Source organism: Dipodomys merriami, unplaced genomic scaffold (genome assembly GCF_024711535.1).
Source record: "Dipodomys merriami isolate MVZ:Mamm:240054 unplaced genomic scaffold, mDipMer1.0.p SCAF_835, whole genome shotgun sequence".
Taxonomy (NCBI): domain Eukaryota; kingdom Metazoa; phylum Chordata; class Mammalia; order Rodentia; family Heteromyidae; genus Dipodomys; species Dipodomys merriami.
The window spans coordinates 161,971-234,059 of NW_027206441.1; positions in this window are offsets into that span (position 1 = coordinate 161,971).

The window sequence follows — 72,089 nt, forward strand, 5'->3', positions numbered from 1 at the left end:
CCAAACTCATACAGGAAAAATGCATCCAATAGATATTTCTTGTTATAATTTCAATTATGGTTGTCAAGTATACAAATATTTTTCTGTATACAAATACTCAGAACAACCTTGTGCAATGCTGCGCAATTTGCCATTTAACCTGCTTTGTCCAAATGGACATCAGTAAAAAAGATATAAACACCAGTTTGAGAAGTCCCTCACTTTCCTAAACATTGATATGAAAAACTATGGCGATCTTGCTGGATATACACGATTTAATAAAGACACACCTTAAAATACTAGTAATCGGAGTGACACAATGCCAATTAGCCACCTACATCCAAGGAAGGAGAACACTAAAGTCTAATATGTTACTTAAACAATACTAGCACAAAATACTAAGGTGAGGACACCCCAGAATCTAGATACATAAAAATTAAAACAAATAAATAGCTTTGTCATTTTATATTTTCAGTTGTTTTATTACACAGGAAAAGCTATTGTCCATAATTCTGTATATTTTAAAATACAATATTGTGGAATGGAAACTCATAATATAAAATTAAATGAACTTTACATTGACATTTACCAAAACTGAAAATCTACTCTGTACACATCAGTTAGGTTGTTTGTGTTAGGAAAGACAATATGAATCATTTAAAAGCAATGTTTACACATTAATATTGGGTTTTTCTACATCACCACGATGTTTCTTCAAAAAATTTAGAAAGAGGGCTGGGAAAGTGGCTCAGTTTTAGAGTGCTGGCCTTGCATGCATGAGGCAATGTGTTTGATTCATTTGCGCCACATTAGCAGAAAAAGCCAGAAGTAGTACTGTGTCTCAAGTGGTAGAGCACTAGCCTAGAACTGAACAGCTGAGAGATAACCCCCTGACCCACAATTCCGGCCCAATACTGGCAAAAAAGAAAATAAAAACAGAAAAATAATTTAAAAGCATTTATTGTAAGCTGTGTCTATATTCATAATGTTTGAGGTCAGGAGTATTATAGATTTCAAGCTGGGATATTTTATTTTTGCTTTGTGATTTGGACTATTTTCATATATACTAGTGATTGAACATACCTCCTTAAAATTTCAAAATTTTCTATTTCAGATTATTTTATTAAAATATAATCTTTATTTAAAAGATGGCATTGTAACTGGGCTATGGTTGCTTAATCCAAGTTACCCAAATGTCTGAGACCTTAGGATCATAGATTGAAGACAGCTGTGGGAGGAATGTCTGGGAGACTCTGATCTCCAATAAATTACCAAAAATAGTTGCCAGTAGAGATGTGACTTAACTGGTAGAGCATTAGCATTTGGCAAAAGAAGCTCATGGTCAGTGCCCAGGCATTAAATTTAAGAAGGAGGACTAGCACAGAAAAAGTGGCATTGGATTGTATTAAAATATATTTTACCAATTGTTTCAGAATACGTGTTTAGGAAGTCTCATTTTAAATGGTGTAAAGCAGGCTCATTATTATACTGGAGAAATTGGCATTTGTCCATAACAAATAAACCAAGTGGAGTGTAACCCTGTTAGTAACAATTTAAAAGTTGCAAACACAAAAGGAAGTGCAGAAGATAAAAATTGGTTGAACATGTTTCTATAAGATATTTGAAAGGAGTGCTTATGCTTCACTGACTTCAATTCCCAAAAGGAATTTCCAAAGTGAAATACTTCTTTGAGCAGATTGTGACAAGAAGGATAACATTAGGTAAAACTTCAGAATATGTAAAACACATACAACCTTGAGCAAAATACATTACTTCAAATTTTCTTCAGTAACTTTTTATAAGACCAGAGATCCCTGACCAACACCTCCAGAACAGGCAGGAAAAACCAACATAATAGATCTAGCATTAATTCTCGGGTCTTCATCTGGCCCACAAAAGATGGACGGAGTCCAAGGAAAGGTAACTGTGGCCGCTAGCCCATTCCCCAGCCTCCCTTAGCAGCGGGGAGTCAACTCAAGCAGGAAAACTCATTTATTAACACAGTACAAGTAGTTTTTAAAGCAAAAATGAGCAGCTGGCATTGGAGGGGAGGAAGAGGAACCAATCACTGTCAAGGTCATACCCTATCATGCACCTAAGCTTCCATGGGCTGGTTACGCACAGAACATACAGCAAATTGGGCTCTGCTCACTCAATTCCTTCTCAGCACCATCTTTGCTACCCATGTGCTCTACAGATTCTGCCTTTTTTGTTTTAATGGCAGACCCACCTCCCAGTTAGTTATCTTTTGCCCTCCTTTGTCAAGGTTATTTTAACAGGATTACATTGATAAGGATAGCATTGGCCACTCAGGAGGTTCAAGGCAAGTCTGGAGGTCGAGGTTTGCCAGACAAGGATAGGGAGCGCCCTTGTTCATGATCCAAGAGCCCGTCCTAGTTATCTCACATCCTTACCTAGAACAATAATAAACATCAGTCTCACCACCATTAGAAATGCCTGAAGCAGTTCAATTAATTCCTGGGCACATATAAAAGTCAGTATCTTGTAAGGTTGTTCTCTTCAGAACATAGGAGCAGCCTGGGTATTGGGAGTTCCACACATGCAGCATGGTGAATCCTCGTGGGCTCCCACACTCAGGCCATTCTACTATATTCCAGAAAAACACGGAACATTTAAAACAAACTGAAGACATAGCAAACCAATCCTGGGCACATGGTGTCTTTAAAATGAGCCAGGTCCTTGTACATGCCTTTAACCGAGCACAGGGTCAAGATGTCCTTTGAGCTTTCCTGTCAGCTCCCAATGGCTCCCAACATTTCCCCTGTCTTTGTTTAAAGAAGCGAACCCTCCTGTATTAGGTTGGGTGGATCACATTGTCTGCCTTACCCGTCTTCGGGAACTTCTTCAGAGTGAAGCGGAAGGCCCTGTCTTACGTTGGTCAGACTGACACTCCCTCCTACCCATCTCTGGCCGTGATTCCTCTCGGGGGAAATTCATTCACTTGGAGCTTGATCTTATGTAAATGTTTGGCTAAGCTCATAAGAGTTTTGCAGTGCACGTATCATGCAAGGAAAGCATAGAAAAACCATCAGCAAATGCATTACCAGGCCAAGCAATGTCATTAGCAGTCCTTTAACATTAGTCAAGGATGGAATAGCAGTCTGCCTCTTCAGAATCCAGAGGTGGGGCCTGTTCTAATCTGGCTATTTGCCTGTGGGGTTGAAAAAGATCTAAAGACAAGATATTTGATGATTTCTGCATTGCCACCACTAATCACTGCCCAGGTCACCCGTTGAGGTTGATGCAGATTCCGTAGGGCCATATCCCAGACTGGGAGGGTCAGGAGAGCCAACAGCTGGAGTATCACCATCTGCAATTGTTAGAGAACACAAGAGATTCTCAAGGTCTGGTTGCCCTTGGGGATGGTTAGTAATTATCTTTCTGGCTTTCCTCTTTTAAATACAAGCCTTGGTGACCATAGCCCTTTTTCTTTCCTTGTTAGTTAGTTTATCCTTGGGTATCCTCCTGTACAGAGGAAATGGGTAAAAACTTAAGTTTCCTGGCAGGGATCCAAATGGGGACTGTCTCCCCTTTGGGAAAAACACATCCAAATCTCCTGCCCATGGCGTGGTCAGGACCTCTCCATTGTTGTGTCAGGGGGTCCTTCCACCTGACTTTCAGATGGGGCTTAGGGTTTAGTTGTTCCCAGTGCTTCTGAAATCTGGATTCAGTTGCCCCTTTTGAAAAATTGAAAATATTAATGGTAAACAAATCTATCTGTATCTGTATATGGGGGCTAACTCCCCTTATTTGTTTTAATAATTGATCCTTAAGACACTGGTGATTTCTTTCTATAATTGCTTGGCCTTGGGGAATATAGGAAATACCTGTAGTATGATTAATATGCCATTTGTCAAAAAATCTGACATTGCTTTACTAACAAAACAGTGTCCATTATCGGTTTTAACTTGTGCTGGTAGACCCAAGGTGGCAAAGCATTGAAGAAAATGTGCTTATGAATATTTAGTTATTTCTCCTGTATGTGCTGTGGCCCAGCATGCTCCTAAGTAGGTATCTATAGAGACAAATGTATATTTAAACTTACCAAAGGCTAGGAAATTAGTAACATCCCTTTGCCAGAGGACATTAGGTTTAAGGCCTCTGGGATTTAACCCTGGTGGTTGTAATGGGGATACTTTTAAGAAGGGCTGGCATGTTGTACAGGTATGTACTATCCGTTTTATGTCCTTTACAGGAATCTGAGGAAATCTATGCTGAAAACCTCTCCAATTAATGTGGGTTAAATCATGCAAACAGGTAGCCTCTTGTAACTTTAATGGTTGTGGGCCAGTAGCTAACTGGTCTACCAAATTATTGCCTAGGGATAAAAACCCAGGAAATTTTGAATGCTCTCTCAAATGTTGAATATGAATAGGGGCTCCCCGCTCTTCTAATTGGCTCATAAGGGTAACCATAAGAGGGGAAATAGGGTTTTCATCCAGCTTAATGTGTGCCTGGGGAATACGAGGGAGCAAGTTAATCATATATAGGCTATCAGAATACAAATTAAAGGGCTTTTGAATGTCCTGAAGGGCCATAATTATGGCTAGCATTTCTTTATATTGTGCTGACCCTTAAGAAGGCTGAAATCTTGGCTTGGGGTCTTTTGTTGTTCCTCAAAGTCTGCATACACAGAGCCTGCTTTTCCTTCATCAGTTAAAACATGGAGGGTGCCACGAATAGACGTAGGAGAAAATAGAGATGGTATTTTGAGGGGAAGTCGACATAACATGACAGTCCATTTGGATGGCCCATAATGGCAGTCAATTTGGCCTAGAAACCCCTCCAAGGAGAGAGCAAGACGAGCATTGGCTCGAGCGAGCCACTCAACATCTGCCATCTGAAAAGGAAAAACAATGAAGTGAGGGTCAAGGCCATAATGCCGTTGGGCTTGGGTCCTTCCCTTGACAATAGCATCTGCAAGTTGGTCTGCCTGAGAGTACACCTGAGGTGTGCCCCCAAAGGGAGTGTGAACCCACTCTAATGGCTCCCCTGTTTGAGTTAAAACTGCAGAAATCAATGTAACACCTGCAAACAACCAAAGGGAAAATGGGCTCAAAAATAAAATACCTCATTAAGGAACATTTATCCAGGGCTTTTTGGAACTGCAAAAATATTGCCCAATGGATATCTGTAATTGTAATAACTTCTTGGGGCGTCCTGTCTTTTAGTAGAGCAAATAAGGGCACAAGACTATCTTTAGGGACAGGAACCCATGGTAACAGCCAATTGATTTCCCCTAAAAGACTCTGAAGTTGTGTTAAGGTTAGAGAGGCTAGAATATCCAGCAAAGGCTTAAGGGGTCTGGCCTGAGTCAAGGTAAAGTGGGTTCCAAGCACCTTAACAGGAGGTACCTTTTGAATTTCAGTGAGGGCTATGGTAAACTCCCTCCCCTTTTAAATATGGCAAGAACCTGGGCCAGAAGGCCCTCCAGGCGGCTCAGGTCTTGGTGTCCAAGAATTATATCATCCATGTAGGCATAGGCAAGGGAGGTATCTGAACCCAGAACAGGCCCTAAAAGTGTGGCCAAGTATTGTTGGCAAAAGGCTGGGCTATTGGACATTCCCTGTGGCAGCACCGTTTATTTGAACCTCCGATCAGGCTGGAAAAATTTAAGGGAAGGGATGGAAAAAGAAAACTTCTTGCAGTCATCTGGATGCACGGGGACAGAAAAAAAAAGCAATCTTTAATATCAATCACAACCAAGGTCTATTCTGAAGGTATAGCAGGAGTCCAGGGCATGCCTCTTGGGAGCGTTCCTCCTAGCTCCATCCTTTCATTTACCTTAAGTAGATATTGGAGCATATGGCAAGCCCCGGAGACTTTTTGAATAACAAATACAGGTGTGTTCCAAGGACTCATAGAAGGGGCTATATGTCCAAAGTTTACTTGTTCCTCCACCAAAGGGTGGATGGCTACAAGTTTAGGTTTGGTCAATGGCCACTGTTCCACCCAGACAGGGCTTCCAGGCTTCCAACTGATGGGAGGTACTCGGGGAACAGTGGCCTTTATGATTGGGGGTGCACCCAAGCGGTTCCCCTATGTTCTTCTCTGTAATTATGAAATTTAAAAAATCCTTTTTCTTAACTCCCTCTAGGTCCTGTTTAAGCCTTTGTGCTTCTTCCCCATCCAGGATATCATCATAGGAAGCTTGATGGTCCATAATGACCACAGCATCCATTTGTCTTAGCATGTCTTGCCCTAGTAAATTGGCAGTGAGGCTGTTTGCTACTAAAGGGCATATCTTTCCCTGTTCTACATCTGGGTTAGTCCATTTCATAAGGGCAACCATCTCTTTGGACTGGGAGTTGCCCCCTACCCCCAAAATAGGGGGCCCAGGTACAAGCTTCCAATCCAAGGGCACTTCCTCCTCCCTGAGTATGGTTTGATTTCCCCCCGTGTCAATTAAGCAGTGAAACCTCTTTCCTCCTATGAGAATACTTATTTTAGGGCTTAGTCCTTCCACTAGGGGGACGGTCCAATGGGCTTGGGTCGTCCTGCTGTCTGTGCCTCGCAGCAGAGGGGGTTACTCCTTGAGTAAACAGGGCTGGAGGATGCCCCTCCCCTAGTTTAAAGGCTTCTCATCTAAATCAAACTTGGATCAACAATCCTTTTTCAAAAGGTATCCCTTCCTGCACCTGGGGCAGGGTGTAGGGGGCGGTTTGGTCCCCCCCCCCGGCCGGTTGGAGGGGGATTGTTGTAAACAGTCCCTCTTAAATTGCCCCTCCTGCCCATAAGAGACCCCTCCCAGATGGTCTTTGGGTCCCTTGGCCCTGGGCTGCCAGCGCCTGGGTAATAGCCTCAGTCATTTCAGATGTCTGAGCATGTAAAGCTAAAGCTAATGATTGGGACTGGTGCTGTTGCTGTCCACATTCTGTGAGGCCACCACCCATCTGCTCAGGGAACTCTTTCTCAATCCTGCACAGGACATGCGGTGGTCTGCATTCATCCCTTCCCAGACCAGCAGCTTTACAAACTGATCTCAGAGGTTCCCTGCTGGTAGCTTGCAGTGAATGCTCTGTTGGACTCATTCTATAAACTCAGCTAGAGGCTCACCAGGTTTTTGCCTCACTCCTGCTATGGGGGTCTCAGTGGGCCCATCATCCAGTTTGTACCATCTGGCAAGTCCTGCCTGCCTCACCTGGTCACAGTATGGGCCAGGTATTGTGGCCTGTTGGACACCAGTGGAGTACCCTTCTCCAGTCCCTGTTAACATGGCATAAGTAAAAGGTATTGCGGGTTGAGGCTGCCAGTTATTCTCCACTCTCACTCTACATTCCTCCTTAAAGAAAGCACACCATTAAATCAACTGAGAACTGGTGAGAACAGCTTTGGCTACATCCAGCGTCCTTATGGACACATGGGTGATAAGCAATGTCCTGTAATAGGGTCTGGGCCCAAGGAGAGTTCGGGTCATCCTCCACCACTGCCTTGTAGAGCTCTTTAAGATCCTTAGCTTCCCATGGATATCATTCCAAGGGCCTGTTTGCTCCTGGTGCCAGATTGACCAGATACACTTGGGGATGTAAATCCTGTGGCCTAGGCTCCAGGCCCCCAGGTGGCCCTTCCTTTCCAGGGTAGGCCTCTGAGTAGGTTACTTCCCCAGCCCTCAGCTCCTACATGGATCGTTGGTAGGAGTCCAAGTCTTGCAGGTCCCTCTCGCATGTCCTGTAGGGTGTCTTACCCTATTCCCCCCCACCCAATCGGGGGAATAGGGAGGGAGCCTACGACTATCAAGGGGACCTGAGTCAGAGGGGGTAACTTTCACCCTCGTTTTGACTTCCACTGTGCATGTCTCAGTGCATTCTCCCTCCAATTTGACCCATTCCTTTTCCTTCTCAATTCCCAAGTCCTACTTTACTCCTTCTAGGCCTAATGTTGCCTCCTCCTCCTTCTTCTGTGAGATAGCATTACCCATAGTAAGGGTTTCACTTACCCTGAGAGACTGTTTTGCCTTGACCGGTGTCTTTTCCTTTTGTGCCCTACTTGTGGCGCCAGATGTCGGATATTCCTCTGTCCCACAAAAGACGGACGGGGTCCAAGGAATGGTAAGTCCCCCACTAGCTGGTTCTCCAGCCTCCCTTAGCTCGGGAGACAATCAGACACAGCAAGGAGTCAACTCAAGTGAGGAAACCTCGTTTATTAACACAGAGCAAGCAGTTTTTAAAGCAAAAAAGACCAGGTGGCATGGGAGGGGAGGAAGAGGAACCAATCACTGTCAAGGTCATACCCTATCATGCACCTAAGCTTCCACAGGCTGGTTACGCACAGAACATAAAGCAAATTGGGCTCTGCCCACCAACTCCCTCTCAGTGCCATCTTTGCTGCCCATGTGCTCTACAATTAGTAATTGTAAATATGGCACGATCAGGATTAGTTTGAGAGATCACATGCCAGAAATGATAGTGAGAATAGGATTAAGGATTAGTAAATAGGCAGATACTATCATTTGTGACCGTTACTCCTGTACACCAAACCACAGCCTCATGTTACCGCTGATAGTCTCTGGCTTATTCTTAAACCCAGTTCTCCTCCACTCCTAAAAGTTGGTCTAAACCTTCCAGCAACACGAAATGATTGAGAATGTTAGAGGAATCTTGTGTTTGGGAAGTAGAACCAATTTTTGCTTAAGGTAAGAAAAGCTAAAAATATTTCCCCCTTCCTGTGACTTTCTGCATCATCTCATTAGGACTTGTCAGAGTTGACGAGGTCTGTCCTTTGAGGAGGTTAATTCCTTTTCATGGGGTGCCCCCCTTCCAACACTGGTAGGCTTCATTTCTACAAATACAGAAAAAGCACACACTACCATAATATGTACAACTGTCTGTAGTCACAAGGTCGTGTACAATCATGTATGTACTCAATCAAGGAGCACTAAGAAGGCTAACAAGGCAGGAGCAGAAAAGACACACCTGTAGGAGAAACAACACAGAATACCAAAATAAAATTGCAATATAAGAAGACTCCAGGCAGACACACAATTCACAACATCACTAGAATTGTTACCATGCTCATGTTACAGCTGGGCAAAGTGAATAAATTCACATGGGTTAACAACAGAATCCCTTGGTCATGGAGTTTAAACAAAGCTCTTGGCTTTCTTAGTCTGGAGAACCATTCTTTTCAGTTGCCTGCATGCACATAGTCTACTGGCAATGCAAACTCATGAACTGCAAATCATTAACCCCAGAAAGGAGTAACACATGGAGTGTAGACTCAGGTCCTACACCCATCTTAGGGTTCTCACCTCACATTATTTCCAGAGCCTGAGATTCCTTCAAGTTACAGTTGTCAAGGTCCCCTGAAGACTGGCTGGGCACCTGCCTCGCTACTCCAACTATGAAGTGCAAAACTGTACTTCATAGCATTTCCAGCAGCAACGAGGGAAAGAAACGAATTTACAGAGTGAAAACAATGGTGGGTGAAGAGGCGCACATTAAGTAGGTTCTGCCACCCCATACTTCCAAAAAAAAATCCCAACCCTTTCAAAGCATCTGTGCATCAATGGACACTACAATTCCCACAATGTGATAGGCTACCCTAGAGGAAGTTGGTCTTACATAGGTTGGACCAGTGTCAGACTCTAAGTCTGAGGAGTTCCTTGATGCATAGGGAAATTTATCTCCTAACTGTGTCAGCTAACGTGAGTTTCTACTTTAAAATCACCATTTGCCTCTTGAAACATTGTGAGACCAATCAGATAATGGAAATATATTGGGGAGAATTACATAATTTCACATTTTAATTCTTAGTTATGATAATGTAATTGTGGTTATGAGATTACATTGCTTTTGCTTCTGTTTTTGCTTACCAGGTATGATTTGCTGACTGTAAATTGCTCTGTTTTTTTTTTCCTTAAAATTTAGAATATCTTCCATCGCATCTTCAAAAGGTTTACTGACACTAAACTGATTCCTTGACCAATTTCACCTGTTCTAATATATATATATATATATATATATATATATATATATATATATATATATATATATATATATATATATTGAACTCAGTTATTGAACATAATAATTGTAGTTAATTCTTGTAATTTTCTAAATAAAAAATAAGGTGAGGTTTGGGAGCCAGTGGTTGCTGCCTGTAATCTTCACTGCTCAGGAGGCTGATTTCTGAGGATTGCAGTTGGAAGCCAGTCCCTGCAAAGAAGTATATGAGACTCCTGAGACTCTTACTCCCGTTAACCATAAAAAAACCAGGGGTGGAGCTGCAGTTCAAGGGGTAGAAATCTAGCTTTGAGTAAAAAGCTCAGGGACAGAACACAATCCCTGGGTTCTAGGTCCAGGATGACATAAATAAAAGATAATGTTATCTTCACAAAAGATAATTACACTCTTTCCTATTGACACAGAAATGGACATTTCTATTGTCAAATTGATTTTCCTTGCAACTCCATTTCCTTCAACTTACAAGTGGTAACAGTAGATAAGGATATCTTGTTGCTGATTTTAGGAGATTAGTATAGGAATTTTCACCATTAGGTAGGATATTGGTTATCAACTGTTCTTTTTGAAAAACAGATATTTTCATTAACATATTTTCAGTACACAGGGTAGCCTCGTGGTCACAGTTTAATGCAAGAATATAATTTATTTCATTGACCTCACTCAATCATACTTCCTCATCCACTCTCCTTCCTAATATAATTTTAACCTACTTCATTATATTGTTTTTGTAAATGCTTTTAAAGAATTTTGAATGAAGAGAATAAACATGGTCAACATTGTTACTTGTATGAGAATAAAACAATGAAACATGTCCAAACTATTTTACATCATGATGAAGGGAGGGAGATGTACCAAATAGAATACATTATAAGCATATATGAAAATGTCATATACGAAATCCTACATATATAATTGTTAACACTTTCTTTTGTTCCTGTTTGAAGTGTCTTTTACCTTTTTTCCCCCCCTCTGGAGTTGCTCTCTACCACTTAATTCCATTATTTTGATCCCTTTATTAGAGATTATTTTGGATTTTACTATCCAGCTTGATTTTAATCCCTGGTCTTCAGATCCTATCCTACTGACAAGCTAGTATTACAAGCATGAGCCACCAGCATATGAGTCTACATGAACTTTATAAATGTACATTTTAAACCATTTTCTCTCCCTCTGCCACTGGGGTTATCTTCCAATAGCTCTATTTCCTGTTTAGTAGTAGTAGCAGTAGTAGAAGTAGTAGTAGTAGTACTAGTAGTAGTACTACTAGTAGTAGTATAGTCCTTAAAATCTGTCTATTAAATCTGAAATCGGGCTTCTCTCCCAATAGATATACTTTTCCATTGTGGTCACACTTACTGACTATTTGCATATCTCATCATTGTTAATAAAATAGAACCTGTAAAGTAATAAAGAATAACAACTGTGGACAGAACTCATTTATTTCTCTGGTTCCACTAAGTTAGACTATTATAGAAAAGTTTACTTTTCTACAGAGCTGTTCCAAGGACCAAACATGAGTATGTCCACAGGCTTTTCAGGGTTTGCCTAGCAAGGTGCTGCTTCTTTGGCCTTCAGCACACTGAGAATTTCCACTAATATTAGCTTATTGTTGTCTTGTTTATGAGAGAAATATGGGAGCCTAAGATGAGAGATACTTGTTCCCAACCTTGGAAGGCAGAAATATGTACAATTATAACTAAACGGACGAGAGGCCTCTGTGCCTCTCTCCAACTGCTCTGTGGAATTTCTGTCCTTTGAAGAGGGAGGATATACGTGTTGTGTTTTTAAAAATTATGTTCTTTAAACATAAACATAAAAGCTCTCTAAAAACTCAGATATGACTAACCTTTAGTATTTTCTTCATTTGCTGTCTATCCTTAGGTTACTTCCAGACTATAGTTGGTAGTTGTTGTATTTTTTAAACATTGGGGTATGCTGCATGCATTTTATCACAATCACCACTACTAAACCACTGCTGCACTCTTTCTTTCTACCCTAACTCAGATGTGCAGGTTTGAGTCACTCCAGGGACAACAAGTCTGAGTAGAACATGTCTGATTTTGGAATTTCATATGCCAGAGAACGTATAATGGTCCCTTAACTTTTGCTATTGTGAGATAAGCTCCATGGCCTATTTCTTAAATGTATTTTCGGTCCTCTAATCCTACAATACTACATGACACTGAATGGAAGATTTCTTCATATTGGATGAGAAAATATTTGAAATGATATTGCTTAAGTGGAAACTTACAGGGTCTAGTGGAAATGGAGATAGGACTGATACAATGGTTTTCTAAGGTCCCAATGGAATATTCTGTTTTATATTCAATTTTTTTCCAATTAAAGTACACACACACATACAATAGTTTAAAAGTGAAAAAAAAACAAGAATGATAAATGATACGTGGGTTGTGAGAGAACAAGGAAGGTAAATTTGGAGGTAAATGTAGTTAGCAACTGTGATGGTTAATCTTGAGGATAAACTTAATTGAGATTGATTTGATTGTGTTTAGATGCACCCACCTAACTCTGGGTGTGTTTGGGGGGTTTCCAAGCAGACTAACTGAAGCAGATACACCTCCTGCACATGGGTGGCACAGTCCCATAAGCTGGCTTTCCATATGGAATTAAAGAGGAGAAAAGAGAATCCTCCCATGGAAGCACTCCTTCTCCCTCTCTTACTCCTTCCCCTTCTCCATGTCCACCATATTCTGCTCTGCCATGACTGCCTGAAATCTATGACACTGAGCAAAATAAATTCCTAAGATATTTCTGTCAAGTATTTTGTCATAGCAAAAAAAAATTCATGATTAACACACAACCGAATTTTCCACTTCTACTTCTTGATTGATTGATTGATTGATTGAGCCCTGCCTAGAACTGGAGCTCAGTTGTAAGCACTGTCCCTGAGCCTAATTTGCTCAGTCAAGGGTAGTGCTCTACCCCTTGAGGAACAATGCCATTTCTAGCTTTTTCTAAGTACTTTATCAGACTTAAGAGTCTCATACACTTTCCTGGCCAGACTGGGTTAATCCACCATCCACAAACCTTAGCCTCCTAAGTAGCTAGGATTACAGGCTTGAGCTGCTTGTGCCTGACCACATTCCACCCCTTCTTCCTTCTTCTTGGTTCTTCCTCCTCTCCCCTCACAACCTTCCTCCTCTACACCATGCTAAATAAGTATAGGCTTTACCACTGAACTGGACAACCAGACATAGGCTGCCATCTTTACTCAATGAAATAAAGAGTTGACGTCAATGGGTTGCTGACTGTATGCTAGGCACCAACCCACCTTTTTCTTTGTGAACTTGGTAATAAACCTATGAGATAGGTAATCATTATCTTAGTCTTACAAACCAGGACACTGGAAGAGAACTAATGATTTGCCAGGGCCAGCATCACAAAACTTAAATCCTGGTCAAACAAACATTTCAATCCAATTTCAGTAGTGAAGATCAGACACAGACCCAGGCACTCTCCTCACTAGACAGCCATGTACTTAGTCACACCTCTGGGCATTCTTGATTCCTTGTTACAGGAATGTGAGGGTAGGGGATAACAAAAGCCACACACTAATGGAGTATTATTTGAAGGTGAGTTTTGCAATTGGAAAGTCCAGGAGAAAAGTCCCAGCTCCAGCATTTACTAACGTTTGACATCACATACAAGTAATTTCAAATTGTTTCCTGTGTTTCTGTATCTGGAAAATGGAGATAATCAGAACCCCTTCATTCATGAAGGAGCAATTCACAGCAATGTGTAATTGGCTCAGCTGCAATCCTAAGTACTAAAGAGGCTGAGATCAGAGGATCAAGGTTCAAGGCAGTCTGAGCAGTAAAGTCTGTGAAACTTTATTTCCAATTAATCACCAGAAAACCAAAAGTAGTGTAGTAATTCAAACTGGTAGAATGCTAGCCTTAAGCAGAAGAACTGAGGTACAGTGCTTGGGCCCTAAGTTCTAGCCTGACAACCAAAACCAACAACAACAAAGAGCAAGTTCCAATCATTTGTTTAACATAGTACATTGAGGCTGAAATCTGAGGATTGAAGTTCAAAGCCAGCCTAGGCAGCTAAATCTGAGAGTTTTATCTCCAATTAACGTACAAAAGCCAGAAGTACAGATGTGGCTGAAATGATAGAGCACCAGTGACAGACAGCCACTCACTGCTTTTTCTTCAACCTGGCATAAGTCCAGCACAAATGGCCCAACAGCAGATGTTTGTTGGTGAGAAACTGAATGAGTGAACACTAAAAGAGGCCTCGCCTCCTCCCATCTTTTCATGTCCAGGCCCCCTCTGGCTGCACTGTTATCTGTTCTCTCATCCTGGGAAAATAACCAGAGCATAAAATGTGTCATATGAACCAGTTATAATTGTACACTTCAGTAGCTTTAAGTTTATTCACATTTTCATGCAGCCTCACTGATACCAACCTCTAGAACTTTCTCAGAATCCAACCTGAAATTAAGCACTTATTAAACAGCACCATCCATCAATCCATTTCCCCAGTCTCAGGAAACCTACCATTCTACTTCCTTTCTCACAATTTGACTGTTGCAGATCTCCTGTGAGTGGAGTCATGATATTCTAATGATAGTGATGGTCATGGTGTGTATGTCTATGTGCGTGTGTGTGTGTGTGTGTGTGTGTGTGTGTGTGTGTGTGTGTGTGTGTGTGTTCATGCTCATGCACACCCCAGTGTTATTGCTTGTACTCAGGTCCTGGGCAATATCCCTGGCATCTTTTGCCATTTCTACCATAAATTCTCATTAGTTTTCTAAGGTAGTTAATTGGAAATGAGTCTCATAAAACTTCAATCCTCAGCTCTAAACTTCTTGAATAGCTAGAATTACAGCCTTGAGCCAACAACACATGGCTAGAGACGGTCTATTTTAACACATTATTTCTGCTAGCATGTAGTGCTTCATTTTTTAGTCAAACATTAGTGTAAATATTGCTATGAAAATATTTTTGAAGGTGATTACCATTTTAATCACATGGGTAAATATAAACAGATAGATTTAAATAATTTTTAACGTTGAGTAAAGAAGATTTATTACGGGCTGGGAATGTGGCTTAGTGTTAGAGTGCTTGCCTAGCATGCATGAAGCCCTGGGTTTGATTCCTCACTACCACATGAACAAAAAGCTAGAAGTGATGCTGTGGCTCAAGTGGTAGAGCACTGTCCTGGAGCCAAAGAAGCTCATTGACAGTGACCAGGCCCTGAGTTCACCCTCCAGGACTGCCAAAAACCAAAACCAAAACAAAGCAAAGCAAAAATGATGATTACCCTTCCTAAATAGAATGGACTTTATCCAATGATTTGATGAATTTCAGAATTTGAGCATACTCAAATTCTGCCACTTAGCTGCAGTATAGAAATTCTGAGTCTCCATCTACAGGCTGAATGATGCAAAATTTTTCTCTTGCTTGAGCTATCAGGCCTGATATCCCCCAATCAGCATATACACATGTATGTATACTTTCATGCATGTGTATATATGTGTGGACACATTATATATACATATACATATACGTATACATATACATATACACACAAGTTTATAGTGGGGAGGGGTTGAAATTAAAGTGTAGACACTTTCCCCTAGCTTATTCTGCTTGAGACTAGTACTGTACCTCTTGAGCCACACCTTCGGGTCTTCGTTTTTTTTTGGTGTGTGGGAGATAGTCTTAGGTGATGGTTATGAGCCATTTTTATTGTTGTTGTTTGGTGCCAGTACTTGAGCTTGAACTCAAGATCTGGGCACTATCCCTTAGCTCTTTCACTCAAAAGTAGCACTCTACAACTTGTCCTACAGCTCCATTGCAGGCATTTTAGTGGTTAATCAGAGATCATGGCTGTAAACCGTGATCCTCAGACCTCAGCCTACTAAGTAACTAAGATTACAAGCAAGAGATACCAGCACCTGCCTCAGATAGTATTCTTATCGTCATACTATTTTGATTTTGAGCTGTGTGGCTCTAGTCTGTGGCTTAATCTCTCTGAATACCATTTTCTGATATGTGAAATGAAGATTAAGTAAGCACATTAATAATAATAAATACTCTATGGGGAGGGTATGGACATTTGATGGGGTAAAAATAAAATAAATGTAACCTTCATCTCTCAATACAACAGTTGTTAGTAATCAATATTTATTATTTGTCATTATTATTTGGCCCGACCTTGATTTGAGAATCCTTATAAGGTACAGGACACAGAGAGAAGTCCCAAGGCAGCCTCATCCCTGCCCCTATCTCACTGGCTCCCTTTGAGGTCACCAGAGGCCCCCAGCAATGAAAAATGTTCTAGCTCTACATGTTATGAGTTGCTCCCAGATTTGATTTTGACTTTAATCATTGGTGCTCTGGCTGTGATTTTAAGGAAAATGGCTAAATACTATTGGTGCCAATGGGGACATAGCAGCCCATTCTATCTATACTCGGTCTTTGAAGGTTCCCCCAGAAAATAGAACGAGAGAGAGGGGGGGGGTTGGTCCACAAAGTTGTTTAGTCTACTAATCACAGTTCTGGCAGGGTCTGTGCTGGACTAGGACTGGCAAATGGGGTAGAGAGACCCACCTATAGCCATTGAGGGAGTTTCCTTTCTTTTCCTGGTGATTTAGGTGATTTTTACATCTTTCCAGGCTACCAGAAGATAATAGGATAGGAGAAGGATCAGAGTGGGCATGTCACACAAAGGATCAGATTCCAGTGAATGGATACCCATGTCTTCTTCTTCTTGCTATGAGAGGTCCTTGATGTCCTTGGTTTCCTAGTCTTTACAAGTGAAGCAAAGGCTAGCTCTTCCTTCCCACGGCCCAGGGAGCATTCAATAGGCCTGAACTAAAGCGCAGAATGGGCTCTGTAGGGGGCCTCTCATCTTTAGCACCAGCCAAGGATGTGTTGTTAAAAAACTGTGCCTCCTGGTTCTCTGTAGGTTCCCAGATACCTAGCAGATTTTATTTCACTCAACTCTTGAACTAGTTCATTCCTTCCCTCCCTTTTTTCCTCCCTTTCCCCTTCTATCCTCTCCCTCTCTTTTTTGTCAGTCTTTGTTATTGAATACAGGGCCTGTCCCTGAGCTTTTTGCTCAAAGCTAGCTCTCTACTATTTTGAGATACAGTTCCACTACTGGTTTTCTTGCTAGGATTACATAACTGAGCCACTAATTCCATAATTCTTCCCTCCCTCCTTCTTTCTCCTCCTGCCCCCACTCCTTTTCTTTTTTCTTTCTCTTTCTTTCATTTTGTGTTTGTCCTAGGGACTGCACTGAGTACCTGGACACTCTTTTTGAGCTCTTCATTCAAGGCTAAAATTCTACCACTTGGGCCACAGTCCCACTTCTAGAGTCTTACAGTCTTTCCTGCCCATGCTGACTTTGAACCACAGTCCTCAGATCTCAGCCTCTTCACCAGCTAGGATTAAAGGTGTGAGTCACCAACACCTGGCTTAGTTGTCCTTCTCAAGAACTTTCATCTCAGGCAGAGCAGGAATTGCTGTACTGAAACACCAGCCAGACACTGTAATAAGGACAATATATGTCTCAACTGGCCTAGGATCAAACATTATTGAAACTAATTCATACTGAGGAAAACTAGGTAAGACAGGTTTACCCATAAGGGTGAAGAATCCATGCCTGATGCCAATGGTTCACATGTAGACTCCTAGATACTGAGAAGGCTGTGATCTAAGGACCATGATTCAAAGCCAGCCTGGGCATAAAAGTCTGTGAGACTCTTATCTTCAATGAAAAACTAACGACCAAGAAATGGAGCTGTGGCTCAAGTGGTATAGTGTGCCAAACTTGAGAATAAAAGCTAAGGGACAGAACCCAGACTCAAAGTTCAAACCCTAGGATTGGTGTGTGCATGCACGCACGCACGTGCACACACACACACACACACACACACACACACACACACACACACACACACACACACACACACACACACACACACACACACACCACAGAATGCATGTAGCCTGTCTTTTGGGCCACAGGTTTTTTTTTCCAATGAAAGGTACTGAGGCAGGGGATTGGATTTAGGGTCTGGTGTCACTGATTCTCCAGGAATTTTCTTCCTCTATAATATGGAAATAAGGATAACTGAGGGATATGGTTGTTCGGAGCATTAGACGAGCTAATAATAAGTGGTATATGTGTGTTTGTGTGTGTTTGTGTGTGTGTGTGTGTGTCTGTGTCTGTGTCTGTGTCTGTGTGTGTGTGTACCATTCCTAGGGCTGTCCCTGAGCTTTTTTGCTCAAGGCAGGCACACTACCACTTGGGACACTGGTCCAATTCCAGATTTTTTGATGTTTAATTGGAGTGCTGGCATTGAACCACAACCATCAGGTTGCTAGCCTCCTGAGTAGCTAGGATTACACATATGAACCACTGGCTTCAAACTATAATAAGGTTTTCATGAAGGGGAGTTGGTGGTATTCTTCAGTTACTATTTCATGGTGACCTCCTCTGAGGCCCCCAAAATGCAACCAGATGGGGCTCTGCCTTCAAGGAACCAGGATGAGTCAAAACCAGCCAAGTAACGCTGCATTAACAAACAGCCCAGCAGTATTTCTACTCACAACATGAGTTTAAGTTGAGTCAGTAGGAGCTTCTTTTCTTCCTGTGAAGGACACTCTGCTCTGACAAACTTCTAAGATCACTGGCAAAGGAAATCAACTTAAGCTTCACTCTGATGTAGTTTCTACATATGTTGTAATCATGTGATTGTACCTAACCTTTTTTTGTTGTTGTTGTTGATTGTGGGGCTTGATCTCTGGGCCTGAGCGCTGTCCCTCAGCTCTTCAGCTCAAGGCGAGCGCTCTACCACTTGAGCTACAGTGCCACTTCCGGTTTTCTGTTGGTTTATTGGAGATAGGAGTCTCACGGTTTCTCCTGCCCGGGCTAGCTTTGAACCGCGATCCTCAGACCTCAGCCTCCTGAGTAGCTAGGATTACAGGCGTGAGCCACCAGCGCCCGGCTAGATTGTACCTAACCTTGAAATGAACAGAAATGTTTAAGTCTATCATGTTGCATGTGTCCCATGGTGTAGGAAGGCAGGCGTGTATGTCAGCAACTACTCACAAGTGTTTTAGTCCCATAGAAGATAAGTTCCTTTATCATTTTTTAAAATTTTTAACCTGGTAGTGCAGAGTGGGACTTGAACTCAGGGGCTGGACCCTGTCCCTTCGCTATTTTTACTCAAGGCTAGGATTTTACCACTTGAGCCACAGCTCGATTTCTGGTATTTTGGGCGGTTAATTGGTTAGCATTCTCACATATTTACCTGCTCAGGCTGGCTTGAACCATAATCCCCAGCTTCTAGCCTCCTGAGTAGCTAGTATTACAAATATCAGCCAACAGTGCCCAGCTGACACTTATAAGTCTTTTGTTTATTGGCCTAGGAAGGTGGGTCCATGATAGAGTGCTTGCTTCTCATGCATGAGAAGCATATCCATATCGTGGAGTTCCTTTCAATGTGTATACTATTTTAGATAAATATGAAGAGGCACTTAAACACCTTATCTTTTATGTAGGTAAGAGTTGTGTTTTTCTGGGAAGAAAGTTTTTAACTTACCTTATGTAATGGTATGTGTGAGTCATCACCAAATGGTTTCTACATCTTTGTCATTCTCCTGAAATTTGCCTTGGGTTCTTAGCAATGTTCAATGATCAGGCCATGTCAACAGACACATTTGGCATTTGTCAAAAATGACAAATCCAAGGGAGGTACTGGTGGCTCACAGCTATAATTCAGTCATGAGGTTTGAGATGAGAGGATTGCACTTCCAAGCCAGCCAGGGTAAGCAAATCTGAGTCTCTTATCATTAATTAACAAGGAAAAAGAGAAAAACAAAACATGGAAGGAGCCCGGCACCAGTGGCTCATGCCTGTAATTCTAACTACTCAGGAGGCTGAGATCAAAGGACCACGGTACAAAGCCAGCCAGGGCAGGAAAATCCATGAGACTCTAATCTCCAATAAATCAGGAGAAAACCAGAAGTGGCACTGTGGATCAAGCAGTGAAGTGCTCGCTTTGAGCTGAAGAGCACAGGGACAGTGCCCAAGCTGAGAGTTCAAGCCCCATGCCCAACCAAAAAAACAGAAAACTGAAAAAACAAAACAAAAATATCCACAAAGAGAGATGTGGCTCACGAAAAAGAGCACCAATTGTGAGCAAAAACCAGCCAATCAATAATATGAGCTGGGTTTAAGGATTTAGCTCAGGGAGGAGCATTTCCCTGGCAAGTACAAGGTCCTGAGTTCCATCCTGCCTACTCAGGATGAAGAGATCTCAGAATCTTGTTTCTAAAGCATCCTTTGCAGGAAAGTCTGTACGACATTTTTTTTGTTTTTTTTTTTTTTTGGGGGGGGGGGGTCCGGTCGAGAGGCCTGAACTCTGGGTCTGGGCGCTGTCCCTCAGCTCTTCAGCTCAGGGCTAGCGCTCTACCACTTGAGCCACAGTGCCACTTCCGGCTTTTTTCCTTTTTTTTTGCTTATGTGGTGCTGAGGAATCAAACCCAGGGCCTCAGGCATGCAAGGCAAGCGCTCTACCACTGAGCCACCTTCCCAGCCCACTCTACAACTCTTAACTCTGATGAATCATCAAAATGCCAGAAGTAGAGCTGTGGATCACGTGGTAGAGCACTGGCCAAGAGTGAAAACTAAAAGACAGAACACAGGCCCTGAGTTTAAGACCAAAGATCTGAACACATACCTACACACACACAGACACACAGACACACACACAAACACACACACACACACACACACACACACACACACACACACACACACACACACAAAGAAATATTGATAATTTAGTCCAAATGCACATAAACATATTCAGGTACATGAGTAAGTTTCAAAGAGGCAGAAACAAATATGATCACAGTTTGGAATATAAAAAAATGTCACGTGCCATCGGTTCATAGCAGGGAAGGAAGGCATGTGTCATTTCACCCTCAGGGAAATCCTCTAGGGGATATTTTGGGCAATCTCTCCACCAGGATATGTCTGTACTACTGGAGAGTCAAAGGTGGCAAGTTCCTCAAGAACCAGAAATTCACATTTCACCCCATCCAAGGGACCTACATTTCCAAGAGGATCTTTGCACTCACTCCCCAAGGAATCAACAATACCTAAAAAACAGATAGGATGGATAACAGTGAATTGGGAGAATGAGCGGGGAATCCTGGGGTCCCTGTGCAAATGGTTAAATGGGAAAGGGACTGACCTGAGTAGAGACACAAGGATAAGTAGGTGGAGGTGAGGCAGGGAAGCAGAGATGATGAGGGCACTAGTCCTACAGGAGGCATCACATCCTGGGACACAGGCATGTGCAGACAGGGTACTCCCCAGAAAGAGAATGCTGGATGAGGTCAGGGGACAGGAGAGAGCAACAGAAAGAACTGATTGTAAAGTATGAAAAGTAGAAATAAGGGTCCCATACTGGGGCACCAAGGGGCCTGGGTTCTATTTCTGACTCTACTGAGTGGACAAATCCCTATGGTCACAACCTCAATTGACCCCACTTGGGAGAAAAGTAGGAAGAAGCACAGACTGCTCAGGTGCTGCCACTGAGGACACCTACCAGATGAGGAGGAAGGAGAAGGAGTCACAGGTTTGGAGTAAACCCACACCAGGGTGGGAGACTGGGGTGCAACATTATGTCTGCACCATACCTAGGCACTCAGCTGTCTGGCTCCCGGCCCCTCAAGGTTCCATCAGGCTGCAGCCTACAGTGCAGAGCCCACAGCCCCACATTGGGCAGGAAGACCAGAGCCACCAGTAATGGAGCCACCGCCTGCACAAAACACTTCTCCTTCTGCTTCTTCAGAGCCAGTCAGCCCACAGTTCAAGCAGCCTTGCTCCAAGCCCTGGCATGTCCAAATGGTGGTAGCAGCAACAACTCAGCAAAAGGGAGTTGCCCAGGCCCAACCCCAATCCATCCCCCCTTCACGTCTGCTGTTCATAGGCTAGCAAACCAGATGCTACCACTTAGTCACCACAGCAGGGGGTAGTCGCTGCCACCAATCCCAAAGTTGGGCACTATGGAGTCTTCAGACCCAATATTCCCCCTTCTACACTTGTTAGAGAATGACTCTATCTGTTGACATTGGCCTTCTTCTGGAGAGTTCTAGTCTATCCAGGTGAGATCTGTGGGTCTGATATCAGATATCCCCCTCCTCAACCAAAATGGTGCATCCTGCTACTCCATAGCTCCCTCACCTTCCCACCCAAGTGTGGTGAGAAAGAGCTAGAAATGAGTTGTTGAGCTATAAGTGGTACCTGCTTGGTGCTAGTGAGCATGTAAATTTTGGTAGTTGAAGTGTACCCCAGAGATCGATTCCTCCTCACAACCTCCTCTGAGGGTGTGAGCTATCCTGGGGGAGTCGAGCTTGTCAGGCTTTGCAGATACTGCTGGAGCCCTGGCATTGCTTTATGCTCAAGGCTAACACTTTATCATTTTGAGACACAGCTTTGCTTGTGGGGTTTTGTTGCTGGTGCTGCTGGTGCTGTTGTTGTTGTTGTTTGTAGATAATTGGAGATAAGAATCTCAGGGACTTTCCTGCCCAAGCTGGCTTCCAATCTTGATCCTCAGCTATCAGCCTTCTGAAGAGCTTGGATAAAAGCTGTGAGCCATTGGTGCCTGGTTAATTTCTTTTGTTAAATTTGATTTTTGCTTTCTTCTGATTTCATAGTCTATCAAAATATGTGTGGAATACCTTTTTCTGCATACTGTCACCGTGATCCTTGATTCTTTACTGGGGGCTGTCCGCAGAAGTGCCGTCAACCCTTATGAACTCTATGAGGGGACTCTATGGCAGCTGAGTGTCCAGGGCAAAGTTGGCAGAGGAGGCAGTGGCACCCACGGGGATTTGGCAGAGTAAGGGAGGACACAGATGAAAATGAGCACTGCTTATATGGGCAGCCTGAGTGGGCAGCCCCAGGAATTGATGGTGTGGGTGCCCCTAGGCAGCTGAGGATGGCCTGGAGGCAGCGGTGCTTCTGCTGCAGCTCTGTGGCTTCCATCACTGCCATTGCCTCTGCAGAGCAGGTGCATTGGCTCTGCCTTGAGCCTGGGGTTATAGGGCAGCTGCTGGCCGGCCATGACTTGCTTCCGGGCCTCTGGCTCATCCTGCGGCTGCCTGAAATTCATGTAGGCCTGGTGGAGGAGGTAGGGCATGAGCACAGTCACTGGCTGTCTCCCTGAGGCCCTTGACCTGGTGGAGAAACCAGTCCAGGGGTGCTCAGCTGCTGGAGCTCAGCTGGCAGTGTGGGACTCAGGCTGCTGATGAGCAGCATCTGGTGCTCACAGATGCTGAGCAGGGTCCATGGGCCAGTCCACAGGAGACGTCAGCAGGGGCGAGGCATGGGACAGTGGGCCAAGGCTCCTGGGTCCCTGAGGCTTTGCCGTCCCAGTCTCTGCTGCTGCTGGCGCCTGAGCCCAAGGAGCACCCACTGCTAGTTGGAGGTTCACAGCATGTTAGCTGCCCCTGCCGGCGCGGGGCTTCCCAATGACTCAAGCCTGAGATGGGTGCTGGGCACCAGAGGCCTCAGGTGCAGCCTGCCACCCTTTCAACTGCAGCACAATTGTGTACCACAACAAGCTGTACTCACTTGGCTCCACTCTGCAGCTTCGGTGCTGGAAAGGCTGTGCCCCACAGACCCTCATAGCAGCTGCATTGAAGCCCAGGAGGCAGTGTCCTTGGTGCCCCATCTTGGAAAAAGGACCCAGCGTGGTGGTGGCGGCTGGGCTGGAGTGGCCTTGCAAATGATTTAAGTACACTTTATTTGGGAGTTTACTGTCTTCTTAGTGTGTGTAAAGCATTAGTTTTGTTAGGTGACTAGTTGGACATGTCTACATTCTGACCAGGTTGGTCTAATTGAACATTTTTCATTAATTTACTTTATTGGTATTATAAAGAACATGTACAGAGGGATTACAATTAAATGAGTCAGGTAATAAATACATTTCTGTTTGTACAGTGTCTTCTGTTCCCTCACTCTTTCCCAGCACCTTCCTTCCATTAATTAAACATTTAGGGAATTCCCTGAAGGAAATATAGACTAATGTAAAATAAAATCTTATGTCAGTAGAGACTTAACCCAATCACATTTATTTTTTTGTAGAATAGACAAATCTATTTTCTGCAATGATGAAACAGCCATGAGGTATCCTTGGAGACTGGAGGGAAGTTGCTGAGCTACCTAACCTGGGCACTAAGGAGAAGATCAATTGGCCTGAAAGGATGCCTGAAAGAAGACAGAGCTGCAGCTACGTGAGATGATCAAGCAGGTCCAAGCATTATAGAGGTGACATTAACTTACTTCTCTGCACACCATACTTAGTTTTATTTGCTGTATAAAAGAAAGGAAAGTTTAGAAAATTCATTATTGTGAATTTTCCAATGAAAAGGCAAGCCTTATGAACATTTATGTTTTGCTCATTAATAATACAGAATGGAAAAAGGTTCAATGTTGAGTATATAAATACTTTAAGTACTGTGAAGATACTCTTTGATGAGTCATGAAATTTGGTCCATGGAGCACAAATCTAACTTTTATTTTGAATTTTAATTTTTTGTGAACATACTGTACAGAGGGGTTACAATTACATGGGCAAGATAATGAGTACATTTCTTATCAAGCATTACAGCCTCCTCCTTTGTTTACCCTTCACATCCCTTCCCAGCCTCCCTCCGCCCGCCCACCCATTCCCCCCCTGCCCCTCCACACCAAAGTTGTAAAGTTTGTTTTTGACATGACAACTTGTACTTCTCATAGTTGCATATGGTCAAACTGTATCCTTAAACGACTCGTTTTTTCCCATCTCCGCCACAAATTATACCGACATCAAATACAGTGAAAGCAGAGGTTATACTGGGGGGGAGAGACATACAAAGCTACAAAGAAATAATCTTATAAATGCATTAGAAACAAATGCATTAAAGAAAATACATTTAAATACATATCTAAGGGTTCGTTTTCCTAACATCACATTATCTAACCTTTTCTGCTTGAAATACATATACTAGATATTGCAAACAAGGGAAACCATGGGACCTATGTTTCTTTGGGCCTGGCTTACTTCACTTAATATAATTTTTTCCAAGCCTTTCCATTTCCTAACAAATGGGGAAATGTCATTCTTTCTGATGGAAGCATAGAATTCCATTGTGTATATATACCACATTATCTTGATCCATTCATATACTGATGGGCATCTGGGTTGGTCCAATATCTTAGCTATCATAAATAATGCCGCAATAAACATAGTTGTGCTGGTAGCTTTAGTGTGGTCTTGTTTGTAAAGATTTGGGTAAAGGCCCAAAAGTGGGAATGGTGGGTCATAGGGGAGGTCTATGTGAATTCTTTTGAGGAACCTCCATACTACTTTCCAAAGTGGTTGAACAAGTTTACACTCCCAAAAACAATGAAGTAAGGATCCCTTCTGTTCACATCTTCTACAGCATCTGTTGTTGTTAGAATGCATGATTATAGCCATTCTAAATGGCGTGAGGTGGTATCTCAATGTTGTTTTGATTTGCATTTCTTTTATGGCTAGGAACGTTGAGCATTTCTTCATGTGTCTATTGGCCATCCTTCTTTCTTCTTCAGAGAAGTTTCTCTTCAAGTCTTTAGCCCACTTATTATTGGGCAGTTGTTTCTTTGAGGATTTGTTGTTGGGGGATTTAATTTTTTGAGTTCCAAGTATATTTTAGATATGAGACCCTTGTCCATTGTATGGCTAGTAAAGATCTTCTCCCAATCTGTGGGCTTTCTATTGATCTTGCTAGCTATGTCATTTGCCATGCAGAAGCTCTGCAACTTCTTGCAATCCCATTTGTCCAACTTTTCTTTGTTGGTTGTGTTTCCAGGTCTCTATACAGAAATTTTCGGACTGAGCCAAGGAGACCTAGGGTTTCTCATATTCCATCATGTAATGATTTCAGAGTGTCTGCTTTGACTTCGAGGGCTTTGATCCATTTGGAGTTGATTCTGGTGCAGGGTGATATATAAGGATCTAGCTTTAGTTTTCTACATGTAGTTAACCAATTTTGCCAGCACCATTTACTGAAGAGGCTCTCTTTCCTCCATTCTATTGTTTTAGCTCCATTATCAAAGATTAAATGGCGATAGGTCTGTGGGTTCATTTCTGGGTTTTCAATTCTATTCCATTGGTCCTGGGGTCTGTTCTTGTCGCTACCGCCTCGACCAGCAAGGAAGACTCGCCACCGAACTCTTCTCTCTGCAGTTTATTCAGGACCTTTGAGTAATCTTCTGACCCCCAACCCTGGGGAGAATTCCCCACAGCCTTAAATACCCGCTGGGTAGCCAACCCTGATACGCCACGTGGGAACCACCAATAGGTTCAGTCGCGCGGAAGCAAGCCAGATTCTTTGCCTTAGCCATATAAGGAGTTGTTTACCACAGAGAGCACTCACCATCGGGAAGGCAGAGGGCGGAAGCCGGCGCCATCTTCCAGGTGCGGCCTCTCGTAGCTCTCTACAGTTCCCCATTTTTTGTTTAAAGAACACAGATGAGAACAGAGGTCTGATCCCTTTTGTGCAATGCAAGGACTGCATACAAGCCTTCTCCCAGAGGGTACCTTCTCTAGGGATGACTCAGCCTGTCCATTGATTCGTTTTTCACAAGGACGGGAAAAGGCGAATCGAACCCGTGTGCAATCAAACATGCTCTCCTCGAGGGCAAAACTCATGCCTCTCGACTGCAGTACTTTGGCTTTGCAATCTGGGTTCATTGTTTTAGGGTGGCAAGCCACGCTTGGGGGGACTGACCTGCTCCAATGACTGTAAAGGCTTGGATAATCATGGCTGCACTGCGACGCTGAGAACCTCTAATTTGGCAAATGCACCACAGACAAGGAGGCTAACACCAGAAGGCCTGTCAGGGCTCCTAAACCCGCCCATTCCTTAAGATGATTCATAGCAGCGGAGATCCATGAAGATAACCCCTCCGCCAATCCGGCATCCACTCGGGTCGAGTTCACCATGACGATGGCAACCCTGAGCTGTTCCATCAGGCTGTCGAACTCCCCAGTTCAATTACCTAAAAGATAACTAGACAACTGTTTAGACAAATTTGCAGCATTTTTTAAATAGGTTTTTTCCTGGGCCTGAACTCTGGGCCTGGGCGCTGTCCCTCAGCTCTTCAGCTCAAGGCTAGCGCTCTACCACTTGAGCCACAGTGCCACTTCTGGCTTTTTACTTTTTGCTTATGTGGTGCTGAGGAATCGAATCCAGGGCCTCAGCATGCAAGGCAAGTGCTCCACCACTGAGCCACCTTCCCAGCCCCTTTCTTCTGGGTTAATTGCACCACAGCAGCAGCTAATCCAGCATTAGTTAGTGGTCCACCCAGCTCTCTGCAAACTCTTATCCATGCTTCTAGTCCCCTATTCTTATATGGGGTTATGGTGGCTCTGCATTCCTTAGTGCACTGCTCGTAAACAAGCTGCTTAATTAATGGCATGGCTGCGTCTGGGTCAACAAAAATTCTGCCAGCAGCCTCGACCATACGGGCAACAAAGTCCGAAAACGGCTCCATAGAGCCCTGCAGGATTTTGGTGAGATTGCCACTCACCTCGCCTTTATTTGGTAAGGCCTTCCATGCCTTTATGCTAATTTTATTGATTTGTTCATAAACTTGAAGCGGGTAGCCTATCTGCTGATTGGCGAATCTTCCCTGTCCAAGCAGCATATCTCTGTCCCAAGCTGGGTTCCCCACAGCCTGATTGGCTGCAGCCTCTTCACTAGCAAATTCAATCAAAAAGGCCTTCCAATCTAAATACTGACCTGGGCTCAAGCAAGCTTGTGCGAGCCCACTCCAATCACCGGGTGTCATGCAATGTCTGTTTAGGGCCTCCACCTGGGCTACAGTAAAGGAGGCTGTGATTCCATATGTCCGCACAGACTCAGCTAAAGATTTTATAACCTTAAAATCTAAGGGTTCATGATACCGCTGTCCCTGTGGATCCTGAAATATTGGACAGGCTAGATGTAACTCGGTTCTGACCGCTTTCCACATGCCTGGGCTGAAAGAACAGCCGGGGCTGCCACTTCCGGGCTCCTCCGCATAGAGCGGAGGGGCCGAAGGTGTGGGGCGGTGCACGAAGGGCGTGCATTCATCTTTATCTGGGTCCTCTCTCTCCTTCCCTTTCCTCCTCTTTCTTATCTTTGTTTTTTCTATTTGTTCTATGAGTGATTGTAGTTCCTCTGAGTCTGTAGACTCAGAGGTCTTTAGTTCGGCAAAATCAGGGTATAAACCCCCCCTGCTCTCCTCTTTTTCGCTGTCTGCCCTTTCCGATCTTTCTTCCTGCAGCATTTCTAAGGCGGCCTGACCATTCTCTACCGCCTCACTGCAACGCTGGTCCTTGAGACAGCCTCTTATCAGTTTCCATATTGGTCTCACTCCGCTCTTAAGCGTTCCTTGTTCAGAGGCAAAATCTAGGTCCCTCCCTAGTTTCTCACAAGAGGCCACCGTGAGGCTTCCGGAGACAGAGAACCACGGGGCAACGATGTCACATTCATTCAAAAATCTCTCTAAAGTACTCTTTTTTATTTTTAACTTTTTTGAGTGCAGTAGCTCATTGAGAGCCAAAACAATTGGGTGCGAAGAAGAAGTGCCCATGTTTTAAACATTTAAAGCTGGTAAACAAACTTTTACTTTCACTTTTGGCTACTCTATTGACTAGCCCCGGGTTCTCGCTCTCTCTTTATCTACAGAGAAGAGCAAAAATCTCCCCCGCTCTTGTTGCGGATTCCCCTTTTACCTGGGAACTTACCCCCCCCGCTCTTGTCGCAGATTCCCCTTTTACCTGGGAACTTACTCCCCGCTCTTGTCGCGGATTCCCCTTTTACCTGGGGACTTACCCCCGCTTTTGTCGCGGATTCCCCTTTTACCTGGGGACTTACCCCCGCTTTTGTCGGGGATTCCCCTTTTACCTGGGAACTTACCAGTGCACCACCCTGACCGCAGAGAGTTCTGAGTCCTCGTTGGGGTTATGGCTGAGTTCCCCGTATGGGCCACCACGTGTCGCTACCGCCTCGACCAGCAAGGAAGTCGCGACACCGAACTCTTCTCTCTGCAGTTTATTCAGGACCTTTGAGTAATCTTCTGACCCCAACCCCGGGGAGAATTCCCCACAGCCTTAAGTACCCGCTGGGTAGCCAACCCTGATACGCCACGTGGGAACCACCAATAGGTTCAGGTGCGCGGAAGCAAGCCAGATTCTTTGCCTTAGCCATATAAGGAGTTGTTTACCACGAGAGCACTCGCCATCGGGAAGGCGGAGGGCGGAAGCTGGCGCCATCTTCCAGGTGTGGCCTCTCGCAGCTCTCTACAGTTGGAAGCAGATGGTCTTTTGATGGAGGAGGGTGCCTGCTATATAGAGTCCCACTTTCAAGCCCATTGGCAGGGAGGTTTTTTTTTGGGTTTCAGGTTTGTAGACTGCTATCATAGACCTGGAGTTGGGTTCCCAGGCTTTCCAAGATAGCCACAAGAGCCTTAGGAACAGAGCTTTTTTCTGTGTTCTGTTTTGATGTGATCCTTCCCTTTTGGAAGGGGGCTTGTGTCAGGGGGCTTTGGGATTCTACAGGGAATTGCCACCCCCAGGGAGTGGACCCCATTGTGTTACACACAAGGTCTGTAGCTGGCAGTGTGTTGGACCACAGAGCCTGTGCTGTGGTGGGTAAGATGGAGTTGGCCAGTTCTCAGTCAGAGGGTCTGGGTATTAGCAGGTCCAGGTGTGTGTGTGGGGGGAGGGTGGCTCTGCTGATTCTGAAGGGTCTCCTCTGTTGCAGCGTGGGGATTCTTGGCACTGGGAGGACTGGGTGGAGGTTGGTGCAGCAGGCTAGTGTGGACTGAGGCAGTCCATGCTGGTCTGCAGCAGATGTGGTAGGAGGTGGTGCGTGGTGTTGGGCAGCCTTGGAGGTTTAGGCTTGTGGCTACTAGGTGTGTCAGCAGAGATGCCTGCAACAGCTTCATGGTGCAGCAGCTATGAGAGCCTGGGGTCTGCGCAGGGTGGCAGCAGGGAGAGAGCTGGTCCCAGAAAAGTGTACAGTCGGCAGGGCAGTTGCCAGCAGGGCAATTGACAGCAGAGCATATAGCAATTGATTGCCTGCAGCTGTGGTTTGCTGGGGACCTTGTGCGGAGTTGGAGGGGGGGGCTCACGGGGATCCTGCCAGTGCTGCAGGTACAAGCTGATTTGGGTGCTTATCTGGTGGTGCCAATTTATGGCAATTGTAATGGTGGTCGTTTTGCTTAATTCACTCCTTCCCTGTAGCCACTCTGGGGGGAGGGAGGGTTTGTGAGGGCATTTTCCAACATTTCACCAGATTCCCTCCTAAATTTCTGCGGGTCTAGTATTGAGCACTTTCTTCAGCTTTTGGGTGTTCCTCCGTTTAAAGTATACAGAAAGTCCCAGGGCAGCATGGCGTGGAGTTACGTGGTGCAGCTGCTCTGGAGGAGCCCCATTTACTGCTTCTCTTTTGCCTTGTATTTATTTGCCTGCTGGATAGACCTTTTGTAGTAGAAAAAGCCTTTAGGTATTTAAAGTTTGATTGGAGTGGATCTCTTGATGTAAAGTGTGGCTCTTTTGGTAAGAGACACTTAGTGGGGCTACCTGTGAGTGTGCTGTCATCTTCCTACAATCTGTCTGAATTTTTAAAATATATGTATTCTAGGTGTTTATTGGAGCATTGCAGTTTTTTTGGAATTTAAGGTTTTCTGTAAAATTTTGTCTCCAAGTAATCAAACAGCATTAAATATTACATTTAAAAGGTATCACATAGCACATACATTTTGGAATATATTATTAAGATGAAATTCTTATTGTTTGCACAAAAACCCTTTTAAGTCCAAATGGGATATATGCTCATTTCAGCAGCCTTGGGTCTCCTTACTCTTTTTTTTTTTTCTTCAGTATCTTTCTTGTTTTGGAACAAGTGTCAAGGACTGTTCATCCCTTCCAAAGTAAGACTATTCCATTAATTTCATAGAAAAGGAATTCAGACTGCCTGCATCTCAAGACAGCTTTGAGTATAATGATAATCTGATAACTCACATCAGTGAATTTTCAAATTGATATTGATAATTTTTGTAAACCATTCATTCAAGAGTTTCCATAAAGCAAGAATAAAGATAATGTTCTGCTTTCTAAGAAGATTAAATACAGTATAATTCAACAAAACACATTCTATTCTTCGCAGATTACATGGTGAAGAATTTCTCTTTCATCATAGCACTTACCACTGACCCTCCCTTCAAATATGTAGCTTTATTCAATTTTCCTGTTCTAGCTTTTATTTCGGTACTAGGATCAGTAATCTTCTAATATTAGACAATGAAATTCCATTTATTGATAGAAAGCTCAATTCATATTGACAAAGGCAGACTCATGAAAATATCATAGAACATAAAATATTGAATATCATTAACGTGATTATATGCAAATATTCTATGAATAAGCACCACATAAATGTGCATTTTCATATAATTTTTAAACTATAAAACAGTGATATATCTATGTCAAAAAATAATTCAGATCACTACTAGAAAAGAATAAGCTAAACCTATTGTATAATTTCCAATATTTTTTGTAAAATTTTCTTTTTTCATTAACTTTCTCTTTGGGCCCTTCTTTTCCTATCAACCAGTGATATGTCATTGTCCCTAGATTTTAGTCACCTCTGAGTAACCTCTTTCATTTCCACCTCCAGTTAGTCCCTCATGTTAAATACCTGAGGAATAACTTGTCCCAATGTGTCTGCAAGAGGACAGCAGTACCCTTTTCAACTGGCTGTTCCCATTCTTCCCCTGTTTGGTTAGGGAAGGGGGTATCAGCAACAGGGGTGTCAGGGATCAGGTGGCTGGAACCATGGTGTTATGAATTATGGGTAGCAGAACAGAGTAGCAGAGATTAGGATACCAAGGAAAGGGGAACTGTGACTAATCACTGAGTTGCATTGGCAGGATATTGGGTTGCAGAAAGAGTTTAGAAGGGATTGGGGTACCTAATACAGGTATCCAGACAGTTTATCAGGGACAGGAATCCAAAGACAAAGTGAAAGACTAAAAATTGTGAGGGATTAGGATGTGGCACAATCAGGGTAACAAGGTCATGGGTGTGCAAACTGGGTAGCCAGTACTAGGATAGAAGCAATTGGCATGGTAGACTGTTGTGGTGTAGAGCTCAGGAATTCCCTCTCCGGTTTTTGCTGTTAGATCTTTAGAGAACTACTGCTACCAGCTCATTGTCAGCATGTTGGTATGAGGCATGTGCCATCCATAAATGTCTACTCCAAGTAGATTGCATTCTTTGACATGAGCTATAGGATCTTTGCCCTAAGCATCCTGAGGGACCACACTCCACAATGCTGCAGAACAGGCTCCACATAGTAAGCTGCAATCAACTTTTACAAACCTCACTGCTCCTCTCTAAAATCAATTATCATGATAGCAAAGGATCTGACGAGTGCTCAGCAGCAGTGCTCTGGGAAGCTCTCACTTCTTACCCTGGCATTCTGGGAGCTCATTTGAAATGGTCAAGAGCACTTGCTCTGTCTTCACTGTCGAGGTGCTCATCACCTTCAAATGTCTCTCCTTTTCCTCCAAGATAGCTTGCTTCATCTCCACATCCTTTGATTTCTGCTTTGCATAAACCTGTGGCTTTCACACCAAACCCTTCCAATTTCCCATCTGCCTCTTTAGCTGTGAATCTGGAACAATAAACTACATGTAACTTTTGTATCTGTTTACCAGGATTTATTCTGGAATCCAAGGTGGTACTAGTCAACCAAGAACATGGGTAGCATTTTAAAACTCCCCTGCCAATCACTGCTCATTGAGAAACGAGCAAATGTGCTGTGGTCCGTCTCTCCTCCATTTCTGGTTCAGTAGAATAAAGTGAATCACAGTGGAGCCACCAGAGAGGTACTATGGCAGCAACTGAACCGATCATAGATAATTTAGTGAGGGGATATGAATCAAATGTAGAAGGGAAAATGCACAGTTTTATTTTCCTGATCTACCTGTCCATTGAGTGGCATAGTCCATTTCTAAATATGATTTCTTGTACTATTACGCTTTTGCTTTCATTGTTTTGGGAAATGACTTACTATCATATGCCTAATCTTGTGCATACACTCTATTCTATAACAAAATCCATTCTATCAATTTCTAGTCTGGTGGTTTACGTTTCTATATTTGTTGGCTCCTATAAATTCAAGTGGTTCATATTTACATATGAATCTGTTTTTTGGAGCAAGACTAAATGTTTGCTTGCATATTCTTGACACTTGCTAAAAATTTATTATATAATTATATATACATGCATATGCATATACAATTTATATAGATATGACACACATATATGAATATATGCATATATATACACACATACATATTTTTGTGTTAGTAGTAGGAATTAAATTCAGTGCTTAGTTTCTTTTGGTTTTGCATTTTGCTCAAGGTTGGCATTCTTCCATTTGAGCCACAGCTCCCCCTGTAGCTTTTGGTTCTTAGCTGAAGATAAGAGTCTTCTGGTAAATTTTACTTTGTCTTGAAAATATGATCCTCAGCTTTCAGCTTTCTTTTTTTTTGGGGGCGGGGTCCGGTCGTGGGGCCTGAACTCTGGGCCTGGGCGCTATCCCTCAGCTCTTCAGCTCAAGGCTAGCGCTCTACCACTGAGCCAAAACACCACTTCCGGCTTTTTTCTTTTTGCTTATGTGGTGCTGAAGAATCGAACCCAGGGCCTCATGCATGCAAGGCAAGCACTCTACCACTGAGCCACCTTCCCAGCCCCAGCTTTCAGCTTTCTAAATAGTTAGGTTTAAAGGCATGCAGCACTAAAACCATCCCTATTATATTTAAATTAAAAATAAATTCAAATAATGATAACTTGTGTTTTCAAATAAATATTTTTTCCTTTAAACTAAAACAAATTTCTTATTTGTTTTTCTTATTCTAACTCACCTACCAAGAAATGAAAGAAAAAATGCAAAACTGAAGAACCTCTGAATGTAACAATTCTCAAGCCTGCTAGCCACAGTTTCTTTGCAGGGAAATAGAAGAGGGTACTATTGACTACAGGGAAAGTGGGAGAACATGCTCTTCACTGAAGCTGCTGAAAGGCTGATGACAATGAGAACAAGCAACTTTATGCAGGAAATGTCATAAATCGTATGCTGTGGTCGGCTGACTCTCGTGGATAAGTGTAGCCAATCATAGAGGATGTTCATAGCGATGAGGAGAATAATGAAAGGTGAATATGTAATTAGAGAGATGTGCTTTCTTGAAGATGAATGTCCTTGATGTTGCTAAGCTTGCCATCCATCTTGAACACTCTTGCCTTGCTGCTGGCCCTTTTCAACTGTTCACCCATTTGCTTCAGCTGGGCCTTCTTTTAACTTAACACGGGTATGACCTCCATATGATCCTGGTAAGTTATGAAAACATAAAGCTCCATTATTACTGCATCTCTCTTTTTTACTTTTATTTGTTCCACTCTGAGAACTTCAATTCAAGACCTGGGCAAGGTGTTTTAGCTTTATCTGTTAAGGAAGGTGCTCTATAACTTGAGCTAAAGCTACATTTCCATGGTTTTGAGGACTAAAGGGAGATTTTCTCTGGACTAGATTTGAACTTCAATCTTCAGTAATCAGACTTCTGAGTTGCTAAGATTACAGATTGAGCCATTAGTGCCCAGCCTTCAAAAGCATTTATTCCTTAGCCACAAACATGGCGTGACTCCTAAAGAGTTTTATGAATGAGAAATTCTCATCATACGTGATAGTTAATGCAATTTCACAGGGAAAGGTTGGAAAGTCAAGAAAGGCTCACTAAACATATTCAAATTATGGTTTGTTCTTACTTTCTTGATGTAACAGCCCCACTGATTTCTCTCATGGATATCTTCCATTCTAATTTACTTGGGAATTCACAAGTGTATATAACTCAGTTTCATTTAACTATATGAATACCACTCTTGTTACATGTATTACTGAGCTGCATTACATCTGAGGCCTAGTGACTATCTGAAATCATCAACTTCATTGTAGATGACCTCTGTTCTTGTGCAATAACATTCACTGGTCTGAGACACCAAGATACTTCAGGAGACCCAAGCAAGTCCTCCTATCTGACTTGCCAATGCAAACAAAGCAACTGTTCTCTTCAACACTTATAGGAAACATGCCTGTAACATGTGATTCTCAACAGTGAGAAGGGTGTTCAAACTACACCTGCCTGGACACTGTTGGCTCACCTTCTGAAACTTCTCAAGCCTTTCTTCAATGATGCTGTCTGCTGTCTGTAGAACTGTTTTCCATCTACACCAGCCATCCACACAGCTCCTTATTCTCTTCATTGAATAAGAACCACGAACTGAGTCTGTCTACAATCTTATCTTTGCTGATAGTCACATGCAAAGAAAAATGCATTTGGCTGTTGAAGATAGCAAACACTCCTTTTAATGGACTGTGAATTTCATTCATTTTAGTCAGCATCTTTGAGGTCTTACATCTGTGTTTCTTCCTCTTAAAAACCTAGGGTTCAACATTCTCATACATTGTCATACCTTTGCTGAAGTAACAACTTTTTTTGAACAACTGGACTTTTACCCATTGCAAATCTGTTACTAACAGGTCACAGCAAACCTTATAAGCAAGAAAGGCTGAATATATAAAGCACCACATAAATTCTTCTGCTTTATGTCCTTTCAATATTGATTTTTGAGTGACGATTTAATTCTGATAATATTTTCCCTTTTAAAATTAATCAAATTCTAGGGCTGGGAAAGTGCCTCAGTGGTAGAGCGCTTTCCTTGCATGCATGAGGCCCTGGGTTCGATTCCTCAGCACCACATAAAAAAGAAAAAAAGCCAGAAGTGGTGCTGTGGCTCAAATGGTAGAGCGCAAGCCTTGAGCTGAAGAGCTGAGGGACAGCGACCAGGCCCAGAGTTCAGGCCCCAAGACTGGACCCCACCAAAAAATTAATTAAATTCTTATCTCATTCAGGTCACATGTCCTGCTTATTTAATTTGAAAACTATAATTCACATCATACTAAAACCAAATATTTAAAATACAACATATTAGGAAGATTAAAGCCAAATATATGATGGAGGATTTATACATAGCAAAATAAAAGAAATCTTAAACCAATGCCCATCACTCTTTTGATCCCACACTTTTAATAGAGCAGGGTGATTTTACTTATAAATCATGGAAATGTCACCTCAATCCAGTCTACTCTATACAGGCTAAGCCAGAAATACCCAATGGCTCATTGCTTACGAACAACTCCAGCAAGTAGACTTTATTTAGCATAGGATTCTCCTCCCTACAATGATAAATGTATTATGCTAATAAATTTGAAAGTAAATAGTTCAAAACAGCCTGGCTAACAGTACAAAAGGATTCTGAGGTCTTAAAAAACTTATAATACTTCCAGTTAAAAAGTGGCCACAGAAGGTCCTTTGCTAAAGTTTTATCGTGCAGTTCATAAATAGGTAAGAAAAATGGATTTTCTTCTTACCCACAAAAACCTCGCCAAGACAGAGTGAGGCAAAATTAAAAAATGTAGCATCATCTAACCATCCAAATGTGTTGAAAAGACTTGACAGTCCATCCCTAGAAAGCTAAGTTTGTTTCCATCACTCTGACATGTATTTATTTCAGCTTTTAAAACTCTAGTCTTTCATAGCTCTGAATTCCTAATTAATCTCACAATGGTTCTACATTCTTCTCTTCTGCTCTACATTAATTTTTGGAGAACTTTCCTAGGAGACCAAAAACTTTCTTTTTGTATAAAATTTAAATAACAAGCTTAAATTGACATTTCAAAATGAGACAAGCAATTTTTTTTTTTTTTTGGCGATCGTAGGGTTTGAACTCAGGGCCTGGGCACTGTCCCTGAGAATATTTTGTTCAAGGCCTGTGATCTACCACTTTGAACCACAGTGCCACTTTCCACTGAATTTTATGTTCTTAAAGATCTTTAAGACTACTTGAAGCCTTCCATTTGCTTTGATTTTATCACTTATATAAACTGTCTAATACACTAACCCGGACTATCCTGAGTAGAAGTGAACAGCTAAGTACCCGTACCCTCTTGAGTTCAAGCAGTTAATCTGATAGCTTCTAATAGTTTATAAAACCCACCACTTCTAAAAAGAAGCTGATTATATGTTTATGTAGAGGAGCCCAATACAATCCCAGCTGTTAGGCTCAGATGAGGTGTTGCTCAAGCAAGGAGAGAGGCTTCTCAACATACAGACAACACTTGTCACCATCTAAACAATAATAGTTGAACCCCATTAGAATACCATCCCTCTCATTGTTCTCCTCCCTGATGAAGTATGTTTTAAAACTTTCCATAAATGTGTACAGACTTGCAGCATCCAGTGCTGTGGAAGCAAGGGGTTGTTTCTGTTAAGCATGCTACTGCCTTCTAAAACTGCAGAATCTAAAGGAACAGTGGAGAAGCATGGATCCCACTGAAAAGGAACTTTAACAATATTAAATCTCCTTTCTAACATTGGAATTTTGGGACATTGAAGTTTCCTATATGCAGACTTACTGACTTACACACAGGAGAAGAATGTGCATGTTCTGTGCAAAAGTTCTATCTGTTCTTTGCCACCACCATGTCCTCCTCCACAATGTGATGGCTCAGGTGAGTCTTCATACTTGGAAGTTCTTTCAAAGTTAGAGTTCATGCAGCCAGTGAATTTTCTAGTTCCTGCATTTCAACACAAGGAAGAGGATTTAAGGAAAATCTTCAACTCAAGCTGCTGTTGTTCTCCTACATATAAGCACTTCCTTTTATTAGACTCAAGAGGAAGAGGACCAATCAAGGAAAGGCACCTTAGGAAAGAGAAACTGCCCTGGCCTCTTGAAGACGTACCTTGGTGGCCAGCCTCAAACCAAGTTGCTCTGAAAGGAACATTTCTTCCTGCACCCCGTTTCATTGCCTCAGTTAACTCCCTAATGTTTATACAACTCACTCTGATATAAAATATAGGTAAACACTTCAATTTAGAGGATAGTGAAGTTAATATTTAGTTGAAATTTTAATAATGTTTATATATATATATATATATATATATATATATATATATATATATATATATATGGTGACAAATAGGTGACGTCCTTTTTAAAAAAAACTAAAAAATATTTTGTTGCTGAAGTAGTCATCACATACAATTTCTATTCAACTGGCGTTATTTTTAGGTTAACTTTCTAAATGAAAGAGTGTAAGACTTTTTAAAAATATAATTAGTGCAGATATATCAGGAAAAGTTTCATCTGGCTGTGGATACGTAATTTGTTGGTTTGTCTATTTTTCTTTGTGGTGGCTATAAAATTCAGGATATTAGGAAAACTAAGCAAACTATCACTAGCCATACCTGGGATTATTTTGGGTTCTGTTTATTTTATTTTTTTGTGCTGATCTTGAGACTTGCACTTATTGCATGAGCACTGTCCTTAAGCTTTTTCTGATAAAGGCTATGACTCTAAAACTTGGGCCACAGTTCTACATCCAACCTTTTGGTTGTTAGTTGGTGATAAGACTCAGACATTCTGTCATTGGGCCCAACTTCAAACTGAGGTTCTTATGTCTCACCCTCCATAATATCAAGGATTATTAACATGAGCTACTTTTAGCAATATGTGTTTTTTAAAGCATCTGTCAATAATAATGATTGAAAATAATAGAAAGCTATTATTATAACTAAAGGCTCAAACCTGTAATCCCAGCTATTTCAGACCTGAGATCTATAGGATCATGGTTTAAAGCTAGACTGGTCAAACAATTCAGAGTATTTTATTTTTTTTTAACGTGCTGTCCCCAGGGTTTAAATTCAGGCCTAAGCACAGTATATGAGTTGCTTTTCATTAAGGGAAGTGCTCTACCTCTTGAGCCACAGTGACACTTGAAGCGTTTCCTGAGTAAATTATTAGAGGGAAGAGATAAGGAGACTGCGCAGTCTGGCTCCGAACTGCCATCCAAAAATTAATCCTTCAAAGTAGCAAATCAGTGATTCTTGCCTTCAATTAAGCAGCAAAAAACCTGAAGGTCTGGCTCAAGTGGTGTAGGGTCAACCTTGCTTGGAAAAAGTTAAGGAAATTCAAGCCTCAGTATTGGCACATATGTACATAGAAGTACTCACATACATACATATAAAGGGTCCTATACTCAATTCCATGGGATGAAAAAAAACAGATAAAAATATTAAATTAAATTAGGACAAAAATTAATCATTTCAATTGTTAAAAGAAAAAACTACCAGCCGGGCGCTGGTGGCTCACGCCTGTAATCCTAGCTACTCAGGAGGCTGAGATCTGAGGATCGCGGTTCAAAGCCAGCCCGGGCAGGAGAGACCGTGAGACTCCTATCTCCAATAAACCACCAGAAAACCGGAAGTGGCGCTGTAGCTCAAGTGGTAGAGCGCTCGCCTTGAGCTGAAGAGCTGAGGGACAGCGCCCAGGCCCGGAGTTCAAGCCCCATGACCGACCAAAAAAAAAAAAAAAAAGAAAAAAAAAAAAGAAAAAACTACCATAGCCGGGTGGCAGTCGCTCACACATGTAATCCAACCTACTCAGGAGGCTAAGATCTGAGGACTGTGGTTCAACTCCAGGCTGGGAAGGAAAAGCCCATGAAACACTTATCTCCAAACAACCACGCAGAATACTGGAAGTGGCACTGTAGCTAAAATGGTAGAGCACTAGCCTTGAGTTGAAGAGCTGAGGGATAGCACGCAGGCCCAGAGTTCAAGCCCCATGACCAAGAAAAACAAATAAAAAAAAAAAAACTTGCCATAGCTGATCGCCACTTAGGTGGTAGAGTGTTTCTTCCCATAAACGAGGTATGAGTTCAATCCCCAGTGTTGTTCATACCAATACAATCCAATAAAACACACTAAGAACTATCTAACACAAAATACATCATACATTATAAAGAAAATTAACATTTACAAAAATAATTGAAATAGAGCTAAAAGGAAAACCATGGCTCAATTGTGAACAGCAACACACAGCATCAAGTAGGTATTAATTTCCATCAAAAACAATCTATACATTGAATGCAATAGTATGATGTCTTAATAGCAATTTGTATAGATTGGAGGCACCATCAATTAGGAAAAATAAGCCCTGAGGAATGGCAGACAGGAAATCAGAAAGAAACAAGATATTTAGAAACATGCAAGCACTTCCTCTTTGCTTCTAAATAAACCCTGAGAAACAACAAGATGCATTCCTCATCTAAAGGATAAACATCTGTTGTATGGCAAAATGTATTTTTTACTGGAAGACATATACTAAAGGGTGAGTTGCCAAATAAATAATCAAGAACTCAAAAGGTGTAACACCAAGAATGATAAAGAGCAAATATAAACAATTATCTACATGACTTTATGATAGACCTTGCTTTATCAGAGGAACTCCCCTGATGTCAAACAGCTCTATGCTTCTCTCAGTGACAGCACCCACATACTCCTTTTGATGAGTTAAGAAGTTTAAGTTTAATTTCAACTAAGATACAAATCCTGTTTTTCTAATTAATTAGATTAAATTAGTAGGAAAGGTACTTTGTTTGCAGTAACAATTACAATATGATATATAGAAATGGCTGTGGCCAACACATTTGTGTAGTTGTGTAATTAGATATCTTTATGGTGGTGTTATAGAATTTTAATAAATTACTTCAAGCATAAGGAAAAAGTTTGAGAAAAATTAGAGTTTTACCCAGAGCAGAGAAAATACCAGGTGGTCTTCAACAAATGTTTTCATTTTTCTATTCTATTTTTGTGTTGTTTTCTTTTTTTGTGTGTGTGTGTGTATGTGCTGGTATTGGAGTTTCAACTTAGTATCTTGTGCTTTTAATTATCTTTTCCCTTAAGGCTGTTGCCCTACTACATAAGCCATACCACCATTTCCAGGTTTTTGTTATTTATTGACAATATGAATATCACAGATATTGATGCTTGAAATCCCTCTGAATCTGGATCCTCATATCTCAGTCACCTATGTAACTGGGATTACAGGTGTGAGGCACCAGTGCTCTGAGAGATGCATTTATTTTGTCATATTATGTGGCAAATTACTAGAAATTTCTTTGTTAATCCATTGAATACCAAATATTGTAGGTTAGAAATTTGGAATGGTAGTTTGGGTGTGGTTTGTCTATAGCAGCTGCTCAGTTTCTAACAGGGGGCCACCAGGCTATTGTCTCTAATGGAATGTGGGGATCTCTTCCAAGCTTAAGGGATGCCTGGTTGGGTTTAGGTTCTGAGGTTGTGAGACAGTGGTTTCTGCTTTCTGGTCACCTATCATACAACCACTGTTGTCAGCTCCTAGACACCCCCATACTTTCTTGACAAACATATTCTCCTTACTGTTGGATTCATTCTGTTGGCTTCACTGACTTCTAGAAAAGCCTTAATTTGCACTCACTCCTTGGAAGTAACTCATACCCAACTCTTGTGGGAACTAATTATATTTGTAGAATCTCTTTAATTTTGCTACCTACCAGAGTCTATTGTGGGGTTATATCCTGCCCAGACTGGAAGATAAAAGACTCCCCAAGGGTCTGAGTTGTTGTGTATCACCTGATACATATGAAAAGCTATTTATTAGCTGGGCACTGGGGGCTCATTCCTGTAATCCTAGCTATTCAGGAGGATGAGATCTGATGCTCCCGGTTCAAAGCCAGCCCGGGCAGGAAAGGCTGAGAGATTATTATCTGCAATAAACTCAGAAAACTGGAAGTGGCACTGTGGCTGAAGTGGTAGAGGACTTGCCTTGAGCTGAAGAGCTGAAGGACAGTGCCCAAGGTCCAGAGTTCAAGCCCACGGCCAAAAAAAAGTAGCAAAATATTTTTATTATTCTAAGTGTCCTCAATTTCAGACACTGGTAACGTTGAGGTATTGTTTGACTTTAGACAATGAAGTGTGAAATTTAAGAAAATGAAAGATAGTTCCATGGGTCCAATGGAAAATATTTCGGCAGTTATAGGGAATGAAAAGTAGTTAGTAGTTAAACTGAGGATATATTCAAGAGTAGTGGCTTCAGAGATGGGACAGAGGTAAACATGTTAGACATATTTTAGAAAGGGAACATGTGGCTGGGAATGTGGTTTAGTGTAGAGCGCTTGACTAGAATGAATGAAGCCCTGAGTTCAATTACTCAGTACCACATAAACAGAAAAAGCCAGAAGTTACGCTGTGCATATGGTGCTAGCCTTGTGCAAAGAAGAAGCTCAGTGACAGTGCCCAGGACCTGAGTTCATTGCCAAAGACTGCCAAAAAATAAAAGAGAGAACATGTTAATAATGGATAAGGGCGGGATTCCGCACTGAATATTTCCTCTACTTCAAAATCAAGACATCATTCCAGCAAGAAAAATGGGGCATAAAGCTGGTCCAGAAAGAACATATCTTATGAAGAAATAAAAGGTTTTTTTTTACATTGCAACTGTCCTGTAGAAATAATCCAGTAGACATAATGGCGACTTGTAATGGCATAAGTGTGATCTGGAGATTTTGTACGGGTGCTGGTCCTGAGCCTTAATAAGAGTCTAGGTGCTATTCGTATATTTTTCCTCAAGCATATTGCTCTATTACTTAAGCCACAGCTCCATTTTTAACTTTTTTGGTGATTAAATGGAGATAAGAGTGTCATGGACTTTTCCTGGATCACCTGGTTTAACAATGTTATCCCCAAATCTCAGCATTCTGAAGAGCTAGGATTACAGTTGAGAGACACTTGCACGCAGAGAAGCATTTCTTTTTCAGTGAAAGGAACGAAGAATACAGATTCTTCAGGAAGACTCTCCCTCATTACTAAGTAAATCACCAAGAACAGTTCTCCTGAATACACACACACACACACACACACACACACACACACACACACACACACACACACACACACACACACAAAAACCCACATAGGCATCTCAAGGGTCTGTATCTCTTTCCCCAAAAGAATAGCATATTCTAACAGGCAAACTGTGGTGTCACAGGCCTGTAATCCCAGATATTGGGAGGTAGAGTTATAGGAGGATGGGGTACTTAGGGTGGCTTGAGTGAAGTCAGCACAAGACCATATATGAAAAGCAAGCTGAAAAAAATTGATTGGGGGCATGCTGGCTCAACTGGTACCATATTTGCCTAGTAAGTGTAAGGCCCTCAGTTTAATCATCAGTTCCATGAAAAAGACAAAAACAATAGCATCTTAGTCCATATTGTTATGGTTTAACAAAATCCTTGAAGCTGTACACTTCATAAGGAATAAAAGGTCTATTTCAATCACAATAGTAGTGGCTGGAAAGTCTAAATTGCATGGTAGCACCTGGGACAAGGTCCCCTTGGTGAATCATATCACAGAAGATCTTGGCATCATAGCATGTGCTAGAATGACAGGGAGTAAGGGGCATAGGTTGCTTTCAAAAACTGTTAACAGTGATAATGTTAGTCCCTAGAGAGTTGATGAGATTGTATTAACCCATTTATGACTGAAATCTCTCTTAAAAGTTCCACCTCCTGACATGGCTACACTGAGAAATTAAGCTTCCGTGTAAGCTTTCATGGCGATAAACCATTACCACGCTTCGGACAGAGGCAGGTGAGTCTATTGGAAGCCAAGGACATTCATACAATTAGGCACCTGGGACAACTGCTTTGATCTCATTGATTCTGATATTTGCTGTACTTGGGACCATTAACAGCCAGGATCCATAGAGTCCATGTCTGTTCCATGTGCCAGCTTCAGTTATACTGACGGTGATATAAACTGCTAGACAATAGGGAGAGCAACGATGGAGATGGGCACAAAAATGGAGGTTTGACATTCTTCATGACAATTAACATTAATAGATTTATGTAGGTAAATCATTAGAAAGCTCAATGTCATTACACAATACTTACATGGAGCCATGTAATAACTACTACATAACCCGGAATGATACCTTGTAAAGCAGCCTGTTTCCACAAAATACAGACACTCCTATGAACACAAAAGATGGAAAAAACCCAAGTTTTGGCCTACAAAATGAATGATCAACCTCAGAGTCAAAGCAGATACCCTAATAACATTACTGGATGGAATAGGAGAAACCCTAGGTCTCCTTGGCATAGGCAGAAATTTTCTTAATAGAGAACTAGAAACACAACAAATCAAAGAACGGTTGCACAAATGGGATTGCATGAAAGTGCAGAGCTTCTGCATGACATAGGACATAGCTAGCAAAATCAATAAAAAAAAGCCCATGGGTTAGGAGAAGATCTTCACTAGCCATACAACAGACAAGGGTCTCATATCTAAAATACCCTTGGAACTCAAAAAACTAAATCCTCCAACAAAAAAGTATCAAAGAAAGAACTGCCTGATAAAATAGGTGGGCTAAAGACTTAAAGAGAAACTTCTCAGAAGAGGAAATAACAATGGCCAATACAGACATGAAGAAATGCTCATCTTCTCTAGCCATAAAAGTAATGCAAATCAAAACCACATTGAGATTCAACTTTCCCCGGTGAGAATGGCTATAAAGAAGAAATTTAATAGCAACAGATGCTGTAGGCGATGTGGCCAAAAGGGAACTCTACTGCATTGTTGGTGGGAGTGTAAAACTTGTTCAGCCACTTTATAAAGCAGTATGGAGGTTCCTCAAAAGACTCCACATAGAGTTCCCCTATGACCCAGCAATCCGACTTTCAGGCATTTACACAAATGATCACTAACAAGGCCATACTAAAGCTACCAACAAAACGCTGTTTATTGCAGTATTATTTACCATAGATAAAATATGGAACCAACCCAGATGGCCCTAAGTAGATGAATGGATCAAGAAAGGTGATTATAAATATATATATAAAGAGAGAGATGTATCTATATCTATATCTATCTATCTATCTACCTATCTACCTATCTATCTATCTATCTATCTATCTATCTATCTATCTATCTATCTATCTATCTATCTATCTATCTATCTATCTATCTATCTATCTATCTATAATGGAATTCTATGTCTCTATCAGAAAGAATGATATCGTCCAATTTGTTAGGAAATGGAAATACTTGGAAAAATTATATTAAGTCAAGTAAGGCATGCCCAAAGAAACATAGGTCCCATGGTTTCCCTTATTTGCCATAACTAGTATATGCCTAGGACAAGCAGAAAAGGTCAAAAGCTATGTACAAGTGACCAGATAAGATGAAGTTAAGTGAAATGAACACCAAGATAGGGACACAGTGGTTTTTCCTTTCTTGTTGTTGTTTCTAATGTATTCATACGGTACCATGTTATTTCTGGTTACTTTATATGATCCTCCCAGAAGGTACAATCCCTGTTTTCACTGTATTTGATTCTGGTGCCCTGCATCTTGTATATACATTTCTATAATTTGGGGAGGGTAAGGGAAAACAGAAAATGTTTAAATAGGCATACAGGTTAACCCATTGTAAAAATGTGATATACAAACACTACATTAAAAACGATCTCTGCATATTTGGAGGTGAGTTGAGTTGTTGTGTAGGTGGCAGGGAAGGGAAGGTAGGGGAAAAACAAAGGAGGAGGCTACAATGCTTGAAAGGAAATGTACTCATGACCTTGCTCATTTAACTGTAACACCTCTGTAAAGTATTTTTACAATAAAAGACTTACAAAAACTAATTTAATGTATGGTTGTGGGCCAGTATTAGGACTTGAACATATGGGCAGTCCACTTACTTTCACATTTCCAAGTGGGATCTATATCTGTCTTTAATTTTTTATCAATCTTTTTTCATGGAAAATCGAATAACACTGTCCCCTAATTTTTTTGCAGTATGTTTTTTATTGTGAAAATACTGTACATAGGGGTTACAATTACATGGGCAAGATAATGAGTACATTTCTTATCAAGCATTGTAGCCTCCTCCTTTGTTTCCCCTTCCCATCCTATCCTCTGGCCCCCCCAATCCTCCTTCCCCCACAGCCTAATAAATTTGTAAAGTTCATCTTCCACATAACTGCTTGTACGTCTCATTGTTGCAGTGGGTTCACCTGTATACCTATGTAAACGATTTGTTTTTCCCCTCCCCCTCCACAAATTATACCAACATCAAATACAGTGAAAGCGGGGGTTATACCGTGGGAGAAGGACATAAAAAGCAATGAAGAAATAGTCTTATAAATGTGTTAGAGACAATAGGATGAAAGAAAAAAAACATTTGAATACATATCTTATGGTTCATTTCCCTAACATCAACTTATCTGACGTTTTCTGCTTGACTCAGACATGTACTAGTTATTGCAAATAAGGGAAACCATGGGACCTATGTATCTTTGTGCCTGGCTTAATTCCCTTAATATAATTTTTACATGTCTTTCCATTTCCTAACAAATGGGGCAATGTCATTCTTTTTGATGGAGGCATAGAATTCCATTGTGTATATATACTACATTTTCTTGATGCATTCATCTACTGAGGGGCATCTGGGTTGGTTCCATTTCTTAGCTGTGGTAAATAATGCTGCAATAATCATAGTTGTGCTGGTAGCTTTGGTATGGTCTTGTTTGCATATTTGGTTAAATGCCCCAAAGTGGGATTGCTGGGTCATAGTGTAGCTCTATGTGGAGTCTTTTGTGGAACCTCCATATTACTTTCCAAAGTGGTTGAACAAGTTAACCCTCCCACCAACAATGCAGTAAAGTTCCCTTCTGTCCACATCCCCTCCAGCATCTGTTGTTGTTACAGTTCTTGATTATAGCCCTTCTTACTGGGGTGAGGTGGTATCTCAATGTTGTTTTGATTTGCATTTCTTTTATGGCTAGAGAGGTTGAGCATTTCTTCATGTGTCTATTGGCCATCCTTCTTTCCCCTTCAGAGACGTTTCTCTATAAGTCTTATCCCACTTATTTATTGGGCAATTTTTTTTTGAAAATTTGTTGTTGGGAGATTTAGTTTTTTGAGTTCCAGGTATATTTTAGATATGAGACCCTTGTCAGGCTAGTGAAGATCTTCTCCAAATCTGTGGGGTTTCTATTGATACTGCTATATCCTTTGCCATGTAGAAGCTCTGCAATTTCATGCAATCTCATTTGTCCAACCTTTCTTTGATTCGATGGGTTTCTAGGTTTCTATTAAGAAAATTTCGACCTGTCCCCAGGAGACCCAGAGTTTCTCCGATTCCATCTTGTAATGTTTGAAGTGTCTGTTTTGACTCCGAGGTCTTTGGTCCGTTTGGAGTTGATTCTGGTACAGGGTGATATATATGGATATTGCTTTAGTTTTCTACAAGTAGTTAACCAAGTTTGCCAGCACCATTTACTGAAGACGCTGTCTTTCTTCGATTATATTTTTTTTAGTTCCTTGATCGAAGATTAGATGGCTATAGGTCTGTAGGTTCATTTCTGGGTTTTCAATTCTATTCCATTGGTCCTGAGGTCTGTTCTTGTGCCAGTACCAAGCTGTTTTGATTACTATGGCTTTATAGTAGAGTTTGAAATTTGGTATTGATATTCTGCCAGCACTGTTCTTTCTGTTGAGGAGCCTTTTTGCTATTCGAGGTCTTTTATCGTTCCATATGAATTATTGCATTGCCTATTCTATTATCTTGAAGAATGATTGTGGAATATTGATAGGTATTGCATTGAATTTGTAGATAGCCTTGGGAAGTATTGCCATTTTCACGATATTGATCTTTCTAATCCAGGAGTACGGGAGTTTTTGACACTTTCTAAGTTCTGTTTTGATTTCCTTTTTCAAGTTTTTAAATTTTTCATCTTCGAGGTCCTTCACTACTTTGGATAACTTAATTCCTGGGTATTTTATTTTTTTCTGGGTCTATTAGGAATGATGCTGCTTTCCTAATTTCAGCTACCCTTTTTTCATTGTTGGAATGCATTGATTTTTGAGGGTTAATTTTATACCCTGCTACATTGACAAAGTTTTGAATCAGCTTGAGTAATTTGGGAGTTAGGTCTATGGGATTATTGAAATAGAAGATCATGTCATCTGCAAAGAGGGAGAGTTTTACTTCTTCTTTCCCTATTTGGATCCCCTTTATGTTTGCATATTGACTTATTGGTGTAGTTAGGCGTTCTAATACTAGATTGAAAAGAAGTGGAGAGAGTGGACATCCTTGTCTCGTTTCTGAGTTAAGAGGAAATGGCTTAAGTTTTTCACCATTAAGTATAATGCTGGCTGTAGTTTTGTTATAGACAGCCTTTATTTTATTGAGGAATGTTCCATGGATTCCTAATTTTTCAATTACCTTCATCATAAAGGGTGTTGGTTGTTGTCAAATGCTTTTGCTGCATTTATTGAGGTAACTATATGGTTCTTATCCTTTCTCCTGTTGATGTGATGAATTATATTAATTGATTTGCATATATTGAACCAGCATTGCATCCAAGAAATCAATTCTGTTTGATCATGGTGTATAATTTTTTGGAAGAATTGTTGAAGTTGATTAGCCAAAAGTTTGTAGAGAAGTTTTGCATCAATATTCCTCAAAGAAATGGGTCTACAGTTCTGTTTCTTTGATGAGCTCCTGCCTGGTTTTGATAGCTTCATAGGATGTGTTTGGTAGTGAACTTTCTCTTCCAATTTCATTGAAGAGTTGGAGGAGTATTGGTGTGAGCTCTGCTTTGACGGCCTTGTAGAATTCTGCTGTAAAAGCAACTGGTCCTGGGCTTTTCTTACATGGGAAGTCTCTTATTGCTGTTTCTATTTCAATGCTTGATATGGGCCTGTTAAGCTGGTTTAACTCATCTTGGTTTAGTTTTGGAACGTCAATATTTGCTAGGAAACGTCCATTTCTGCCAAGTTTTCAAACATTAGCATAAAGTTTTGAGAAGTATTCCCTTATAATGTTTTGAATCTTAGTTGTTTCTGTTGTGATGTCTGCATTCTCATCTCTGAGTTTATTTATTTAGGTGTGTTCTCTTCTTTTTCTGATAAGATTTCTAAGGGTCTGTCAATTTTTTTTTAATGTTTTCGAAGAACCAACTCTTAATTTTGTTGATTCTTTTTATGTTTTTTTTTTATTCTAATTCATTTAATTTTAACTTTCTTTACATCTACTGGATAGGGGTTTCTCTTGCTGTTCTTTATCAAGGAGGCTCAGATGTCTCATTAAATTGTTGGTTGCAGATCTCTCCAATTTGTCAATATAGGAACTCAGAGTTATAAAACTGGCCTCAGAGTACTGCCTTTGCTGTGTCCCAGAGGAGCTGGTATATTATGTGTTCATTTATGTTGAATGGCATGAACATTTGAATTTCCTTTCTAATCTCTTCCATGACCCACTGGTCTTTCAAGAGTGTGTTGTTCTGCCTTCACGTGTTACAGGAATTTTTTTGGTGGCTTTTAGTGTTAAGTTCTAATTTATTCCATTGTGGTCTGAGAAAATGCAAGGTATAGCTTCAATGTTTCTGAATTTGGACAAGTTTGCTTTGTGTCCTAAAATGTGGTCTATTTTAGAAAATGTTCCATATGCTGCTGAGAAAAACGTGTATTCTGACGCTGTGGGGTGAAATATTTGGTAAATGTCTGTTAAATCTAATTGATTAATGCGGTTGTTTAGCTCTGTGGTTTCTCTGTTGAGTTTTTTCTAAGTTGATCTATTTAGTGGGGAAAGTGGTATGTTAAAATCCCCAACAATTAATGTCTTTGGATCCATGTGGGATTTGAGGGAAAGTAGTGTTTCTTGCATAAATTTGGGTGCTCCGTTGTTTGATGAATAGATATTTAGAATTGTAATATCCTCCTGAAGGAGAGATCACTTAATTAGTATGGAGCGACCTTCTTTATCTCTTCTCACTAATTTTAATTTGAAGTCCATTTTATTTGATATTAGGATTGCAACTCCTGCCTGTTTATGGGGGCCGTTTGGTTGGTAGATTTTGTTCCAGCCTTTCACATTGAAAATGTGTTTGTTTTTATGGGCAAGATGTGACTCCTGAAGGCAGCAGATAGAAGGATCTTGCTTTTTAATCCAACTAGACAGTCTATGTCGCTTAATTAGAGAGTTAAGTCCGTTAATGTTGAGAGATAGTACTTAGAGGTATTTGGGAGTTCCTGACATTATATCCACCTTCTTGGGGGCTGCAACAACTGGGTTCTTCCTATGATTGTTGGATTCTCAGTTTGGTTGTGGTTTCTTGTCCTTTATTGTGGTCTTGTTGGTTTTCTATGTGTAGGACCTATTTAAGAATATTTTGTAGGGTTCGTTTGGTGGAGGTATATTGTTTCAACTTTTCTTTGCTATGGAAGATTTTATTTGACCTGTGGTTATGCAGGAATGGTTAGCTGGGCACAGAATTCTTGGTTAATAGTTGTTTGTTTTTAGGGCTTGGCATACATCATTCCAGGCTCTTCTTGTTTTAATTGTCTTCTCTGAGAAATCTGAAGTGTTTCTAATTGGTTTCCCTTTGTAGGTGATTGATCTTTTCTCCTTGACAGCTTTAAGGATCTTTTCCTTGGTCTGAATTGATCCAGTTTGGATTGTGATGTGACGGTGCATGTCCTTTTCTGGTCTGGTTTGTTTGGAGTTCTAAAAGCTTCTTGTATCTGAACAGGCCTATCTTTTTGCATGTTTGGGAAGTTCACTGCTAGGATCCTGTTAAACAAATTTCCTAGACCATTAACTTCTGTCTCTAGGTGTTCCTCTACAACCATTATCCTCAGATTAGGCCTTCTGATGGTGTCTTTCAAGTGTTGAGTAGATGTATCATATTTCATGGAGTTGCCTTGTATGGTTGCTTGGTCTTTCTCTATAATATCTAGGCTGTATTCAATCCCCGAGATTCAATCTTCTTCATGGTCTAACCTGCTGTCAAGACTCACTACTTTGTTTTTTTATTTCTTTTCCTCTTAGTTGGTCATCCTTGACGGCTTCAAATTCTTTGTTTGAACTTTGTTTTAGATCTTGTATGAACTTCTTTCATTCCTTAATTTGATGTTCAGTTTTGATTCTCAAATCACTAAGTTGATTGGTTATGGTTTTCTTGGACTCCCATTTCTTCTGTTGTGTTCCATTCAGCATTCCCTTTGTGGTCTCTCTGATTCCTTTCAGCTTTCTGTTTATGGATTCCATGAATGTATTTGGTGATCCTTCTGTATTCTCATCTTGCTCTCTCAATTCCTCTATTACTCTGATTAGCTTCCTCACATTCACACAATTCCTGTAGTTGTCTTTGAGTGTTTTCAGCCTGCTCACACCATTCCTGACTTTCTCTTCGACTGATCTCAACCTGCTCATGCCATTCCTTTATTTCTCTTTTACTTCTCAAGCTGCTCACGCAATTCCTGTATCAGTATTTAAGTAACTTCCTCACGCTCATGATACTCCTGCATTGACCTTTTTTGCCTTCTCTCTCTCCTTATCATGCGCATATGGAGTCCTTTGCAGGTTTTCAATATTTTCATTTACCATGTTTCCCAGTAGTGCTTGTAGAGCTTTTGGGAACTCTCCTCTGGATTATTCATTATCTGCTCTGTCCCCTGATTTTCATGAGTGGGAGTTGAGATACCTGAACTTGCCATTTTTCTTGTGTTTTTTCAGGTTGCTCTGCCCATTTAGGATGAAAGTTACACATTTTGTGCTAGAAAAGTAACACATTTTGTGCTAGAAAAATATTTTAAGGCAAGCATCAACCAAAGTCTGTAGTTGCACAATCAAAAGTCTGCAGATACAATCTAGTTCAACAGATATATCTATTCAACATCAAGCAACTATGTATTAATGGGCTAAAAACCGCAAAGAAGAATTTGGCAAACAGAAATTATTAGGTTTAGGGAGAGATGTGGGTAAAAATAGGAATAGAGGGATGTGGCAAGGCAGAGGGAGAGTTAACTAAGTCCTAATCTCAAAGCGGGAAATAGGTTGGATAGAATGATAGTAGAGAGAGAGAAAAAGGAATAAAGAAAAAGAAAAAAAGACAAGAAAAAAATAGAAAAACAAAAGTTATAAATAAAAGTACAACACTTTAAAATTATGCAAAATGAGAATGTAATATTCAGAGAACAACATGAATAGAATAAGTGAAGGGGAGGTAGAGAAAGGAGATGTGAATAACTTAAAAATAAAAATGCTTAAAATATTATATAGGTATAAAAGATAGTCTTGATACTAAGGAATTTAAGTCTAAGAGGTTTTAAATTGAGTAATAAATTTCTGGATTAATTGTGTTCACAATGGGGTTAAGGTCTAATAATCGACTGTGGGTATATCTGAGGATGAGCAGAACGGCAATTAAGTCAAGCAAAAAAGAACGAAAGAGAAGAAAAGGTGAAAAGAATGAGAAAGAAAAAGGATCAAAAGGCCAGTAGAGCTAAACAAAATACAATTTGAAAAAAGAAAAAAAATTATAAGAGGAAGAAAAAAAGTTAATAGAAAAAAAATTTTTAATGTTAAAAATTAAAAAAAAATTGGAAATTTTTTTATAAAAGGTACAAAAAAAGAGTTCTTTGATTTTTTTGCGTGGATGGGAAGATCTTGTATCTCACTTGTGTCCATAACCAGTGTCTTGTTGGAGTCTCTGGTCTGCTTGTGGTGTTTGATTTTCCTGTGGCTTGGATGGTTTCTCAAGTCAGTTTGTTTGAGCAGGCAGAAAAATGATCTGCTTTACCCAGGATTTTGTGATCCTCCTCCCAAGCTAGTTCAATGGGAGGGAGATCTGCTTTGAGTATCACAAAAGAGGGAGATGGCCATTTCCTCTAGTTTGGAGATGCTGTGATGAGGCTAGGTTCTGGTTAGAGTGGAGGCCTTTCAGAAAACAACAGCTTTTCCCTGAGTATCTAGCTTCTGAGAAACTCACAGAGCCCAGCTTGGAACCATTCTCAGAGTTTTTATTTACTGAATTTCAATTGATTGTCAAGGCTGCTTAAGGGAGGGGCATCCTCTGGCTCTGTTTACCTGGTGAAGAAAGCTACTCCTGGGGCTGGCGGCCTGGGCTGAGTGACTTTTCCCTTGATGTAGCTGAGCCTCTCAGGTCAGGTTATATTCCTTTGACCTGCTCAATGACTCTTGTTTTCTTACAAGGCCTGTGTCTGTGCTAGCTCCTCAGCCAGGCCTTTGTCAGTATCAAAAATGGAGATCTCCTGTAGTGGCAGGAGAGGGGTGGCCTTCCTTCTTTTGCTCCCTGAGGAGCGAGGATGTCAGGCTTCTACTCATGCTAGAGTCTTGGTTCCTGGGTCATCTCTGGTCTGTGAACTGCATGATGAAGGTGTCTACTCCTTGTCAGTTCTTGCTGGTGTTGAGTTGAATCTGTTCGCCTGCCACATCTGGTGCCTTTGTTCGGGACTCTCTGTGTTGCCGGTATGGCGGCAACAGCCACCGCTGCTGCTGCTGCTGCAACTGTGGCTGCAGGCAAGTGCTCAGATCTGTCTCTTTGCCTTGATTTTTCCTCTCTCGCCTAATTCTCTGTCCTGTGATGGCACACTTGGTGTGATTCTCTGGCTTAGTACTGTTCACTGGAACACTAAAACTGCTTTCTATGTGAGAACTTGTTTAACCTCCAGCTTCTCCTCAGCCATCTTCCAGGAACACCTCCCGTAATTTTTGTATAAAATAAATTTTGGAAATTTTACAATGAGTTTAGTGTTTTATGTTACATTCATCATTCTACTATCTTCAAGTTTTTAGTATTTCTTGGAAGTTAAAGACAGACTCTCTGCTGCATTTATTAGGAAATATTTTGCATGGTCCTGTTCTATAATCTTAGCTCCGAAGGAGGCTCAGATGAGGAGAATGCTGGCTTGAAGCAAAAGCAGAGAATTGGATGAAACTGCATCTCCAAAATTATGTATATTTATTAACATATAATTATATATAATATATTTAATATGTAATATTTTTGTGAGATATATACATATATACATACTATATATCTACAGGAGATGGGAACACTGAAACAAAAGAAGGCACTGATTTAATTCTGTTGTCATTTTATTTTGACACTTTTTTAATAAAAAAATAGATGACCATGATTTCATTTAATATCCTGTCCAATATCATTTTGTTTATATCAGGCAGGCTGTACCTCATGTCACACATGAGTGCAAGAATAATAAGGGTTAGTGCATTACATAATGGCTCATTAGGACATAGGAAACATTCCTCAAATTATTTGAGCCAATGTCCATTGATTTTTGGCTGTGGGGCCTGAAATCTGGGCCTGGACACTGTCCCTCATCTATTCAGCTCAAGGCTAGTGCTCTACCTCTTGAGCCACAGCACCACTTCCAGCTTTTTTTGCTCATGTGGCACTGAGGAATCAAACCCAGGGTCTCATGCATGCAAGGCAAGCACTCTACCACTGAGCTACCTTCACAGCCCCCAATGTCCATTTTTTGTTCTATACTGGGCCTCTGTTTGGGTATGCAGTTTACAGTTTCAAGATGATATTTTGTTCTTTTTGGTACAGATGAATGTAGAAATGCATGTGACCTCCAAGACAATTATCTGTATCTGGATAAAATGCATATATTCAAATGGAAAATTTGCCATCCCCATAGAGTATGAATGAGACTCCCAAGAACAAGATGTCTACTTCACAGCCATTATAATTTTCATGCAGGAATATTTGTAGGGACAAAATTAAGGTACCATGTATGTCCTTCAGCAACTTACCCTTGGGAAATCCTTACGCTCATACCAAAGTCATTGACCTTCACATTGCCTTTATCATCCAACACGATGTTATTGGGTTTAATGTCTCAATGTTCATTTCTATATTCGTTAAAGTAATGCATAGTCCTCACAATCTGTCTAAACAATCTTCTGACTTCATTCTTGAATAGGTGGTATGATTTTTACATTTCTCGCAGGAGGTCTCTGGATGGCAAGTTCCAATGCCAGGTATTGGTGCTCTTCCTTCTCCCTCACCTGGAATGACCTGATCATGTGTGGGTGATGTGAAAATCATAATAATGTCCATCTCATTTCAAACGCTTTGTCGGTTCTGGGGCTTGAAATTTGGGCCTGGGCACTGTCGCTGAGCTCTTAAGTTAAAGGCTAGCGCTCTACCACTTGAGACACAGCATCACTTCTGGCTTTTTCTGTTCATGTGGTGCTGAGGAATTGAACTCAGGGCCTCATGCATGAAAGGCAACATCTAACACTGAGCTACCTTCGCAACCTGTCCATCTCATTTTTGATCTGACAATTATTGAACTCTCCCTTCAGGATTATTTTCACTACCATCTTAGTGTCTATGAGGTGGTGCTAGGCCAACTTTACATATCCATAGCTACCATAGCCAATGATCTCCTCCTTCACACTGTATTGTTCAGGGAAAATCTCCTCGTGCATAGCCAATGATCTCCTTCATACTGTCTTGTTCAGTGAAAATCTCCTTCTCTTAAGATCTGGAGGATAATTCACTGTGTTCTCATATCTTTTTGCTAGGATGGCAAGGAGTAAATCTGCCTAAACTTAGCTAAGAAATTAAAAAAAAACAGAGCAATAACGAAAAGAAAATACCCAAACCCCAACAAAACATAGCCCCCCTCCAAAAAAAACCCTCAAAATTGTCAACATAGGACTGAATCTAGTAGGTTAAGAGGAACACCCAGCACTGTAATGGACCTTAGAGACCACTCAGAATGGCTGGCATGGACCAATCACAGCTTGGCATGAACGGACTGGAGGACTGTTGACAATGTTTCCACATGGATGCGAGGTACACAGAGTGATGCCACTGCTGCTACCATGGTAGTGTTGCAGGAACTTCAAGTCCATCAGAAAGTGCGTTCTGTTCTTGGTGGCTTCCATGTCCTAGTGTTTGCTACCAAAGATTTTGTCCTTGAGTACTATCCATGTCCTCATGTCTGCTTCTGCTAGAACCCTGGCCATGTGCAAGAGACAAATATACACCAACCATTGGCTTCCATTCACCATTTGTGCATGTCTTGAAATATGCTCCAACAATCTAAAAACAAAGTGGATTCTCATATATTTCTAGGTGCAGGGGGCACATGACAAAGAGTCCAATTGGAAATTTTCCCTAGAGTGGATCCATATTTTTTTAACTTGACAAGAACGAGAAAACTCAAAGAAGTAGTTAAGGCACAGCAGGTGTCCCTATTTGTTGAATTATAACTCCTTTGAACAACTGCTTAACATACGCTTAAAGTCTTTATTTGTTATGGAGTTTATTTATTGTTGGCACCATACAATAGATCATTTCTGGTCTTTAAAAAGTTATAATATCCATATGCACTTTGGTGTTTTCTAAATGGAATCCAAGATGAGTCCCATAGCTCTTGAGTAGAAATAAAACAATATCACACTCAACAACTGCATGTGGTTGAAAGAAGGCAGGGAGTATCAGCCTACTGTATAGTGACTATTGCCAGGATGAATCCCCTGTAGAAATACTTGTTTTCCTATTCAATATTTACTAAAAAAACACATCTATGTATTAATGGCAATACATTACTACTTTAATACAAATTAAGCATGTTCTCTATTCAACTCAGTGAATTTTGACAATTTAATTATGTAATGCTATCTCCTTATAAAGTCAATAAGTTGGCACTTTTGTCATTTCCATTAAAATGCGAAGAAATTAAGACCAACAAAGTTTTATACTTATATGTGTCATGAAAGTGGCTGTTTCATCACTTGAAATTTAAATCCAGTAGGATACTTCATGGCAACCATAATCTGAAAAGTTGCTCTAACTTTTGGCTTTTAAAGACCTCATCAATTTACTCAAGATATTCAATGATTTTTTTCTTTAAATCTAGAATGACTGTTGTCAAAAGAATAGTGGTATCACTTCAGAATCATCTGATACTGTAGCAAAATGCCTTGTGCCATACATCTCCATGAAGTGGGTTATTAACATCTATAGGTGTGAGAGAATAGAGAGAATCATCATTTCTCATGATAGTTTCTTATCAAAGAGTGTATATCAGAATCCTTGAAATCTAAGACAGTGTGTTTATATGTTCAAAGTGAAGAACAAGGCCTGCAGTAGGGAAAATATGTGGTAGAACCCCTGCCCAGAAAATTGGACTCTCCTAGTGCCAAATTCATCAGTCTTCCTTTAGAGAAATAGGTATAGCTGTGTATTTGAATTCCATTGTGATTCTATAGCAAAATTCCTTAAGACCAGGTCCCAATAGCTTAGAGCAAGTTATTTGTACTCAACAGAAATTCCGAAGGACAAGATCTAGAGAGGTCAACTTTACCAGAGCTTTAATGTGCACTCTTGTTGCGTACTCACATGGTGGAAAGGCTAGAAACTTTCTAAAAGAAAAAAATACAGCTGACAGACTTCTTCCCACCATCCAGATGAAGTTTAATTTGTTTCAGATCTCTATTATTTCTTCTGTCATGTCCATCCTCCTCTTGTTTTTTAGCTGACTGGCCTTGAACACTTGAAACGCCAAAGAATGGAGGTTTGGATTCCAAGTATATATCACCAAAATCATCTGCTGCAACTCCTTTTTTGGAAGAAAACCACTTACTTGTCCCAAAGCATGTGCTTTATTGTCCTTTTTGTATAATTTTTTTAAAAAATTTCTGGTCTGTTATGTATTTTGCAGCTGATTAACAAGGACCCTTCACAGCTAATAGGCAAATACTCTACCACTAAGTTACAAATTTCCTGCATAGACTTTTTTTATTTTTTATTTTTAAATAAGTTTTTTTATTGTTAAAATAATGTAGAGAGGGATTACAGTGCCATGAGCAAGGTAAGGAGTACATTTCTTTTGCCTCCTCCTTTGTTTTATCCCTACCATCCCTTCCCTCCCATCTCCACAACTACATTCCCCCACCACCACCTAAATTGTAAAGTTTGTTTGAGATGTACAAGATTTTTTATTTCTTTATTGTTTGACTTCATATTAAACTAACATACTGAAATATGTAAACCTGTAAACATTTTTGTATTTTTATGTAGACTACCATTCCATCTTGCTCACAAATTACAGTATTTTCCTTCCATTGCAATCTCTTTCTCCTCCTTCTCCTCCTCCCCCTCCTCCTCCTCCTCCTCCTCGTCCTTCCTCTTCTTCTCTTCTTCTTCCTCTTCTTCTTCTTCTTCTTCTTCTTCTTCTTCTTCTTCTTCTTCTTCTTCTTCTTCTTCTTCTTCTTCTTCTTCTTCTTCTTCTTCTGCATCTTCTTCTGCTGCTTCTTCTTCTTCTTCTTCTTCTTCTTCTTCTTCTTCTTCTTCTTCTTCTTCTTCTTCTTCTTCTTCTTCTTCTTCTTCTTCTTCTTCTTCTTCTTCTTCTTCTGCTGCTGCTTCTGCTTCTATTTCTGCTTCTCCTTTCTCCTTTTCAGTTAAAATATCAAATGTGTTGTCAAATTCCATCATTGATAACAAATTTCTCTCTTAATTGGATCAGAAATACCTCAGCTATTTTTTAAAGAATATCGTAGTTGCTTCATAGATATTCTACATAAGTTAAGCTGTTTTCCTTGTTTCAGAGTTTTCAGTAATATTAAAAATATTATTTAATGCTTCTGTGTCAGCATCTATTGAGATTATATGAGATTTCTTCTTTACTCAGTGTGATAAATTGCATTAGATTTTCTAAATCGTAACTATGTAAGTGGGGTTGCAGCTTGGTGGTAGAATAACTTGATTACCATGTGTGAAGCCTGTGTTAAATCTTCAGGAAAACACACACACAGGAAAAAATGGAAAAAAATTAAATGTAAACTCCATTTTACTTCTCAAACATATTCTCTTTTGTTTAGGATTTTTTGCCTTTCTCTACATAAGTAAAATTACTATAAATGCATACTAATTTTGTCATGCAGCTTATGAAGTTAATTAGGAAGTGTTTCTTGCTTTTTAAAAATTTCTGGAGCAGTCAAATAGATACATTGTGTGAGGTGGCCTATCCCCACAAAAGAAAGAAAGGAAGGATGGAAGGAAGGAAGGAAAAAAGAAAGGAAGAAAGGAAGAAAGAAAGAAAGAAAGAAAGAAAGAAAGAAAGAAAGAAAGAAAGAATGAAAGAAAGAAAGGAAGGAAGAAAGAAAGAAAGGAAGAAAGAAAGAAAGAAAGAAAGAAAGAAAGAAAGAAAGAAAGAAAGAAAGAAAGAAAGAAAGAAAGACTGCTAACCAAACAAACTGAAAAACACCATTTAAATAAAAAGGTTTGGGGCATTACTCAAGTAGTAAAGGACTTGTATACAATGGGCAATTTTCCAGGTTTGACACCTAACAATAGGGAAAAAAATTATTTTCCTTGACAAAATTTCCCAGGAAATATTTGGTCAGACTTGTTTTTTCCCCTTTTATTTTTTATTTCTTTTATTTCAGAGACATAGTTTTTCTATAATCTATATAACAACTTATTTTGTACTACTTTTCTAGTATCTACTACTGTTGCTTTTCCCTCTGCCTTTCTGTTTTTTTCATGTTATCTACTGAGCTGTTCCATCAATGAGGAAAATTTAAAGTAGGTTAAAAATCACCATTTGCCAGGCACCAGTAACTCATGATTTTAATCAAAGGTATTCAGGAAGCTGAGATCTGAGGATCACAGTCCAAAGCCAGCCTGCTCAAGAAAGTGGGAAACTCGTGAAAAAACCGAAGAGCTGGAATGTGGCTTATTGGTAATGTGCTTGCCTAGAATGCATGAAGGCCTGAGTTTGATTCCTCAGTGCCAATTAAACAGAAAAAGCTGGAATTAGCGGTATGGCTTAAGTGGTAGAGTGATCACTAGCTTTGAGCAAAAGACCCTCAGGGACAGTGTTCAAGCTCTGAGCTGAAGCCCCAGGACTTGCAAAACAAACAAAGATGTAGTTTCCCCATTGTTTTCTATGTAGTGTTCCAAGTCCATGGTGCACATTATCCTTACAGCAAAACCAATACAACACCCCAATTTACAGTGCTCAGCATTCTCATGTGGTCATTAGCCACCATACTGTACACAGATTTTCAGAGTTAAGGAAGAAATATAAAGAAAGTCACTAGGAAAACCTATCTTTTTTAAATTTTATTTTATTTTGTTTGTGAACTTACTGTACAGAGGAGTTACAATTACATGGACAGGATAATGCGTACATTTCTTACCAAGCATTGCAGCCTCCTCCTTTGTTTACCCTTCACATCCCTTCCCAGCCTCCCCCCTCCCCCCCAATCCCAATCCTTCTCCTTCCCCCCTCCCCCCCCCCCGCACCGACGTTGTAAAGCTCATTTTGGACATGACAACTTGTACTTCTCATTGTTGCAACAGGTCCACCTGTATCCTTAAACAACTGAGAAAACCTATCTTGAGACTATACAAGAATAATATAGGTTCTAGACTATGCTTTGACTAGATGTGTGGCTTAAAGAATTTGAAAAAAATGTTAGATTTTGACCTTTCTACCTGTAAAACTGGCGTAACCATACCTGTCCATCACTAGGATTGAAATATAGAAAGGATTGTTCCGAAAGTATAAGACTTGCTAACTTTGGCTCCCACTGAACAGTAATATAGAGTTCACAATCAATAATGCCTGGACTCAAAGAGAGAATTCATAAATGGTATTGTACCAAACTAAGAAGTTTCTGCATGTCAAAGGATATCATTAGCAAACTAAAGAGAGCCTATGGAAGGACAGATCTTTGCCAGGTCTACTTCAGAATATACAAAGAGCTCAATGAATTATACTACCAAAGAATTAACAACCCAATTTAAAAAATGGGCGAATAAGCTATTTAGAGACTACTCAAAGGAAATACAATTGGCCAGTAGTCACATTAAAATGTTCAACATCTCTGGCTATAAAGTAAATGCAAACCAAAACACTTGAGATGAGCTGGGAAGGTGACTCTCTGGTAGAGTGCTGGCCTTGCAATCATGAGGCCCTGGAGTGATTCTAAGCACCACATACGCAGACAAAGCTGGAAGTTGTTCTGTAGCTCAAGTGGTAGTGTTCTATCCAGGAGCTGAAGAGTTGAACTTCAGTACCTAGGCTTAGAGTTCAGGTCCCATGACCAAACAAAACAACATCAACAACAACAATACACAGCCACTTGACTTGCTGCTCATTTTTCATCTCACTTTAGAATGATCAAAAACCATTGTTGGTGGGAATGTAAACTTTTTCAACTACACTGAAAAAAAAACCTCACAAAACAACTAGATCTACCTTGTGGTCCAGTACTACCTTTCTTGAACATTTATGCAAAAGACTAAATATCAGGATAAAGTAAGGCCACCTACACAACTATGTTCATTGTCAAGGTATAGATATAGCACAAATGCTTTCAATAGATGAATGGATCAAGAAAATATGGTATTTTTTGGATTTATTTATTTATTTTTAATTTAATTTAATTTATTTTTAATTTTTTTATTGTGAAAGTACTGTACAGAGGGGTTACAATTCCATGGGCAAATAATGAGTACATTAGTTATCAAGCATTGTAGCCTCCTCCTTTGTTTCCCCTTCCCATCCCTTCCCATCCTCTCCTCGCCCTCCCACCCAATCCTCCCCGCTACTGCCCCCCCACCACAAGTTATAAAGTTGATTTTTTTGACATAATGACTTGTACATCTCATTGTTGTAATGGGTCCAACTGTATCCCTATTTAAACGATTTGTTTTTCCCTTCCCCCTCCACAAATTATACCGACATCAAATAAAGTGAAAGCAGGTGTTATACTGTGGGGGAGGGACCGACAAAGCAACAAAGAAATAATCTTATAAATGTGTTAGAAACAATCAATTGAAAGAAAAATACATTTGAACACATACCTTAGTGTTGGTGGGAGTGTAAACTTGTTCAACCACTTTGGAAAATAGTATGGAGGTTCCTCAAAAGACTCCACATAGAGCTCCCCTATGACCCAGCAATCATACTTTTGGGCACCCAAATGTTTACAAATAAGGCCACACTAAAGCTACAGCACGACTATGTTTATTGCAGCACTATTTACTATAGCTAAGATATGGAACCAAACCAGATGCCCCTCAGTAGATGAATGGATCAAGAAAATGCGGAATATATACACAATGGAATTCTATGCCTCCATCAGAAAGAATGACATTGCCCCATTTGTTAGGAAATAGAAAGGCTTGGAAAAAATTATATTAAGTGAAGTAGCCAGGCCCAAAGAAACATAGGTCCCATGGTTTCCCTTATTTGCAACAACTAGTTTATGTCTGAGACAAGCAGAAAAGGTCAGATAAGGTGATGTCAGGGAAATGAACACAGAGTAATTTTTCTCATCCATTAGAATATTGCATCATTTATAAAGAAATGGGTGGACCTGGAAAAAATTTTGTGAAGTCAGGATGTATGTTTTCTCTCATATGTGGAAGCTCGGTCTATATGTAAACATATATAGTGTTGTATGCACATATATATACATATATATATATATATATATATATTTCATGAAGTACAATATATGTTGGAAAGAATTTAAATGGTGTAATCCTTTAGAAAATCTAACAGTACAATAAAATGTATATGAGCAAACTGACACTTGAAAAGCGGAAGGAGATGAATGAAATCACAATTTTCAACTCATACCCAATGAAACTAGGAAAATGGAGGGGAAGGAGTTGAGTTTCAGGGATGGGGAAGTTGATGAAAAATGTCACTGATTAGTATTCATTGTACTTACAATTAAAATGCAATTAAAATAATTATACCTGAGCCTACCACCTATGATTTCCGTATTCACACTTCTGAGTAGCCATCCCCCTTCTAAACAACCATGAACCAACTCATCTTACTTAGAAAGGGTACCACTTTGCTGTCTCTGTGAACCAAAGAATTGTGAGCAGATCAAATAAATGGTGTCCACATATGCCAAGCCATATAGGCCAGAAACCATGAAAATATTACAAGAATTGGCAGAGGAAACACCATGGCTCCTAAAACACAGCTCCAAAGTTTCTAACTAAAGATCCAGAATCACAAGAAATCAAAGAAAAACTGGATAAACGGCATTGCATGAAACTTACAAGTTTCTGTCTGGCAAAGAACATAAGCTAAATACAAAACCCACAGAATGGGTAAAGAATTTTGTGAGCTATTCATCAGACAAGGACCTAATAGGAAAAATATAAATAGAGCACAAAAGATTACCCCCAATAAACCCTCAACATCCCAATTAATAAATGAGGTAGTGACCTAAAGACAGACTTCTCAGAGTAAGTACGATTGGCCAATCAACACATAAAGAAATGTTCAACATCTCTGAACATAAAGGAAATGTAAACCATTCAACACTGTAATTCCACTTCACTGAAGTAAGGAAGGCTAATAAAAACATGTAAAAGTGATTAGTAAATAATGCTGTTATGGGTGTGGCCAAAAGGGAACTATATCACTGCTGGTGAGAATATAAATTGTTCAATCATTCTGGAGACTGAGATGTGAGTATTGTGGTTTGAAGTCAACTTTTGCAGAAAAGTCCATGTGTTTTTCATCTCCAATTGGCCACTAAAAAGACACAAGTAGAGCTGTGGTGCAAATGAGTAAAGTGGTAGCTTTCATTTCAAAATCTCAGGGACATTAACCACATCCTGCGTTGAAGCTCCAGTATTGGCTCTGTGTGTGTGTGTGATGTGCGTGCGTGGGTGCACTAGTGATTTTTTGACTGCATCAAATGTTTTGGTGTTTTTAAATTATTAAGAAACAAGGTTTAAATGTCCTGTGGTCTTTTTGAGTGTTTCTGTGTTTGTATGTAAGTGTCTATCTGGGGTAGTTGTGGGTTTGGGTGTGCACATCTGTATGTGCACTTACTTTTTATTATGCTTGTTCTCCACCTATTTTAACACAATTGTCAGGCTTGAAGGGTGGACACTACTGTTTAATATTATGACAATTTTCCAAGCATTTTTTTCAACAAATGATTATTTGAATTCTTTGCTGAAGGACAGAGAGGGAGGGGAAAGAGAAGGGGAGAAAAAGTGGAGTTCTAAATCTAAGACTGAAACAGCCCATATTCCAGAACAAGGCTGCAGAACTAGGTATAAGCTAGATCCAGTGTTGTGCCATCGGTCATATAGCTGTAAGAAAGCCCACATTTGGTCACAGGTGTGTATTGTAGGAAAAAAGAAATTTCAGTAAAAACATTCAAATAATCTGTAACACTTACACAAGTTCTGGACATCACTTCCTCTTGGGCTGCTGCTGTGCAGGCCCATTATTTGATCTGCAGCGAAACTTGGAAATACAAAAGTTAAAACCCAAAGTCTATTAAACTCTAGAAGGCCTGTGTAACTCCTTAGTCTTCATACCTGATACTGTGACTTAGTCAGAAAGGCAGAGGGCAGATTTCCAGCTACTACAGACTTCTTCCTTAGTGAACAATGAGCTACCACCTTCAGTCATGTGGTTCCAGCACAGAATTGGCTCAGGTCTGTGAACCTGAGTATAGAAGTTTGAATCTCCATAGTGTGAATGAAAATTTGGCCTCCTATTAAGATAGTAGTTTGGGGGACCATGGGTAGCTATGGGCAAGCCTGTCCTTTGTGCACATTTGTTTTAGATACAGGGATACATAACTAACTAGTAGCAGTGATCACCCCAGGGTAGAGCACAAGTGAAATAGTAGAGGGAAAAAGATCAAATTCATGCCATCTGCCATTTTATATTGCTTGAATTAACATGTTCTTCATGTATTTTAGTAATTCATGAATAAAAATTACATGAGAATTTTAAATTGCCTCTTTGCTTCTGACAAAAATTAAAAATGAATTTAAATAGAAAGGCAGTATGGTAAGAGCAGGGAAGAGGAATGGAGCAATGATCATGGGCATCTCCTGAGTTCCATTCTGGAGGCTTTATTTACCAACATTGTGGAATAAAATGAAACTATGTAACAAGACAGGCCTGCATACTTTTTTTCAGCAACAAGGCATCCCTATCTGCTTTCCTTAGCAACATGACAGCCCTGCCTGTCTTTCCTAATTTATGCCAGTGCCAAAGGGCTCAGTAGAACATGACTAAAGGAGGAAGTTAGAGCTGTCTTTGTATGATGAAAAAGAACAAACCATGGATATGCCTAGAAACCGAGAAAGCCTCTGGAACGTTGAACTGTTAGGCCTTTCAGGCACCGGTATTCCACAGAAACTAAACATTCAGAGAGAAAACCAAGATGTGCTCTGAGTTATGTAGATTGCCTTACTCAAAGAAAGACCTCCCAATGAAACAATCCTCCCTGCCTACACAGCCCTTCAGAGTGAGGCTCATGGAATAAAAGAAACACTAAACTTTTCTACCTGCCAGAAACCAGCCCAAACCCTGCGGGTACCAGGACAGCAGGGAGGGAGGGCTCAGCCCTGTTGCAAACCAAGCATGAAGCTCAGAGGACCACATTTAATCTCATAATGTACTCAGATCTCCTAAAGCTCCACCAGCTTCCAGGAGGTGTCTACAGCCCTTCAAAATGATCAAGCTGTGATGCCCAGCTCTAAAGCCCTAACTCTACACACAGTATTAGCCTTATTTATTGACATACAAGCCCAATAGGGCTCTCTGATAAATTTCCTAAAACCACTGGGCTTCGTGCCAGCATCCAGTCATTTGTCTCCTGGTGACAAAGCCTCTAGATCATTCAAGACAGAAGCAGCCATGACCTCAACTCCACCTGCCATGGGCAGTTCAGCAAAACTTACTCTTTTGCTCCCTCAGCGATTGGTTTAATTTTGTGACAACTTCATCATCACTGTCTCCTAATATCACTGCCTCCAAGGGGTGAACTGCCCCACCAAACCAAACAGTCAAACAATCTGGAGGTGTTCTCCTTGAGCAGGAAAGACCAGCCTTTCCATGAGCCCATTTCCAGGGGCTCCCCTTCCCCTAGATGCCTTGAAAGGGACATCTGCTCTCTCCAGAAGCAGGCCTGCCACTCTTCCCAGACCCACACTGACCACAACAACCTCTTGCCAGCTGGACATTTCATGTCCAAGTTGGGACAGCTGCTGTCTCCAAGTTCTATGGTTGAGGAGATGCTAGGCAGGTTCTTGTGCCAGTAGGTTGGGGACTCTGCAAAGCCATCCAGCAAGGTTTCACCTACCAGCCTGCCCAGTGTGCAGCTCACCAACCCTGGTGTCTGCTTGGGCTCTGGCTTCCCTGGATCTGCAGTGTTAGGGAACCTTCAGATTCCCTCTGTCAGAGAAAGCATTTAATTGCTCACAAACAACACCAAATGATCCTGGTCCATCTACTGCAGTCTTAAGCAGTTTCCTCCCAATAGCATGGGACTCTCTGGTGCAACCAGTTTCAGAGGGATATTTCTGGGTAGCAAGTAAATCTAGCTTTTCTTTTGGAAGCCAGCAGACTACTAATATAGGCTCATCATCTGCCCCCTGCCAACCTGGAAAATTCTGCCCCTCCCAACTCCATTGCCCACCCTGTGTTTAGGGTCCTCCTAAGCTCAGCTTCTCCTACTGGACCTGCCCATTTATTCTGAAAAGTGCCCAGAGAAAACTGTGGCATCTGTTGTGCCCCAGAAGCCAGGCTACAGTGAGGCTTCTGCAGCCGTCAGCTTTGCTCCAAGCATAGCCACCAACAGGGGAACACCCCCAAGCTCCACCGCATACCTCCAATGGGCAAAAAAAAAGAGACTGTGCTTGTGCCGCCCACAGTCATCTTTCATCAGACCTGGCACAGTGGCATCCGTTAAGGCGACCCCTGTAGGTTCAGGGACTCTGACATCAAGACAGAGGCAGGCAGGTGCACCCATGCAGGCTGATTTTGGAGCAGCCCCTCTTCCAGGTGCAGGCCTGGTGGCCATTGAAGCAGAACATGACATTGCAAAAGGTAACAGCATACACTAGAACATAAGCAATGGCCCTGTGCTCAGAAACCTGAGAGAGGCAGGAAATCTGCTTACTCTAACTCAGATGGAGTAGCTACAATCAGCCTGAACTTCCTACCATAAATAATCACAAAACTGGGAGCTATGTGAAAATAAATATATATTTATAAATGTATGTATGATATAAATATGTAGGCATATATGTGTATTCCATATACAATGTGAATATGTAATGTATGTATAATGTATAATGTTTATATGTATTATATAAACATTTATATTTATAATGTTTATATCTTTAATATAAAAAGAGGAAAAAAAGAAATACAGAATAATTGAAGGAATAATAACCAATACCTTCCCAATTTTCATTGAAAGCATGAACCCTTCTATGCAGGAATCTACCCGATCAAAAAGTCAATTAACATAATTATACAGTTCCACACTAAGACACATTCTAATTAAACAAAGACAGAAAACCTCCCAAAGCGCAGAGACACAACTTATCACACACAAGTGATCTTCAATGATATTATGACAAATTTCTCATCAGAAACTAGATTAATTGGTAGACAGCAAGGGTATCAAATTTAAAGTGCTAAAAGGACATATCTAAAACCTGCCTTTCTAACAAATACACTTCCTCCAAATGTAAGAGATGAGCTAAGTACCTACCAATGGCCCAGGCCTATAATCCTAACTACTCAGGAAGGTGAATTGTGAGGATGGTGGCTCAAAGCCAGCCTGGTACTTGTCCCTTTAAAGGAAGTTGTAGGACACAGCTAACATTGACAAGGAGGGAGGCCTTTGTGCAGTGCCATTGCTGGAAAAAGATATAGGATAAAGTGGCCATCAAGAATGGAGGCTATTAGCTAGTGTCTCCAGAGAAGCAATTTAGAAGAAGTAAGATGCAGTAGTTCTCTAGAAAATCAGAGGATTTTGACCACTGTCCTTGTGGTTTCAGAAATGCCATGCTAATGACCAGAGCAACCTCAAGCTCACCTGGAGTCCTTTGAGGCTTAAGAGTTAGTGTCAAGGCTGGCAGGCTATGATTGGTCCACTTTTTCTCTGACCTCAGACTCTGATTGGTCCATTTCCTCCATGATATCACTATGCCTGGTTCTGATTTCTCCATTGTGTGATGTCATGCAGGATATATAGGAAGCCACTGTGTTCCAACTTATGCCAGTTAATAGAGTTGGGAGTTCTTGCTTGTTGACACGCTTGACTGAATCAAAGCTAAATGAATGTTTTGGTTACAGGGTCTGGTTGTCATTTGGATTTTGGTATTTCTTTTTACATTTTCTGGCTTTTACATTATTTTATTTAGTTTATTTTAGCAAGATTTGCTACCTGTCATCAAAGCAGAATGATGGAAGAACACAAAGTATCATCCTCAAGCTCCTTGAAGAAGGAGATCATCAACCAATACCAGATAAAAGAGCTCATGACAAAGGTCCCTATGGACAAGAGAAACTGGCCCATCCCCACCTCACCGACAAGGATGTGGCATTTAAAATACTCTGGAAGTTAGAGTCCTCATCGTCTGCTAAAGAATGAGGTGTACATTTTTAAGAAGGTATGGCAAAAACACATCATCAGGTTGTACCAGGTTATGGAGAAGGAAGGGTTTGTGTATTTCATCATGGAACTGGCCACTAGGTGATACCTCCTGGAGTGGATCTTAAAATCCTGCCACCTATATGAGGATGAAGCCAGGAGGCTCGTCACACAAAATTTAAGTGCTGTTCACACCAAAATAAAATCACACACCGAGACCTTAAGACTAACAACATCTTCTTGGACACGAAAGGCAATATCAAGGTCAGTGGATTTGTTGTAAGCATCTGGTTCACCCCTGGTCAGTTGTTAATGAATGTATGTGCAGCTGTGCTATTCCATTCCCCTGAAATGTTCCTGGAAGAAAGAAATGATGGCCGGTTACAGGTGTCTCAGGCCTGTAATCCTAGCTATTCAGGAGACTGAAATCTGAGGATCAGAGTTCAAAGCCAGCCCAGGCTGGCTCTACCCTCTGAACAGACTCATACTGATACCAAAGACTAATTTGAGGAGGAGATAGGAGAGGATAGAGGTGGCTAGCAAAATAGCTACCACTCTTCTCAGAACAAACTGCTGATTGTGGGCCCAGGAACAGAGCAGTTCCAGACAAAGGGAGGAGAGCCCTAGAGATATCAAAGACAACCTAACTTGAATACCAGAAGGCTGTTATTGGGAGAGATTTCTAGGGGGTCTACTAAAAATAAAAGAGTTGTAAGTGGTATCCACGAATGGAGATCAAAATACTGTTTGCCCAGGAACGCCCTCAGTCCAGCCCAGAAGACAGGTGCAACAACTGCCTTATGTTGCCTCAAGAGGGATCCCAGCCAAGGGGCACCAAGTACTGCACTGATAAACTGCCATTGTGGTTAATAAATCATGTAATTTTTGTGCATTGTATCAGTTCCTTGCACATGCAAAACTGCTTTAATTACAATTGAACTACACCTTTTTCTTTAAAATGTAGTTTGATTTATTTTATTCTATGTTATTCTTTAACATGCAGTCTCATTATGTAGCCAAGACTGATCTTAATTTCAAAATTCTACTGCCTAGTCTCCCAAGTGTTTGGATTACTGGTGTGTACCACCATGTCATACATCATACTATTATCTGCACCTTTCCATATGTTTTAACACTTTATTTTATCCCTTGGCAGTACTGGGGTTTTGATTCAGAAGCTGGTGCTTGGCAAGCAAGTGCATTACCCCTTGAACCCTGCCCACAGTCTTTACTCTTCATTTTACTTGAGATGAGCTCTTATTGAATTACTTTGCTTCGTTCATTATCAGACTGTGATTGTAATGTATTTTTCTGCTGGGAAGCTAACATCTACCTTAGCTAGTTCAAACCCGTTTGTCTTTTTATATTTTTTGTAAATATACTTTTTCTTATTATAAAGATGGTACACAGAATGGTTACAGTTTTATGTCATTTTAAAATTCAAAGTGTTATTTTAAAAGAGTTACCATGCATATAATAACTAAAATTTATCTCTAGAAAAAAATGATTACCAGAATAAATATTTTTGGAGGCTAAGTCAGGGGCATTTGGTATAACTTCAGCTCTAGACAATGCTACATACTTCTAGGCCTGCATGACCTAAATAAAACCAAGTTTAAGTAAAAAATGATCCTTTAGGGCACAGCTGTAGAAGATTTGAAATATTTTTGTACATTTTATTGAGCATTTGTACATTTTTATGTTGATGAAAAGTGATATAGCAATTATGGTAGAATTTGACACATTCTTCTTACATAGGATAGCATTGCCACATGACCCAGCAACTCCATTACTCATTGCATACCCAGAAGAAATGAAAACAAAAACTAATAGCTCATATGCCAATGATAACTTCAGCACTGTTCACAATAGGAGTTGGAAATACCTGGAGTGTCTATCAGATGAATAGGTTTATAAAATATAAGGTATGCATAAAATATGACTCATCCAAAAAAGGCTGCATTTAATATATGTCTGTCATGGATGGACACAAAAATAATCTATTTATGTGAAATATATTGACTAAACTATTTCATAAGAGAAAATGGAAGGTTAAAATTTTCTGGGGCATGTCATTTGGGGTGATTATTACTCAATGATTGTGTGGATTCCATCAGTATTGAAAAGAAAGTTCACAAACAGAGGTAATGGTTACAAAGTAGTATGGATATAATTAATGTAACTGAATTTTATACCTGCCTAGCAAGCATAAGGCCCTGCTTTCAACCCCCTGCATACGAAAAAAAATAAAAATAAAAACCCTAAGTCTTCCTTCTTTTACCTACCTTGAGTGTTAGGTGCTCTTCTATTGTTATGATTGTATTCCTCAGAGGATCTCTGGTGGATCTCTGATGTTTCTTCATGCTTTTACACATAATCCATCATTTCAATATTGATGTTGAGTTTTAAAGGATAATTTGTGTTTTAAAATGAGGGCAATGCATGCAGTTATAACTCAAGACGCTAAAGTAGGAATATCCCTATTTAGTCAAGGCTGCATAGAGAGGTCATTTCTAAATCCCCATACTATATGCTGAAAATGGAGGGCAATTGTTTGTGAACAATTACAAGTGAGAGATCTGAGTGAGAGATCACAGTAGATTTTGGTCATTTCAGTTTGTATTTAATATTTACATGAATTTATAACATTTTCTTTTTCCCCTTACTCTCACTATGAAATTTGGAAACTTTGTAGTTTGTTTTGGCTTGCTGCATGTAAAAGAAACATAGTTTTCCTTTGTATCATATTAAACATTTTTTTCTGTATTACAATTTATTATTTTTGAAAATATTTGTGTTTCTTTTTTCTCCAACTAGGGACTGGCCAATGTTTGAGATTTTGCTCCATTCTGCCAATTGAGCCACAGCTCAAATTGCAGCTTCTTTCTTTTTTGAATAGTCTCATGCAAATCCCAGCAAACTAAGGAGGCTGAAATCTGAGGATCTTGGTTTGAAGCCAGTCTGAGCAGCAAAGTCTGGGTTTCCTTTACTTTTTTTCTATTGGTTGTGGGACCTGAACTCTGGCGCTGTCCCTCAGCATTCCAGCTTAAGGTTAGCACTCTATCGCTTCAGATGCAAAACCATTTCTGGCTTTTTCTGCTTATGTGGTTCTGAGGAAACAAACCCAGGGCCTCACGCATCAAGGCAAACTCTCTACCACTAAGCCAACTTCCGAGCCCGAGTCTGGGATTCTTATCTCTATTTAATCACCAAAAAGCTGGGGGTGGTAGAACCCTAGCCTTGAGAAAAACTGGGCAAGTTCAAGCCCTAGTGCTGGTAATTACACAATTACTGGTTATTACACACAGCTACGACTGGCTTTGACTGCCGCCCTTAGAATTTGCCTCTTGGGTAACTAGGTTTACAGGCCTGAGCAACCAGCCTCTGACTTATTTTAATATATTTAATCTGGTATTGTCTTCAACCACAATGCTTTTTTATTGTGGTCAGTAGACCCGATCTCTGAGCCTCATTGCTATTTCTTACCTATTTTTAAGGAGGGTAGGGGTTGAACTCTGGACCTGAATACTGTCTTCGAATTCTTCAGCTTAAGGCCAATGCTGTACCATTTCAGCCACTGTGCCACTTCTAGTTCTCTGGTGGTTAAATGGAGATAAGAGTCTCATGGACTTTCCTTCCCAGGATGGCTTTAAACCATGATCTTCATATCTCAGCCTCTTGAGTAGCTAGGATTACAGGCTAGAGCGACCAGCGCCCATCTATTTCTGAGCCGTTTAACACAACGATGATGTTTTACAACTTCAACCACAGCTCCACTTCTAGTTTTTTCTGGCTTATTGGACCTAA